Source organism: Medicago truncatula, chromosome 3, assembly GCF_003473485.1.
Source record: "Medicago truncatula cultivar Jemalong A17 chromosome 3, MtrunA17r5.0-ANR, whole genome shotgun sequence".
NCBI lineage: Eukaryota > Viridiplantae > Streptophyta > Magnoliopsida > Fabales > Fabaceae > Medicago > Medicago truncatula.
The window spans coordinates 38,330,178-38,400,090 of record NC_053044.1 but is presented as its reverse complement, the minus strand read 5'-3'; the positions used below and the strand labels follow the sequence as shown (position 1 = coordinate 38,400,090).

Here is a 69,913-nt window from a genome sequence, read left to right as displayed (position 1 = left end):
TTTTGTAGAGATTTAGAGCCCACATAAAGGTTACAAGAACAGTTCCAACAGCAAATTGAACTACAGTCACGGTTACAGGGAAATGACACGCCTTCAAAACCTGCAAAAAGAAAAAACACATCAAGTTCAAAATCCAAATTCAACATACTCTTCACCGTTGCGAAAACACAAGTTAATACGATACAACTACCAACTAAAAAGATTAATCCATTGAAATAACTGAAATTCATTTAAAGAGTACAGTCGACTTCTCCAAAGAAATGTATAAATAAAACAAAAATTGTAATTAAAATAAACATTGAGAAAATAGATCTCATGAAAAGAATGAAGTAGTACCTGTTTGTTGTAAATATTGAAGTAGATGTTAAAGAGGTACCATAAACCGAACAAGGATCCAAGCTGAAGAGTTTTGAGCAACGAACTAGACTCGGCGGAGGAGTCACCGGCGCTTTCGGGGACGGAAGTGGCTTGAGGAGGAGAAAGATCGGAAGTAGGAACGAGAGGAAGAGGTCTGAATTTGAAAGAGGAGGAGGAAGGAGACATGGACCATGATTGACGAGTGAATGAAGAAGAAGAAGAAGAGGAAGAGAGGCCATTGTGATTTACGCCGCCGTCGTTGTTGTTAGATTTGGCGGCGGAGAGACGGAGGTTAAGGGATCGTCTGAAACGGTTGGGGTTGGTGTGGAGAGGGAGGGTAGGGGAGAGAGTGAAGGCTGTGGACTGCATTTTGGAGATTTGAAACGGAAAATGGAAGAGAAAGGAAAATCTGAATGTTGTTTGAAGTGGAAAGTGAGTCGTCTCTCTCTCTCTCTCTCTCTCTTTCTCGGGGGCGAGTGTTTTGAAGTTTAAGGGAAAGAATATCCCTCGTGTAGTCCGCCACCAGCAACAACAATGTTTGGTGAGGTCAGGGAGTTGGTAAATACACTGTTAGATTCAATTGCGCCACACAACACACTCTTTTCAAAACGGAATAAGGTATCTAATTCTTCTCTACACTAGATTTTTTTGTCACGGATTTCATGCATTATTAATTGATTTTAACAACATATTATTACATGTATATTTAAAATAATTTAAAGAAATTATTTAATTGTCTTGTAAATGTGGCTCAATTGATAGCTATTGATTGAAGACATTATGAACAGAGGTTGGGGTTTGACCTTAAACACATGTAAAAGTAATAAGTACACAATTTTTTATATAAATATTACTACTTTGATTGCTTAAACAATAAAGACATTGTTAACATTACCCTAATTATTTATATAAGAGTATGATCATAAACCAAATAAAAATAATCAACGAGATTTAGTTACTCAAAAGAACGTGAATCATTACAAAAGAAAAGAAAAACATACTCTAAAGAACAAGATAGATGGAAACTTTGGTTTAAAACTTGTGATGTTTGACTCTTGCCTTGTACCATCAACCTATAAAAGTGTGTGTAAAAGTCTCCTTTAGAGACATATAGACAACTTTGTTTATGTGCTAAGTTATGATTTATGGGTTTTTCCCTCCGATTCTGTTTGAAAAACAAGTAAATAGTGTGTTCTGCCCAACAACAAAAGTATAAGATGCATAGACAAAAGCACAAGGGCAAGTTTTACATGCGCATTGGGCAACCCCTAAGGGCAAATTCTGCAGTTTTCCGTTCTTTTTTTTAGCGTTCTTCTATCTTAAAATGCTTGGAACTTAATGTCTTCAAAAACCTTCTAAATACAATTTAACTTCATACTTCAAATCCTTTTATCTTCCACGTACTGTCTTGTTTTTCCGAATTACATATCATCAAAAAAGACTCAAAACACTTATTTGATTGTTGTATATTCTAAAATATTTATTATCCTTATCAAATGCGATAAAAACAAACATACAATGAAACACAATAATATGCCTTTCTTTATTGTGATTGATATAAAACACACATGCACACAACTGCAAGGTTCATAGTTCAAATTCGGATAGAGATGTCCAACCTAATTTTTTTGACAATATCAGTTGAACTAAACCTTACGAATTTGTTACGAATGATTTACCTACATCATTCTCTTTAATCACAAGTAGTGCAGTTTTTGTTCTAATTTTATCATTCATTCAAACTCTTTTATTTGCAATTTTATCAATTTTGCCTATAAAAAATGATCGAATTTAATCCCAATTTCAAATTAATTTTATCATTTTATGTAATTGCAAGTAGTGTAGTTTTTTTTTTAAGGAAGTAGGGTAGTTTTTTGTTTGAATTTAATCTGTTCTAATCTTTAAATTTAATTTTAACAAATCTTATTTTTAAATTAATTTAACAAATCAGATATAGATCTTTTGAGTATCAACTCAATTGATGAGTTGATCGACATTGAACGAATATCGACTATAAAATCTAAGTTCAACTCTAAAATCTAACCTAATACACTAACATTTGCTTAAAAAAAATATCTAAATTAATCCTACTTCGGTTTAAAATTAAAAATATTAATACAAGACGATAATTATTTTTTGAAGAAAGACGATAATTTTTTGAAAACTTAGACTTAATTTTTGAGGACATTATTTAATAAGGTGCACGAATGGCAAATAGAAAGGAAAGTAGTTATCATAGTAGTCGACAAGAATAGAAAAATCAAATATTGACAATCTAAAATGGACGTGGAAAAATAGGACAAAGATGTGTGAATGAATTGTCATTCTAAAATGCAGGATATTCTACTGATATTTATATTTCTTTCTTTTGAAATTATCTTTTTTTGAAAAATATGTGAAATCTAAGGAGGTGTATTGTGAAATGAAATCAATTGATTAAAAAAATAAATAAGGAGGTGTATTGTATTACGATTTTAATAAGACAATTTTTGTTTCAAAATATTTTAATGATTTTTAAGACTATCAAGATTTAAATTTTGATTTCAGATTATTCTATGAATTTCAAGGAATCACATAAGAAAAATAATTATAAGTCTATAACACACTATCTTTCAAAGTATTTTATATATACACTCTTTTATTCATTTTTTAGAGAGTGAGGAAATAACAAGAAATCTCATAATTTCATGAACGTGCTAAAAAATTTATGATATTTAGCCAAATTTCAAACGCATTCATCATTCTCCCAATTTATGACATAAAATGATATGAAACGTGTTCAAAATACTAATATACATATGTTCAAGCTGTAGTTACACATTCCAAAATTCATTTCCTCCACTTCTAAGGAAAATTGATTTTCATCAAGACATACTCAAAATAATCCGACTCTTCTTGAATTACATGTTTTACCAAAGTCCACCTTAAATAAGATCAACTGTTTGTTCTATTTATTTACCTTAGCCACCACATCATTTGCAATAGTGATGTCATCTAAAATATGTTTTCTCTTCACAAACGTAAATTTATCGTTTTAAATCACCTTAAAAACATTTTGTTTAGTCTATTTGCTAAGACCTTCGTTGGCACTTTATACATGCATCCCACTAAAGATACATGGCGGATAAGTGAGAGAGAGGTTCCTATTTAGAGATCAAGACTATAAAAGTACTATTAGAAGCTGTTACCAACCTCTTGTTTGCATGGAATTCATTCATAAATCTAAAAAAAACATTTCTTTAAGTCCACCCAAAAGTCTTTTATGAAAGTGAAATTTATACAGTCCGAACATGAGTTTTTTGTCACTCTCTAAACCCTAAAGTTTATTGTAGAATCTTTTTCTTAAAATAGTTTGGTTTGACATTTCCCTTGCGGAAAAGTGGGACTTTAATAAAATTTCTTTTGAATATATAATATAGTGAGAAACATTTACGAAAAGGGAAATTATAGATACAACAACAAACTGTATCGAGAAAATTTTAAGACAGTGTATTTGCTAACACCTTTCCTTAATTATACATCATTACCTCCTTTGATTTTTGACAAATAACAAATTTAACTGGCTGAGACATTTTCTTAATCAATTCTTGATAAAATCTATCTAGATAAATAGCAATGCTCGAAAATGCTCTTACGAAAATCACAACGAATAACAAGAGATATTATAAAATAGCTTCGATAAAAGGTTTAAAGTTTGATTCCATCAAACATGTGGAATCATCTTGTAATATTTAAAAATGACCAAGATAAGAAGATAAAAAAGTAAAACATAACATAGTTTTCTTCCTGTGTACATCTCCTAACAAAAACATAAATACTTGGCACGCGGTCAATAAGATATGTCTCAAAGCAAAATCTTCAATCATGCATCACAAGCATCAAAAGAAAGGAGCTTCTTCAGAGCATCACCTTACTCCTACATAATGTCTACACATAGAACATGTTGAGATCAACATAGCACTTTGACAATTACTCAGTTACTTAAGACACAAACATTGATCACTTGACACTTCTAATTTTTTATTGTTAATGTGTTTTTTTGTAATGATTTTTAAAATATTTAAAAATTTAATTTTATCGTTACTAACTACTATAACTATATACCTCTTACTTTTTAAACTGTACCGTTTTAAAATCATGTAAGTTTGAAGCTGATGAAGTCGGCGACTTCTAGCGTGGGAGACCAAATCAGGTCTCTCACCGTGGGTGACCGTGTTTAAACTGTTGGATGTGCCTCAAAACCAACATGCAGTCCAGATTGCTTACCAGGGACCTGTTGCTACAGTACCTAGTAGGCGAATTGCAAATTGTACTTTTGCATGTGATTTTACCCATAACTAAAATTTGAGAATTACACAACTTGCCCTAATGGATAGAATATTTATAAATACCTCCGGTCTTAAATATTTAAAGTAAACGTGATATTACTCTTTTTTTATTTATTTATTTATAACCTTTATTTTACAGATAAATTTATTTAACAACTTAAAAAAAAAATCAGGCTAAACAAAATATAACGTGAGACATGATCAATGGTCATGGTAATCTTTTCACACACAATTTCTTGACCACTCTTTTTTTTTCTTCTTTATCCTCTCTCCTTTTTCTGGTTTCCTTTCCACTAACATCCATCCTTACTACCAACATGTCCAGCATCATGAGTTCTTTACATCCAACACCAGTGTTCATGGCACCATTAAAAAATATTTTGCTAATATCTAGTATTCATTGAAGAACAACAACAACTTAAAAAATATTTTTCTGATATCTAGTATTCATTGAAATACAACAACAACGACAATAAATCAATTTTTTATTTCCATAACATTTTTAAATCAAGAGGGTTTTTATCCATAACTGAAGTTGGGTTTTGTTGAAACTAATCAAAATTATTTCAATTTTGAGTGTTTAAAGATGCAGAAAATTGCTTGAAATCACAAAGAAATGGTATTTGGTTCGTGAGTCTAGGTTAAAATTGAGTTTTTGGTGTTAAAATGGCTTAAAGTTATGGTTTTCTCTTCCAGGTCATAAACCGGGTCATTTCGACCCGTCTGGAGGTTGAAGATGCAGGTAAAAAAAAATTAATAAAAAGACATTGATGCAACAAAAGTATCAAACAGGCAACCTTGATCATCAAAGTATCCAATTTACACCAACTGTGACAAGCATTTTTATTGATACCAATTGATTTCAAATCAATTCATATTTAATCCATAAACGTAATGTAAATTGAGACCCTGCATTTTTGGTCCCTGCATATTTAGCAAACTCATATGTATCATTCAAAATTTAAAATTATTTTTTGAACTCTTATTTAATACATTATAAAATTATCTCCTGCAATAGTTTAATTTTTTTAAAAAAGGGATGAATTTTATATGAATTTTAAATTTTAAGCGCTTGGAAATTCACATTTATTTCATATCTTGTAAAAATAATCTAATTTTAAGCGCTTTGTAAATTTTTTTCCTTTTGGCATAAGTCAATCTGACAAACTTTCACTTTAGAAACCTAGTTAAAAATGACATTCCTCTGACGATCAAGACGGACTTAATTGACTAACGGTCAGTTTGATGTGATCTAAATGAATTAAGAATTAAAATTTCGGCAATCTAAATATTTCATATAAGTTAATCCGACAAACTATTCCTTCAGAAAAGTAATCAACTTGGTCGAAATCTTTTGTATAAATTTTTAATATCACACACACCCTTAGGTCACTATTATAAGCAAAAATTTACATTTTAAATTCATTTAATTTAATAAATAATGTATATGGTCTTTATTAAATACCACATATAACAATTATTAAATGAACCTAAAATATGAATTTTTGCTTATAATAGTTACCAGAGGATGTATATAGCTGCGAGCATTTGATGTAATATATTGCATTAATCATAGGACTCTTTTATTGCTTAATTAATATATTGAATTAATCATATGAATCTTTTATTGCTTAACCTTTTACAGTTAATAATAATCAAATTCCGTACGTATACAATAGAATTAGTGGTACAGTTGGTTTGATTAGTGTTTGTTGATGAAAAAAATTGTTGCCGGTTTGATACCCATCGCCTGTGTTGTATGAGTTTTTTTTTTTTTTTTTATTTGTTTTTACTACTGCATCTTCAACCTCAATTTGAGATTTCAAGCAATTCCTTGTTATTTGTTTTTACTACTAGAATCATGAATCAAATAACAATTCCTTGTGATTTCAAGCAATTTTCTGCATTGTTAAACACTCAAAACTGAAATATTTTTGTTTTCCAACAAAATCCCAACCTCAGTCATGGGAAATAAAGCTCTTTTAATTTATAGGCTTAATACATCATTTAGTCCCTTAATTTAATTTTTTTTTCAAAATGGTCCCTTAACTAAAAAAACGTTTCAATTTGGTCTCTTATGTTTTCTGTCGTTACTCTTTTGGTCATCTCCGTTAGTTTTTAACACCAAATGTCTAAAGTGAACCATATTTAAAGGTGGTGCACCATGGACCTTAGTAAATTTTTTAATTTTAACCTTTTGATTTTTTCATTAAAAGAGGATTGTTGGATCATGTAGGGTTTATTGTTTTTTAGTGTGAACCACTAACACCTAATATTTTTCAGATTTTTCTTCCTCTTCTTCTCTCATCTTCATCATCTTCATCAATCTTCCATTAATCCAAAAAGAAAGAAAGAAATAAACTTGGACACCCAAAATCATCATCATCTTTGCTCTTATTCATCCATTCTTCATCATCAAAACTCATTGTTTGTTCCTCAACACCAACAACAACAACCTAAAATCATCATATTAATTCTCATTCTTATTTATTCATTCTTCTAGAATCCAGATACAACCCCTTTTTAAATTCCTTATCATGAATTAAAAAAAAAAATCTCCAAATTCTCATCATCATCAACACATCATGAATTAAAAAAAAAAAAAAAAAAATCAACCCTTTTTAAGTTCCTCATTTTTCTGTGGGTGAGGTTCATTCCACTATTTGTTATATTATTGTCATGATTTTCTTTTTTCTTCTTTTCAACTAACAATTTTCGAAAACTTTTTCCAAATTTCATGTGGATGAAATGCATGACATCAACATTATTGAATGGAGTAAGAAAAGAAAATTACAGGGTTTTCAGTTAGATATGCTTAGACCAAAACATTAATATCGGGTTGAGAGTTTCTCTTTAGAAGATACATCAATATCTGATGGAAGTCCAATTTTTTGAAGTGTGAACAACCACACGGTTAATAGCAGAATGGATGTTGATACAAATTTCGTCTTCGATTTTCTGCTTCTGTTCAGTTTTCGATTTTCAGGTGTTATTTATCTTCGATTTATGATTAGGTTGTATATGCTTTCGTTTGTGATCAGTTTAAGGGGTGTTGGATTTTTGTTCTTGAGCATGATGTTGAACAAGGGGGAAGAAGATGAAGAAAAAGAAGAAAAATTAGGTGTTTATGGTGATTTATTTATATTAATTATGTGTTGTTGGTTGTTGTAAGGAGTAAGAAATTTAAATGGGTTTGAAGTTTGATGACCAGAGGAAGAACTTGGAAGGAGAAGAAGAATAGGAAGAACAAATTGGATACAGATGGTCCACTGTAACATACTATGGATCTGCAATCGAACGGTTATAATCATATTACAAATATTAAGAATCAAAAAACTAATTGCGATGACCAAAATAGATAACGGTAGAATACATAAGGGACCAATTTAAGACGTTTTTTAATTAAGGGACGAAAATGAAATCCAAAAATAAGTTAAGGGATCAAAGCATGTATTAAGCCTAATTTATAAATGGTTATTTAAATAAAAAAATTGACTTGTTGCGGTGGTTGTTGTTGTTTAATGAATATTGATGATACCGATGATGGTGATGGTAGTAACTTGTAAATAGTTTTTACCAGTGCCATGAGCACTATTGTTGTGATGATGGTGCTCGAAAGAGATGCAGAGAAATCAGAACAAGGAAAGAATAAAGAAGAAAGAAAATAATAATTAAAGATAGTAACTTATTTTGTTTTTTAAATAATAATAACAAAAAAAAAGGGGACATGCCAATTTCGTAAATAAAAAAACTCGAGTGAAATATTTATAATTAACTTAGGTGGGTCAAAAGTATAAATAGCAAAAATAATATAAAACTATTAAAACTAATGGTGACCTGCAATTGTAGGTTTTTTCTCCCCTCCCACCGTGAGAGACCTGATTTGGTCTCCCACGCTAGCCTGAGCCGATGAAGTCAGCCTTAAAAAAGGTTGCAAGATAACATCCAATTGGTTTTGGTTTATTTTTGGCAGTGAAACACATACATACATCTCTTGGTTATTATGGTTTCAGTAATGTGGTTAACTAATATTGGACGAAACAATAGAAAAAGAAATCAAAACGCTTGGTACGTACGCATCAAGACAACACTAAAAATCTAAAAAAATAGGTGAACGACTTAATTAATGAAAAACATGCATTGCTTAACTAAATAATGAAAAAATTAAAACAAAAGCATATCTCGTGATAGACTCGTGGTTCGGATATGATACACGTGAAAGGTTTTTTCTTTAAAACAAAATTGGGTAAAGGGAAGAAAAAAAAACTAGGAAATATTGAAGGGAGTAATTATATTTGAACAACCTTTTAGTGACAAGTTTTGTGACAACCTACCTTTTCTTTCTTCTTATTGGTAAAAAATAATAGAGAGAGAAAAAGAAAGAGAGATAATAAGAAAATAATGTGAGTATGATAGAGAAGGTTGTACAAAAGTTGTCATAAAATAGATGTACAATTATCATTTCTCTATTGAAGGTGGATTAGAATCCAATGTTGTTCAGATTTTGAATTGTTTGTTCATTGTTGTACGATGTAACACCCTCATATTTTGAATTGTTTGTTGTACAATGTCAGAACACCCTCGTTCTTTGAATTAGGTTTTTTAGGTGAGATACATTCATTTATAATGTTAAGAATATTAATGTATATGGACTACTCTTATACCGTAAATCAATTATTCAATGAATTTTGTTTATAATAGTGATTGTCTGAGTGATGTGTTTAGCCACCCTAATTCCTTAAACTAGTTTTTCATATTGAAATCCGAGTTCACTTAATAAATAAGAGACTTAAATGTACTTTTAATTCCCTTATTTTAAAAATTGATTTTTGGTCTTTTTATTAAAAAATTTCATAATTTTGATCTTTCATTTCATTTTTTGATGATGTGTCTAATCATTTATGGTGTGTCAATGCTTATTAAACATATATTTATTTAACATGGATTTTTAGTGGAGTCTAATAAGCGCGACACGTCATAAATGAATATGTCACATTGTAAAAGATGATCCAAAAATGAGACAAAACCAAAATTTAGATAAAAGTTAAATAGATGACCCCAAAAAACCAATTTTTTTGAATAAGAGGGCCAAACAAAACTTATTTTTATAAAGTACAAGGACCAAAAGTACATCTCAACTTGAAAGTTGAAACTACCAAACTTTACCTATATGCATATAAACACATCTCTCTTTAGTTCTTCTCTCGCTATTTGATGTCAACAAAAGCTAAATTGTGTCTTCCCCTGCGTGTATGCAACCTTATAGTCTCAAAATTTTCCTTCCATTCTCACCAAACATGAAAGGTATGTATCTTCCAACTACAAAATTTTATGTGAATTTGTGCAGATGATATCACTGACAATATGATAATTTGGTATCTCTTGCCTATCTTATTATAACATTTGCATATGCTTGTGTGGTACTTACGCATAAAAACCAAGTGGAACATGTCAACTGACCCACTAGTTGAGGTTCTCCTAATAACTAAGAACATTTTTAGAGACACATTTTCGATATTCAATTTTCTGCATTCAGCTACCAACTAATTATTTGTAAGTCTTAGCAGACACTTCTTCATAGATTTTTTTTGTTGAAGAAGTCAAAAATTATATTAAACGAAAAAGAGATCCCAATAAATACAAGTTGAGTTTAAGAAGGATCCAAATAGCACCACAAGAAACAATTAGAGAAGTGTCAAAACAAAAGGGAAAAAAAATTCATTGATGAATTGTATAGCCCTGATTTTTAGAATTGAGCAAGACTCTTCTGATAAATTTAAAAGAAAAAAGAGTCACAAAAGAACAATAAAAATACTATAATAACCAGTTTTTTACGAGGTTAAAATAAACGTATCTGTAAACTTATGTTGAAATTTTATAAATGTAGAACCATTCTATTTTTATTAAACGATGTTCGGCAACTATGTGATTTTTTTTGTTGGTGGTCGGGGTTTGAACCCCGGACCTTGCATATATTATGCATTGTCCCTACGAACTGAGCTAAGATCACGAGGACAACAACTATGTGATTTGAACACAGAGAAATTGATCAAGTATGCCGACAAAAAATTAAGGAAGACTGGATGAGAGTTTTTTCACAAACGACCGGTTTTTAACCTTTTCGGCTCATAAGGCTAGGTTGATCAAAATCGATCGGGAACCCTAGCAAAAGGTAGATATCCCATCAGACATGTATCGTCAAATCTACATTAGGATTTTAGACACCTCGAATGACCAAAATATGGTAATTAACTATTGTTGTTTCTATCCCCGTGAGCTTAGTTCAGTTGGTAGGGATATTGCATATTATATGCAGGGGCTGAGGTTCGAACCCCAGACACCCCACTTCTCCACAATTAAATTGTGTGAGCTCTAGCCACTAGATTACTTGACCAAAAAAAGAAACTATTGTTGTTTCTGAACGGAAGTTAATTTCCCTTCGTTCGACAATCAAGGAACTATTTCAATTCGAACCCGTTACACTTCATATGCTTCTATGTTTATCTTTGCTCTTGGCTATTGATACTAGTTCAACATTTTTCACTGTGATTATATGATCTTTATTTTGACCATTCCTTATTTTATAGAGGCATTGGATGTCATAATTTATTTGCTCTTGAATTTCATTTGATTGTTCCCTCATATGTTGGCTTGGCATACTTCTTGGTGCACTTTCAGTATCTTTAGAGTTTGAAACTGTCGTTCTAAGAAATTTTTGTTGCCGGTCTTAAACATGGCAGTGAATGGTGTGAAGTAAATAGTTTTGTTTTTCTTTAAATTTCTAAGAAAAATACAAATCAACCGTCCAAAATACAACCAAACCTATCTAAGCATATATACAATCAAATGGATATGTAAACCATTCATACAATAGGCAAAAGGGATCATTTACATCAAATATATTTGTTCTTGGTCAAATGCTCAATCCGCATGATATTCCTTCGTTTACAACGTAAGATTCAGTGAGTCATCAAACTCAATACTATACATCTTACGTCTATATAAGGGACATGTTACTACCAATCAAGATATGTTCATTCATTCACTCAATACCTCCCACTCGAGTCAAGATCTTCTCCATTTTGTATCCTCTCCATTTTTTCATTTGAAAAGATATAGACTCAAAAGTAAAAAATAATTAATGATAGTGGAACCCATTTAATGGTAGGATCCTAACCCCTCTCACCCACCTCAATTACATGTTGACTTGGATTCCGACAAATTCTCCAAAAACAAAACAGTTTTTACAATGATATTTTCTATTTGTATCAAAATTATAGTTCTACCGAACAAAACGGTATTGAAGATGTCCACTTCTATTTTTTTTTATCAGCTGATTTGTCCATTTCTACAACATTTAAGAAATGGAGAGAGGGTTTTTATATCATCTCTCCTATTCCTCCTCTCCCCACACCGAACTCATGTCCCAATGATGCCTTTTTATAATATAGTAAATTATATTTAAAATACAGTAAATTACTATAAGATGCCTTTTATATAGTAAATCTCACCTATCTCTCCTATTTCTCTATTTCGTTATTTATATATTTAAAAATATAGTAAATCACTACAAGATGCCTTTTTACCGTGCACAACAAGCGAATGAGTGATTACATTACATCTTCATGCTTTTTTATAGTCTTGGGATAAAAACATGCATTTTCTAAGCATAAAGTCACGAACCATTGATGTGTAACCCTCTCTACGAAGCTAAAGTTAGCATTGATGGCGGTTTTTTTATACCTCTTTTTATTTTCAATCATCTTTTTGGCTGATGCAATCAACTTTATCATTAACAAATATTTCACCTATCAGCTCATCAAATAAAAACACAGTCTTAAAGAAAACCCAAAATTATATATCACACGGCAAAATATAACTATTTCACCAAGCTTATGGAATCCAAATCATAGAAAATATATTAGTGCATAATTAGTAATCATGTTTTAGCTATCATATTCAGGAATCACACACAGTCATATATATATATTTGTTGCCTCTTCAAACTTTTGACGCATATATTAAATAAAGTAAATCAGATGTGGTATCTTTTATCTTGTCGTTTGATAATAGCTTGACCCCATTGATTAGTATAAAGTCAATCAATGTAAAAAGCCATATGAAATTTGGATTTTCTTGCCACGGTCCTGACTCCTGTTTTTACTTTTTGTTCAAGAAATTTCCCAACCATTCATTATTCAAACCCCGAGGAGGACAAATTCAGATTCCATTTTATAAGTTTGCATTTACCATCTATATATTGGATTGGACCACTCTTGTTTTCTGCATGTACCATCTATCCAACTCGAGGAGCTTCATTCATTTATCACTAGAAAAAATATTGCTTCATTCATTCACGATGACTTTATCAACTCTCTCATTTTTATTTTTTTTTACACTGCCATAATATTATCCAAGTTTAAAAAAAAAAAAAAAAAAAAAAAAGGAATAAGTTAAGAAATTGTCTGATTAGGAATTTTGAATTACGTAGCTGTAAAAATGCATTGCGTAGTACAGTGCCAGTTGTGCCTGTGGATTTGGCCATTTCAATTCAATGGTCTCATCTCATAGCTGTCAATGTTGTCCCTACTCCAAGGAGTCCAGTCTATGTGTGGTCTCACTAGTGGGCCCCATTACATGACCCCAAAAAAGCAACAAAAACAACATTCTCATGCTTCCACTGCAAGACACCCCTAGGACAAAACAGTTGCTGTTTTAACAATAATAGTAATATTATTCTAATTTCTCATCAAACTTAATTTCATTCCTCAAATCACTTGGTAATGAATTGTCTATCTCTAAAATAATCACATTATTGATCTAGACCTTCCTATTTTTTAGTCTATATTTGAAACATATTGCAAAGTTGAAATACTAATCATCTAGTAATTATAACATAAATTTCAAGTTTAACGAACGAATATAATCATTAAAATCAACCATCATGTTCCAAATCATTGTTCACTCCTACACATCAATTTTTTCTTTTTTGAGTACTCCTACATATCAATGTTTTCTACACTTTAATGTACCCATATATTAACCTCAAAGGAGGTATTTTACCCTTTTTTTCCCACTTCTAAATTTAACATTTTTCTCTTTTGTACTTTCCTCCTTTATTAGCAACAAAAACTCATACCAAAACCCAAAGCCAATTTAAAACAATATCATTTGTTGAAAATTATAAGTCGTTTGATCAAAATCAAATAGCTCACATTTTTAACGACGTGATTTGAGTAGTATATAACATTAAATTACAAACCATACGATTTAGATTGAACGGTCCAAAATATGCAAATGCAACTCATGTAAAAAAACATAATTGCAACCAAAACAAACAAGCAACATCTCCACTATACAAACATTCAAATGCAAATAAACCCAAAATAATACTATGCCCTGTCCTTTTCATTCTGAGTCTCTCTCAAGTCACTCAATAAATACAACAAGGTTGGTAATAAACAAATTAATAACAACAACAACAAACATTCATGTTAGTAGTTTTGGAATAATTTAAAATGTACATATGATATGTGTCAATCAAATATTAGACAGCATATATATAATAAAAAAATAAAATAAAAAAAGCAAAGAGTGTAGAAGAAAGAAACTTGCTCCCAAAGCACACTATCCTTTTCTTTCCTTCCCTTCTTCTTCTCTATAACCTCTTCAACAGTTTTAAATTTCTACATACAAAAACAAAAGCAAAGCATCTTCTCTTCACATTCTCTTTCTTTTCCTTGCAAGTTTCAATCTACTATTGTAACTGTCGGTGTATTTTTTTTGTTCAAAAATTCATCTAAGTTTCGTATCTTTTTAGTTTTAATCAAAAAAACATTTAATGTAGTCAATATGTGTCAAGAGTTCATACTTTTTGGTCTCCTAAATTTGAGCACTTCTTGTTCCTATTTTGTGATGCATGTAAACCTCATGATATGAGTAGTTTATCATTGAAGTGCATAAAACAGAGATTTTGATTAAACCCATTTCAAAGTTTATATCTTTTCTTTCTGGGCTTGTTTTGTTTTGTGTGATCAGTAAAATAACAGAAAAAGCATTCATTTTGTTCATTCTCTTGCCATTTTTACTGTGAAAAATCAGAAGAAGAAAAAAAAAAAAGTAAAAAAAGTGATTTTTATTCATCATGAGTTTTCTAACAGGCTCTCCTAAAGGCTCATGGGAACCCATTATGACTGTTAAGACAAATACTCAGAGTTATTGGATTAATTGGAGGGTTTTGCTTTGTGCTATTTGGGTTTTGCTTTCAATCATTTTCTCATCATTGCTTCTATGGAAGTATGAAAAACGTTCAAGAAATGTTTCAGCTAGAAATGGTAGTGGAAGAGAAAAACAAGAGGAAAATTCAGCAATTTTGTATGAGGATGAAACTTGGAAGCCTTGTTTGAAAGGAATTCACCCTGCTTGGCTTTTGGCTTTTCGAGTTTTTGCGTTTATTGTGCTTTTGGTTCTACTCATTGTCAATGTTGTTGTTGATGGAGGAGAAATTTTATTGTACTACACTCAGTAAGTTTTCATTTTTTCTTTTATTTTGTTTTAATATTTGGTATCTTTTGGAAGAACATTATGAATGAGGCCTATGTATATATACATTAATTATAATTTGTTTTAAGATTTTAACACATGAATTAAGAAATGTGATTAATATTTTAGGTTTCATACAAAATATTGTATAATTTTCTACACTTTCATATTAGTTAGAAGAGTTGAAGATGGGATATTGATAAATGATTAAGAATATAATAGAAAAAAATATTAATTAATATTTCATTGCTATTATGAAAAGATATTTAAAATGAGATAGTTTTTGTTGTTATACTATAATATGAGATGAAAGGAGTAAATAGTTAACTATAATGTAGCTTGCTAGCTGAAGGGACACTATATATTATTGCAATTACTCCCTCACTGCTTTTGAAGTTAAGGCTTTTGTGATCAATCAATATGATGCTAATTTGTTAGTTAGAAGTCTATTTTAATTTTCCTTTTAAGAAAGTTATTGCCTTACATCATTCATGAAGCTAATTTGAGCAATAACCATTTATAGCCAGACAATATTTCAACTCTTGCAGTATTAATTAACCACCATATACTCAGATTATTTTTTTAGCATTTAATTTGATTTTGATTTTGATTTTTTTTTTTTTTTTATGGTTTCTGAAACAAGGTGGACATTTGCTTCAATCACTTTTTACTTTGGGGTAAGTATAAATGCTTCAATTCAATATCTTAGAATATTATTGGTTATGTTACTCTTCTCCATCATATACTATATAATCTCTTATATATTTATTGTCCTTTTATGATTGGATTGATATTGCAGCTAGGATCAATACTTTCCATGCATGGATGTTACCAACATCATAAGAAATCAAGTGGTGATAATAAGGTTGATAATGTTGATGGAGATGCAGAGCAAGGAATATTTGATGTTCATATACTCCCACAAAGTTCTAATGCATCAGACCAAGAGAAAAATTTGGGAGCCTCCGAAGAAGTTATTGTTCGCCAACATGCTGGAACTTGGGGTTATATTTTTCAAATAACATTCCAGGTACATATTTTTTCAATTTTCATATATTTTTGATTAAACTTCAATGATGGTTGATCTTTTCATTTTTTTTTTTAATAAGCAAATGTTAGTATATTATATGCTGTGAAAGTATTTTTAAATCCATTTCAAGCCTTAGCTCGAACTAAACCAGTTGATTTTATAATTGATTTTAGTTTCTTTACTTGTGAATAGATAAATGCAGGTGCTGCATTGCTCACTGATTGTGTATTTTGGTTTGTATTTGTTCCATTTCTAACCATCAAAGATTACAATCTAAACTTTGTAAGTATCTTCTATGAACTCATTCATTCAGGGGGTTTCTCCTAGGAAAAAAATAAGAGACTTCAAAACTTGGAAATTAAACCACTTATATTGATTATAGTATTCTTTTGTGGCAGTTGGTAATCATTATGCACTCAATCAATGCTATTTTCCTCATAGGTGATACAGCTTTAAATTGCCTGGTGAGTTCTTGCATTGAATTCCATTTAATTCTAAACTTCCATTGTTTGTGCTTATATGGAAATCATACTCTTCTTCGTTTTGCTCCTTCAGCCTTTCCCTTGGTTTCGAATGGGATACTTTTGCTTATGGACAGTCGCATATGTGATTTTCCAATGGATTGTTCATGCTTGCAAATATCTCTGGTATAAGCCTTTGTTTTTTAGTTTTATTTCAACTACTTAGAAAAAAACACAGTACATCACTGTCTAACATAAGTTTTCTTGTTTTGAAAAACAGGTGGCCTTATCCATTTCTTGACTTATCATCCTCATATGCTCCACTATGGTATGAATTTTACTCCTTTCTCATTATCTTATGCAAAATTAGTTAAAAAAATCTTGCCTCATTTCCATTCTTTAGTTCTAGAGCTTTTATGATGCTTGATTCCTATGAAGTAGTAATTGTAAACTATTGTCAGGACTTAGGATATTTAGCTTTGCGTATATACTTAAGTTCATTTTAGTGACCCTGTTTTCTATGGCTTGTGATTCATTTCTAGGTACTTTGCTGTGGCATTACTGCATATTCCATGCTATGGTATTTTCACTTTGGGAATGAAGCTGAAACATTATGTCTTGTCAACCCGCTACCCCGACTCATATCAATGTGTTAGATGATATTGGCTTGCTTAGGACTAAACCAAATTATAGCTTCAATTTTCTGAACATCAACTTTACACCATAGAAAGAATGAATATAAGGAAGGAGGAAGGAAGAGTGAAATAATACTGTTAGCAAAATGAATCACATAATGTTGAAATAAATAGCAACAGATGATATATTTTATATTTAGGTGAAGATTAGCAGTTGAAGAAGGTATAAATACAATTTGGCTAATGCTTTCTGCTAATACTTCTCATAGAGATGCCATACATGTAATTAGTTATGAATTCTTGTAAGAACTAATCTGACCAAGCATTGATTTTCCTATGATTCTTAAATATCCATAGTTATCAATGTTTATTGCATGTTTGAAAACTTTCTTACTATATTTTTTAGTGTATAAATGTTGGATTGTGCCACTAATTTTGAAAATGTGTTCTTTTGTACTATGTTAACTATGTGTGGAAATTTTCATTTCTTTGTTTGACTTCTAAAGTACGTTTAGCAGATATCACTCATGTTTCTAATAACACTAATGGACATCTTCATTTCTTTGTTTGACTTCTAAAATACATTTAGCAGAGATCACTCATGTTTTGCTTGACTCCCTTCAGTACTGTGGCAGCTACATTACTTCTAGTGGAATCAATTGCCTTTTTTCAAACTGTCATTTAAAGAAGTTAACTTAAAATTAGAAAAGTCGCTCTTAAAATCAAGGCAAATTCCATTACCACTGAACTGCAACATTGAAACTTGCCATGAAGAACTAAAAAGGTAGCATTAAAAAGATCAATTACTAAACGCACTTATAAGCTAACAGAAAAAACAAACATGTCACTATATCAGTTGATATTTGCAAGAGAAGACTAGAAAAGTATCAGGAAAGAGAGGAGTAGAAATAGTCTACAAATATAAACAAATAATAGTTACCATCCAATTTGTGACACTATTACGAACTTCAAATTTACATATGAAGAAGATAAAATCCTTTTTTCTTTTCTTTTCTTGGGAGTGATATCAAAGCCATCAAGTAGTGAAAATGATCAGGGGAGTGTTGTCATCATATATGTGACTCACACAATATGAAGATTCAAACTGCAAACTTGAGCTCCTTGGTCTCAATCTTGAACAAAAATTTCTTTTATTTTCAATTATCAAGTCCAGCTAGGAAATTTCACATCATACAAATCAACATTTTTTAAAATAATTTTAGACGGTTCACATATTTCAAATGTGCAAGGTGGTTTTATTCAACTTTTGTATATTTTAATAGATTCTACATCGACTAACAATTTATTTTGTATCAACCCAGATCCAAAATCCAACGATTCCACCCATGTGTTGTTTGCTCGAATACATTCAGTGAAAAAAATTGTAAGCACAGACAGAAGAAACGAATGAAGAAAAGAAACTTATATTATACATGAATTTTTGTTACAAAGAATGACAACCCCAAAAAATGACTACATACACAACTGTGATTATTGAAGAATCATCCTAAGATGTGCAACATAATTTGTGGTATAGCAAATACAACATTTGAGTTAAAAAAGAAAAAGCTAATACAACATTAAGGTACAAGTTCTGACTTCTGATCATAAAGAATTGCTTGGTAAGGAACCCATTAAGATGATATTTTCGCCTTGATGCTCCCTTGTTTTCTCAGGCTTTTCTTTTGTAAATAATCCAGAGAGAAACCTAGGTGACAACCCAGAACTTAGTCCCTTGCCTAACAAGTCAAAAGCTCCTTTTGTTCCACCACCTCCCCATTGACTTACTCTGTTAGCAAAACTCCTTGACTTGTTCAGTCTGAGTTGTTCCCCACAAGGACAATTTGAAAGCTTTCTAAAGCAATGTTTATGGAAAACCGACTGACAAGATTTGCACCTTTCAATGTCGTCTTCCTGTTGATAATTTAGCTTTATAGTATTAAGATTGCTCTTTTTTAATAGATCAAAAGAATTCCAGACTGACAAAAGAGTAAATATGTCGAGGCATTAGAGGATAGGGAAAATATAGTATCCCCATATACCCATTATGAATCCAACTCTAGACTGCAGGAAATCTAATTGACATGTTGCCAGATTGGTCATTTAAATGAATCTATTATACCATGAATGATTAAAATAGATTTGATATTTTTGAAAAAAAATAAACCAATAAACCATGCATTTTAGTCCTACATGTCACGAGTCCTTTAAGCTGACCAACTTAGCAACAAGTTATGTTACATCTGAAAATCATGCGTTCTCAATTATTTTAATAGCAATTGGATGATAAACTGGTATATAAGTTGATTCTTTTGGAGACTTGATTATGACCAAAAAAAAAAAAATGTAATCGAGGGGGCTGCACATAGGTCGTGGAGACCATAAGTCAAAATTAAACCTAAATATTACTATACAAGTTGCTTTTTCTCACTCATGTATAGACGACCGTTATAAACTAACTCACAAATTCAATTATTACAATTAATTTTTCTGAAGTCTTTTCCACAGTTTTTAAATTAAAAAAGAAAAAAGAATATCCACAAAATGCCTGTGAAGTCTTTTTGCATAGTCTGTATGATCAACTTTTTACATTAAAAGCAATCCAACATACAATTTATTGGCAGCCTAATTAGAATTCTAAGAAATCATTATTTTTTTCATTTATAAACTCATTCTTTTCCTCAACTAATTCTATAGTACAGAATCTTAGCACTGACAGATACAAACCTGAAATGGGAAAATGAGAGAAGATGGATCACTGCAATCTTGTCGGGCACTACATGGGATTCCCACATCACAGCATACGAGGCATTGATCAGTAATGTGTTCCAGGATTTTCCTCGACACAGTTTCGACCATCACAGGCAGTGCTGCATAACAGATGATATAAATCAGAGACACCAGATATAGGGAATTCCACATAAAGACTTCAAAAGTGATCACTGGTCACAATAAATAGCGTTGCATGGTATTCTGTCAAACTTCTTATTAGAGAACGGTATAAAAAAGAGGGCATAAATTAATTGGCAATTACGGGCAAAAAAACATGCAAGGCATGCATTGATAGGTACCAGGAAAACAGTAAAACAGGGCACTGAAACTGTATTACCGGGAAATCCAGACCTGTATCGAGGTGATAACAGGTCCTGGATACCGAAAATACAAAGCAGAAACCAGAAAAACAAATGGCCAAGGCAATTCGAGAGTGCTAAGTCTCTCCCAGAAAAGTCCCAACTATTAACAGCCTAATCTCAGTAAATACCAGCTCCCTCACTATCCCCTTCAGCTGAATCACACAACCCCTACCATCCTGCTGCCAACTTAGTTATTTCCCAGAATGTTGATGGAAACCTTTCCATTATCTCTCTGGGCCATAATTCCCTGTATCAACCTTTTCTTTCTCCGTACTTAGGTTATTATAGGGGCCCTATCATATCATACATGAAGTTACTCAAAATGATACGAGTCCATAATCAGTTAGACCAAGATATCCACATTATTATTAATACGTACTCCTCTAGTCTTACTTATAAGAAACAAAAGACTAATCACGAAGACCAAGGAAGCATATTCAAAGGAGTCAATGCTAATTATTTTTTAAAAAATACCTTGAACACTCATTATAAGAAACCAACTTGCATAAGAACCAAAAAATAAATAGGACTGGAGGTAGACATTTGCAATAAAGGCAGCCAATCAAAGCAGGGAAAACATGAGGAATTTCGGTAATAAAATCTGATCGATCAGAATGTGAATTTCGGTTTTAAGAGCAAGTACTAGAAACGGCTTAAGATATCATTCCATCAAACCCAAATTAATTTATCAAAGAAAATGTAACACATCTACGCGGACTAGCAAAGACACAATATATGAAGTAAAAAATAAAATCTAACCAGCAAAGACTCCTTTTGACAGATCAATCAAATCTCTAAGAGCAAAAAAGTCATTGCTTTCAAGAAGATATCTCCGATTTCCAACTCCTTTGTTGATGGACCTCCGGAATGGGCAGCGGACATATGGAAGCATTGTTCCAATTTTTTTCCTAACACTCATAACATGAAGCAAGGCTGGGACCTTTGACACAAGGAAGGGATTAACGGCAGTGACACAAAGCATGGGCTGCAGGAGAAATTTCAAAACAAAACGAGGTTAAAATAAGGGGATTAACGGCAGTGACACAAAGCATGTGATCCTCTACTAAGTAACATAAAAGATCTGGTTAAACAACACATATATTCATGTTCAATCCTCTAAGTTGTGCAATTGTTTTCTATTTTATACTCTGAAAACTTTATAGGGGTTCCTTTACGATATCGGATTCAAACCCAAAGTTACAAGTCAATGACAGCTAAATCCAGTAAGTGAATATAACAAGGAAAATTAAGGTAACCAATAAAGGCCATAAAATTTAATATTCACAAGGAATTTGCCAATAACAGCTTAGCATGCATCAATTTGTATGCATTAGTGTAGTCACTTTTCATCACTTCACAGTCTGTGTGCCCAATGTTCACTGTAGAAGCAAATGAACAGCATTCCTTAAAACTAGCAATTACTCTATCAGTGTACTAGATTCTACCAAATCCAAGCTTTTGGTACCCAACAAAGAGAAGAGATAGAAACATCACTTTCTAGTTAGCTTACACATAAGAGATTTTGGGCATAAGCATGCATCAGAGAGAATATAGGATGAAAATAGCGGGAAAGCATTAAATCCAAAATTACATGTTCATGTATGGAATCCAGATATGACTTTGCCAGCTGAGAAACTGGATAATGAGTGAAATCCCAATGATGTAGAACCCTGGCTGGCAAGACTGCAGTCTCATTTGTATGGCAAGAAGAGCAGAACAGTTGACCAGTATATTCACAAAGTCGAGGCTTCCCCCAGCCAAATGTCTGTACAAAATCCCAAATTGAACTATTTCCATCATCAAAATGCCTATGGCATCCAGCACATGTGTGATGTTGTGCTTCTAACAACTGCCTCGTTGATTTATTTGATGGAATTTCAACAATAAGTGATATGGTCTTCCCCCAAGTGGAAGAGTTTCGAATATTTTCCCCTCTTGTAAAAGAAGACAGAGACACTGGAGAGTTTGACACAGGTGAACTGGGATGGGAATCTTCAGGGGACAAAAACCAAACAAGTGCTCTTGGAGGACTTGAAAAGAACCTGGAACAGAGAATAGACTGTAAACACTCTTGAATGAGAACACTTCTCTTCGCAATAATATCAAGAGATGCACTTCTAAATATCTTTGATTCCTTTTCAACAGAAGACCAAGGCAAAGGTAAGGTCCAGCCTTGCTCGTTAAATAAGGATTTCATGCAACGATGAAGAGTTAAGAAATCACGATATCGCTTTTCAACCTCCCACTGATCCTTGCCGCTCCACACTTTTATTTTATAAACAGTGTATTCCTTCACCCCAACCAATCTTTCACTGAAAGAAACATCCCCTCTTTTCTGCCTTGCACCTACCACTTCAATCCTATCTATTCTTCTTGGGCGCTTAACTAGCAGGCAAGCATCATCTGTACTAGAAGTAGAAGCAGTCAATCCACCATCTCTTGAAGGCACGGACTGTTGTGGATCAAACATTCTGTTACCCACGGAAAACCTAGCCGCAGGAGAATCCATAGACTCCAGCAAAATTTCTTCCATTTCCTGAACAACCTCGTCATAGAATTCACTTAGCTCAGAGTCCTCTATCTGCAATATTTAGTGAAACATTAAACCCTGTATAGGCAGGCAGAATAATAATTGCAAAAATGTCTCAAGTCAGTCTTCGACAACACTTTCCACCATCTTTTTCATGAGATGAGATGGCAAATAAAATAGCCTTTTTCAACAGCAAAAAGAAAAAAGGGAAATCTAATTGAATGGGTCATTCATCCAATATTTCAATTTTTTAAAAAAATTAACACTTGAGATTACAAGCTCTAGTTTCAATTGAATGCATCTCATTAAATTATGAACAGAATTAACAGTTTCAACACTCAGCCCAGTTGGCCTTCCTGAACATTGTGCCTGTTTAGTTAATAATCAAGTTAGAAATACCATATAAAACTAATGGGTTTATACAATGCTTTAAATTACGAACTGCGTCATCTAATGCATCAATGACGAAAATTGAGCCACAACTGCATAATGCTGCAATTGAATCCCAAATCAGACCACATTAGCCGTCATGCAACTATGGTCACTACTCAACTATAACTACAATTTTAAACCTTGGTTTTACATATTAATAAAAAAATGTACAAATTAAATTAGCACATATAATAACTGCAAAGGTTTGGAAACTATAACTTGAAACACAACAGGAGTAGAGTACACATTGCTCACCTTAGATATCACGTGACTTTTTTCTAACACATTTGTCGAAGTGGAAGACCTCTCTAATATTTTCCTTGTTCCGCCATTCGACGGAAGCACAATTGGTTTAAGATTCTTAAATGATTTTGCATCCACATTCTCTACATGAACTGATACGTTGGAAGTACTTACATCATCTCTATTATCACAAAATTGATCAGACTTGAATTCAAAATTATCTAAATCCAGATTTTCCCTTTGAGCATCACCAGAGGCACCAGCTTCATCATTCTTACTATATCGATTTCCCTTTCCCTCACTTCCACCATCCGTGATATTCAAACTCTTCTGAGGATCTTCTTCTGGCAGAAGATCCAAATCAGGTGAATTGTCAGCACATTGAACTTCACAAGAAACAGGAGCATCCCTGTCCCTGTCCCTATCCCTATCCCTATCCCTATCCCTCACCTCTTCTAAAGCTTCTCGATCACCAATATCTTTTGTTTCTTCAACTTCATCATTGACAATGAGTGAGTCCTTCTCTTCTTTTCGAACAGAACTTACCCCATGTTCTTCAACTCGATTATTACTTTCTCGTGGATTATAAAACAGGTCAGACACAACAGAAACTGGACCATTTTGTAGCAAAAAATCATCCAAATCATGTGAACCAAAAGCCACAGAAGAATTCATAAGCAATGGATTCTCATTTCGAACCTCTCCTTCTTCGTATAAACTCACACTCCTCGAAGAATAAAACTCACTCGATACATTTTCACCTTTCATCGAATAAAACTCATTCTCATTATCACCATCGCATCCACTCCCATAATTGAACATAGAATCATCACCTTCCGAAAATTCCTCTTCCTCTTCCTCTTCCGTCTCAATCTCTCTTTCCCCAACTTCACCACCATTTTCATTTCCATCAGATTCTTCAATTCCGTTATTTCCAATCAACTCCGACGAATCAAGCCCGGTCATACTAAGCTCATCACCCTCGTCACCGTATAATTCCAATCCACTCGAACCGTATTGAAAACTCTTGCGATTTGAATCATCGAAGGTTCTAGAAGAAGAAGCAAAATCGATATCGGAAAAATCGTGGAAGACGGTAACGGCACTTCGGATGCTCATGCTGGTGTTCGGTGTTCCCATCATTGAGTTACTGGCGCTGCAGTAACGTTCAGAATCCGATTCGGCGCCGAAGGAAGAGCGGCGAGATAGACCGTCTGATTGGTGGAGACGTAACCGGGGAAATGAATCCAACGGTGGATCCGGAGACCCGTTCATGATTTGAAACCTGGTTGATTATTAACAAGTGCTAATTAGATTAATTAATGAGAAAGTTACGTGAAAGTGTGATTGATGGAAGCTAACCTTTGATTATCGCGCGGGATTATGAAATTGAGCACTAGAGAGAGAGTTTTCCCTGATACACGAACACAACACGAGAGAAGATGACAGCGATGCAGGGGAAAAAAATGTTTTTAGAAAGAGAATAAAACTAATATTGAGAATCAGGTTTTTGTTTTTACTCGTTAATAAGGAAAAAAAAAACAGAAAATGAGAAGAGAAAATATTACAACGACCGTTTCTGCGTGTGTTTTATTTTATCTATCTACCTATTTTACCTACCAATCAACTATGCTGTTATACGAGATATAAAGGATTAATTCAAAACAAAAAAAAAACAATAGAGAAATCGGATTGCTGTGATTATCTTCTTTTTTTTTTTTTGCATGAGTTGAACTAGGATCTTGCATATACTATGTATTGCATTACCAACGGAGTTATACTCACGAGGACTTACTGTGAGTATCTATCAAAACTCAAAATAGTCTATAAAATTTTCCGTCATATACTAACTGAAATTTTCTCAATTGTTTTGAAATTCGAACACATATGCTTTCGATATTTTTTGGAGTTTTTTTTCTCGCTACATATAACATTGTTCTTGCTTTCGAACACTTACAGAAGTTTTTATACATAATTGAAAAGCAGACACTCTTTGTTAAACAAGTGAAACCGAAAATATAGCACTTCACATACAAGGAAAAGGCACAAGACACGGTAGGTTTATGGAAAAGTTTAATAAATGTCTGTCAACAGAGGTCCATAACTTTATGAAAATACGATCTTTCAAATAACAAAAGTGAGAAAGGGAAAAGAAAGAGAGAAAAAAAAAAAAAAAAAAAAGGCAGACATAAGTGGTAAGCTTTACATTTCTTTTTCATTTTTTCCGATAAAAATAAATTTCATCAAGAGTCTAACTCGGCATCAAAGAACACTCTACCCAACTTCTATGAAGGGTTGAGGTCCCACCCTATCATAAGCTAGAAAATTGGACTAAGAAAATCATACAATTCTACAAAGGTACACACTCCAATGGAGCTACACCAGATGGTCTCAATAGGCACTAGCTAGAGATTACAAATCAAGCCAAAATACACAAAACAACACCCAGACACCCTACCAAAATGGGGTGTGGCCAAGCGGTAAGGCGACGGGTTTTGGTTCTGTTATTCGAAGGTTTGAATCCTTTCGTCCCAGGTCATATATATTCATAACATACCCTTACAATATAACAATATACCCTATACTAGTACCCGAAAATAGTATATCCGAATAAAGATTACCTTTTCTTTTTCTTAAAGAAATTCATTTTTTAGATTTACAAACTATGAAAATAGAATATTCAATTTATTGATAGAACATCAACTTAATTTTTAGATTACAAATAGTTATAAATTTAAATACTTACTCGCTCGTTATTATTATTACGGATTTATTAAAAAACATTATTATTACTGATTTATTAAAAAAAGTGGATTTATAGGTAAAACTTAAACGACTATTCATCTATTGTATTTTCATGTAAATAGGAGGAAAAAGCTCTATGGAAAAGTGGTGGTTCAATTCAATGATGTTTAATAGGGGTTTAGAATACAGGTGTGGTTTAAGTAAATCAATAGACACTTTTGGTCCTATTGAAAATAACAGTGTAAACGAAGACACATCTATTTTAACCGATATGGATAATACTATTTTAACTGATAGCTACAACACAATCCAATCACCAATATTGAACTTCACTATAACAACATCATGAAGATAAAACTAATTGGCAGACCATACATTCAAAAACTCCACACTAGGACATGAAGTAGCCCCTTCAAAAAGAACTTCAATTTAAACTTTGACATAACCTGCAACATTTCTTGAGATAACAAAAAGGCACGAAACCAACTCAATTTCAATTTGTAACCTGCATAGAGCATCAATACCACTAAAAAACCACGGTACACCAAACGTAGAAGCTATAATAATTAATCATTGAAACACTAATTTTTGTGTAATCACTTTTAAATGTACACATCCAAACACAGATAGCGATAGCTTATCCAACATAAGCTTTCATGATATAAATTCTTCTGCCATGAGCCCATAAATAGGTTGTTTATCCTAGCAAAGTTTATAGTAAAGTTGCTAGAATCTTTAAACCATGTCGAGTTTATAGAATCATTTGCTAATATCTCAAAACCATGCCGTGTTTATAGAATCACAAAAGCAAAATTTAAACAGTTACAGCATAGTCACATTACAATCCTTGATATTGTAAAAAAAAAATGCATTCAAATGTGGTCAGGCAGACATCAAAAACCTCGAAGTCAAGGTTTCAGACGTCTTTTAGAAGTTTGCAGATAAGTGCATTAGGAGTTCGTATCAAGATTCCTTACAATCTGCATACCATGATTTCATGCAGACAGCACATCAATGAGAACGTGCGGGGATGGAAAATATGTGGGGTTGACTGATGAAAAAATCTTTAAAGTTGAATTAAAAACAGACCGTAAGGATGGAAAATTGTTGATGTCATTTTCTAAGACATGCATACCTGAGAAATGGCAAACTTACAGAGATCTACCGACTAATACTTTTTCCCACTACAATATAAAGTTTCAATATGAGATGTCAACATGTAATTACTATACAGAATAGCTAAGAATGCAGAAGCCACTGAAGGTTGCAAAGAATTCCATGGTACCACTCGGATTAGTCCACCTGTTTTGCAATCAAAGTTTCCTCCCGTTTTCCTATCTATCCTGAAACAGAGGATTATGTTTCAATGTTTTGTCTATGTTTTCTGGTAGTGTTCCTTGTAATTCATCAGAAAAGGATCGTTAATCAGAGATATTACCAATTCTGTTATACCAGTTCTAATACTCATGAATCAAAAAGAAGATATTATTAATTCTGTTACCGGTTCTAACACTCTTGTGAATCAAAAAAAGGGAAATGAAACTGGCAATAAATCATGCAAGGCAATATGCATTGATAGGCACCAGGAAATGAGTAAAAAAGAGCACTGAAACTCTATAACTGGGAAATATCCAAACCTATATCAAGGTGATAACAGATCCTGGATCCTGAAACTACAAAGCAGAAAATGCAGAAACCAGAAAAACAAATGGCCCAAGGCAATTCGAGAGTGCTAAGCCTCACCCAGAACAAGAAGTCCCAACTAATAACAGTCTAATCTCAGTAAATACCAGCTCTCTCACTATCCCCTTCACCTGAATCACACAGCCCTTACCATCCCTACTGCCAACTTAGCAGAATGTTGATGGAAACCTTTCCATTTTCACTGTCTGGGCCATACTTCCATGCATCACACCTCTTTTTCCTTACTTGGTTTTTATTTTTTAATGACAAATGTTAATATGTTAATTGTTTTGTTAGTTTTCTCCTTGCCAGGACTTGAACTCTGGACTTTTAACTCCTTAAATCCCTTATAGCTCGAACCAGTTGAGCTACCCAATCCCTTAGGTTGTTATAGGGGTCCTATCATATCATACATGAAGTTACTCAGAATGATACTGCCAACTTAGCAGAATGTTGATGGAAACCTTTCCATTTTCACTGTCTGGGCCATACTTCCATGCATCACACCTCTTTTTCCTTACTTGGTTTTTTTTTTTAATGACAAATGTTAATATGTTAATTGTTTTGTTAGTTTTCTCCTTGCCAGGACTTGAACTCTGGACTTTTAACTCCTTAAATCCCTTATAGCTCGAACCAGTTGAGCTACCCAATCCCTTAGGTTGTTATAGGGGTCCTATCATATCATACATGAAGTTACTCAGAATGATACAAGTCCATAATCAGATAGACCAAGATATCCACATTATTAATAATACATACTCTTTAGCCTTATTTATAAGAAACAAAAGACTAAATCAAGAAGACGGAGCTGACATGGTGGCAACTTACTTGCCGCGATGGAGGCAATTTCTGACACAAGTTGCCAGCGCACTTGCTCTGATTGTGAAAATCAACAGTTCAGCAGTACGAGATTGAGATGTAGCATATGGATCTAATGCTCATCTTCACAAGCTGGCGCCATGGTGGTCGGAGCAACTTCAAGAAGGGTGGCTATTAGGGTTCTCAGAGAACACAATTAAGTTTTTCGGCTCATCCCCTTATTTAGATTTGTTTGACTTTTCCCACAAATGAAGCTTCCAATGAAATGGAAAATGGTGTGTGGCTGTGGGCAAACAGATTAATTTTGAACTATCTGTTGCAATCTCACTATAAAGTTCTGCAGGATTTTAAAAATTTATTTTCATAGGCTACACATATCATCTCTCGAGATGAAAAAACCATTTTTATTATCTATAATTGAATGAAACACAGTTACAACATTCCCTAATCTTATTACGTACAACGATTTCACCAGTAAACTAGAGGGAAATGTTACATTTTGCACAGATCTGAAGGATAGCTACTCTTACAGCTGATACTAATTTAAATTACTTTTGTATATCTATTTGACGATACATGTACAGTATCAGACTCCCTCCTGTATGAATGCAGCTTACAAAACTTAAACCTGGTTCACATAAAATGATTCAGGAATATTTATATGGCTGCGTCATCTTTTATTTTCTGCAATAACAAAGGAGGCAAAAGAAAATTAGCAACACATGAGTGCAATGAAATTGGTAATACAGGATCCAATTTAACTCACATTTGAGATATCCTTCCACAAGTTGAGAGTCTTGAGAGCTTTTCCTGATTGTTGTGTTTCACGCGCCAAAGACACCCCTTCAGCTAGGTTCCTCACAAAGCCACTTACCATGAGAGCTGCTGCAGCATTGAGAACCTAGGCATTTTGTACAGAATAATCAAAATGTGTGTTATGATACTACTAATGCATACAAAAAGAGTGATTCAAGTACCAAGAAATAATGCAGGACATATGAATTTCAGTATTTTATAGGAAAATTGAGACGCAGAAAGAACAATAGAGAATGTGACACTAACTGGATTTCAGTAAAATACCATCCTCTAAGATTTTTAATATGATTAAAAAAACAAGGATACTCACAAAAGCATCTGCAATAGGTCCTCTCTCTCCACCCAGAATACGTTTGAGAACCTCTGCATTGTATCTTGGATCACCGCCCTTTAAGCTTTCAAGATTGCACCGAGGAATGCCAAAATCCACTGTTCCAATAAGCAATATGATGTGAGGAGTGCAAAAGTATGTATGCCCAGTAAAAGATCCATTACAGCACCCAATTAGTAGCATGTGAGCTGTATCAATATACTTCATAACAGAAATAGATAAAAAAAAACTATAAATTAACATATGCTTACAGGGATCAAATGAGAATTTATCAATCCCTCCTGGAGTAACATCGAGCACCAAACCAGGTCCTGAAGGTAAAGTCAAGTCATTTTAAGACACCAATTTCTTTAAAATAAACGATTTTGAGATGTAAAACAGGCAAGAGATCTCACCAAGAGGACTAATTTCATCCAAACCTTCAGAGTGGACAACTAAAGCTCTTTTCATGCCAAATTTATTAAGTGCTTTGGCCATTTTGAAGACCTATCAAAAAGGCCAAGACAAACCGCTTATTAGGGATGACAGAGATGGAGAAAAACGGAAAGAATTAGATCCTCAACTCTTCAGTCTATTTTTTATTTTCCTTTGTGAAAAATACAAAACATAAGAAACAAAAACAAATGCTGTGGATTTGACAATCATTTAAATTTCAGTATTTTGCTACTATCAAATCAACAAAAAAGCACGACCCTACGCATTTTTTAAGTTCTAATTTGAACAGAACAATCATATGGATGAATTATTCAATCAACTGATAATCTACATTTCATTTGAAAGATACAAGTACAATGATTGTTAAGGAAAAAAACAGAAAGACAGAACCTCAAAGGCAAAGCTCAAATGCTTCATAATCAATGTTCAACGGAAAAAAATAGCGAAAATGAAATGATATGACTAAAGGAAAAAGGGTTGAACTTGTTTAAAAGTTTGGCTAAACTCTACTTTTCGCCCCCTAAGTTTAGGGAAATATGCTCTTTTGACCCCCTAATATAAGGGAAATATGCTTTTTGATCCCTTATCTTTACAAAAAGTTTCAATTATGGCACCTTTTTTGGGACACGTGGCGTCTTCTCAGCAATTTTGAGATGAAATGGGTCAAAATTGCCATTTTTTTTAATAGGGGGCCAAAATCGCAACATTTTGAAACATAGGGGGCGAGAAGTGCAGTTTAGCCTAAAAGTTTTCAATGTAAAGCAATTACTTCAAATATGAGGCTGCTTTCACAAGAAAATGCTATGAACAAATAGATTTCTTATATTTTTCTCATTTCTTGATTAGATCAATAAATTTATCAGTGATGGAATGGAACTTACCAAGTCTTCTGTGTATACACCAACAACTGCATAAGGCGCCTGTGCTGGGTTTAACATTGGACCCAATATATTGAATACAGTTCTTACTTTGAGCTTCTTTCTTACAGGCCTAACAATCTTCATTGCAGGGTGATACTTTGGTGACATCATAAATCCAATTCCGACTTCATTCACGCACTTTTTAACCCCCTGATGAGCAATAACGGAAAAAATTAAATTACTCGGATACATAAATCAACAATAACAACAACCAAGCCTTATTCCACTAAGTGGGGCTGCAATAACACGAGTGTTTGGAAACGCATGTGGGTAAAAGAGTCAACATTCAATAGAGCAGTACGCAGATACATTAATCACTTAAAAAAAAAAAAAAAAACTTTTTGAGAAATTCTACTAGTTAACAAATAGGACAACTAAAAAAGGGATTCGCATTAACCTCCGGACCCAAGTCAATAACAACTCCCAATTCTTCTAGCACGTCAGCACTTCCACAGGCAGAAGAACTCGAACGGCTTCCTTGCTGCGAGAAGAGAACAATCAAATTCATCACACACAATTACAAAAACTCTCAACTTTCAATCCATAATGAAAAAAAAAAAACACACCTTTGCGACTTTTACACCACAGGCAGCAGCAAGAATGGAAGACCCCGTTGAAATATTAACGGTGTTTGCACCATCCCCTCCAGTACCAACAATGTCAACCACATCAACCAAACCTTCAACCTTGGTAGCATGTCTCATCATAGCCTTTGCCAACCCCGAAACCTATCCACACATTTAATATAATAAAATAATTCAATCATCACCACGAATCAGCAATTCATTGGGTTCATATCAATAAAATAAAATAAAATAAAGTTGGTACTGACTTCTTCAACAGTTTCTCCTTTAGCTCTGAGAAGGACAAGAACAGCGCTAATCAAAGCTTCATCAGGTTCATTCACGAGTAAATGAACACATGATTCAGCTTCATCTTCCGATAAATCAACGCCATTAATCAGCGATTCGATTAGCTACATTAATCAGAATACAAAAAAAAAAAAAAAAATCAATCGAAGAACAAAAAACGTAATCCAATGAAAAGCATGCGATTCGTGAAGCAAAACATATAAGATTGATCGCATAAATTCAGAAGCCCTAAAAATGTTGGCATATTTAAAAAAAATGACATACCTGAGTAACAGATTGAACGGGAGTAACAACATTGGGAGAGACGGTGGCATTGACAATGGAAGTGATTCTGCGAATCGGAGAAGATGTTCGGAGATTGGGCGGAAGAAGGTGGCGCCGATGAGGGAAGGAAGAAGAGGGAAAAAATGTGGTGGATGAGAAAATAGATTGAGCCATTGATTTATTAGTGTGTTGCGGCGTAACGGTAGTGCTGGTATTTATTACGTTAGTTTTGTGTTGGTTGGTAAATATTCCAAACAGAACTTTTCATCCCGAAATAGAATAACACTTTTTATTTTACTCATCAAATAAAACAAAATACTGAAAATAATAATAATATATTAAGAAATACTATCAGCTAAGTGGGAGATTTTAATACACTGAAAGTCAACATCACTAGGCATAAACAATAGTTGTGCATATCTTCTCTCAAAAAAAATAAAATAAAAATAGTTGTGCATGAATCTGTTTAAAATTATTATATTTCTTTTAAGGCATTATATCAGAAAATTTGACAATGATCATTTTTTTCTGTATTACTACTTATTCATTCAACTGATATTTAAAATCTGTATGTGAACTTCAAATTCAAAGAATCAATTTATTTATTCTTTCATATTAACTATAGAGCAATTTTCCTTAGAAAGATTGAAGATTCCATGCATGATTAGTATGTTCGAAGAATGTAACAGTTTAAAGGTGTTTCGGTGCAAAGTATAATATGAATGAAAAAAATAGTTATGTTCAAAGAATTGACCAAGTGCATTTTTTGTTTGAAAAATGATGACTAAGTGTTAACTGCTAATACATATCCAATTGCACAAAAAAGTAATTTACAAAAGTATAGAAATTGCTGCATCTATAAATAATTGACTAACTTCTCAAAAAAATTGACTAAGTATTGTGGTATAATAGCGTACTCGAAGTTTTATTCTGTATTATAATATTATTAACAATAGCGTTCATACAAGCATTCATTGTCCGTTTGTCTCCACATTTTTACTACATAAATTACGAACAATAATTTTTATAAAATTTTGATTAAAATTATTTTGATTTGATTTAAAATTACAGATGTAGATAATAGATATTTTGTAATTTCATATCGTAAAAACTATACTTATTTTTTTTAATGATATCAATAATATAACAAAATACTAGAATGACAATAACAAAATAACATTTTTATATTCAAACTTATTTAAAGATATAATTAAAGGTATACAAATCAGCTCAAACCAATGTATTTCCTTCATATATAGTATATATATAAGTGATACTTTTTATAATCTTACCTTGTGCTATAATAATTAAACTCTAATTCTTTTTTTACAAGAAAATCTATTTTACTTAATGGTCCTTATTTATGTCAAGAGAATTTATAGGTAAGTATAATTAAATTATTTAAAACGGAAAAAATTATTGAAAATTATTTTTTTAGGCCAAATTATTGAAAATGTTAGTAATTATGTAATATCGAGAAGTCTCGTAAGTGTAACTCAGTTGGTAACTATCAAAGATAATATTTGCAGAGGCCGAAGTTCGAACCCCAAATTCTCCACTTCTTCACACCTTATAAAGTGTGTGATCTAGCCACCGGACAATTGAAAAAAAAAAAAAAAAAGATGCTTTGTCAATGTAAAATTGTTTTATTTTGTTATGCCATCACCATCTTGCCTTCTGTCAAATCTCTCTCGAATCACAAATATATTTGAAAATTGGTTGTCTGACGTGTTACTATGTAAGATTAGATAGCAGTGTAGTGCATGTCCCTTAAACTTTGTAATTTAACACAATATACAAAAATAAATAAATAATAATATATGAATAACAGTATTAATAAATTTATCTCTGTGAGCGTAGTTTATAGTTGGTAGGGATATTGCATAAGATATGTAGCAGTCGGATTCGAACGTCAGATATTTTATTTATTTATTTTAAGTGATGAATTTCTAACCATTAAATTACTTACAAAAAACTAGATCGTGCTTCGCATGGGTTAATAATGAACACAATAAATGAGCATAATAATATATTAAAAGCACGTGAAATATGATATAATTGAAATTTCATTACAACATTACATGAGTAATAATAACATTAATTAACGAACATTGAACACTTTTTTTAAAACTACAATAGGTGAAACATTTGTATCCTTACATTCCTCGTTAGTTAACGGTCTTAGTATATCTTTATCCATGTACAAGTAAAGTGACTTCTAAGGTGTTCCTTTTTTAACCTACCTACGCTGAACTTCCTCTCGTTTGTGAATGGTTTACTACCTAAAAGAAATTGAGAGTTCATAATAAACCCTCATTCCACCTATGACTATTTCGTTTGGCTTCGCAAGGTAAAAGCAACCAAGGATCGAGACTGGAAAAAATGTGGTATCTATGAGATGACAATTTCCAACAAAATATTTTTATCTTTGGTTACTTAACTTATGCCTTGAGGGCACAATTTGATTTTTCGAAGAAAGAAACAACAAATACTAGTTAATACTCACATTTTCTGATAAAGTCTACCCGATCGAAATTTACACACTTAAAATGTCGACCGATTAGTTGAAGGACGTATGAGCAATCCAAAAAGTCTGATGAGCAGCCATCTTTTTCTCCTTCATCTGACTTTGAAGTCAAAACCTCTAGCTCCATTAACCCTTTTCAAACTAATTCAACTATCTCATGTCTTATTTCCTTTTCATGAACATGAATAGAATTTGCTACCTCAAAGTTTACAAATTGCACACTATGCATCAACTAAGTTTTCTTTTGCTTCTAAAGTGAAAACTGAAAACTTAATTTCAAACATGGTTAAAGTTTTTACAATTTAATTACGAAAGCAAATAATATATTTTTTTTTGAAATTAAGCTTTTAAAACTCCATAACTATAATTCAAAAGCTAAACATTTACAAATCTACAAATTAATTTACAGTATACTTTCATACTACAGAAAAAGCCCTCTAAAAATAATTTTTTTAATCCGACCTTTTGGGGGAAAAGTGAATGGGTGCATTTAGAGAAATGATTTAAAAGGAGGTTTAAAGAGCAACCATCAAGAAATTATGTACATGGTTTCATTCAGTTAATAGCCTATCTCAGAAAGCCCAAAAACAAATGTGACAACCTAACCCTAAATAAGCCTATATAAATCTCATCCCCGAAACCGGCAAACCAGTAGTAGCCGCAGCTCTTCATTACTGCCTCGTTTTTATGTTGTTGATTTCTCTTCTATGGTGTTTTAATCTTCCTTGTTTGATTTAGTTCAGTATTATTATGTAGATTTTATTTTTGATTTCTTACATTAACCAGTGAGGAGGATCTCCCAATAATTGATAGGAAGTGTCGTATGACACACTAAACTCTATCATGATTTTTGATTTTATTTTTGATTTTTTACATTAACCAGTGAGGAGGATCTCCCACTTAGGGTTATTTTTTTTTTTAAATTGTTGTTTAAACTCTATCATAATCTAAAGGTGGCATTTCACATGGGAAGGTATAAAACCTTCCCACCATGGATCACACAAGATAGTGCATTTCTATTAAAGCTTATCATGTTCTCCCACATCTGATCTCAATAGCTTCACTTTCCAAACTTTTGTCATCTTGCTCCCAGCTTTGTGGCCGTCTCCCTCCAGGCTCCATCTCCCACAACCAGCAACCACCTTCAAAGAAACACCACCAATAATTGAAACCTTTTAAGTGGGTGAACCAAAGCATGACTTACCTTCATTTCTCTTCCACTGCAATTCAAAATCACACCTCTCACAAAAACATCCAACTTTCTTCTTCACCAAATCTACTCACAAGTAATAAAATTGCAGATTTACCCATCATATCAATCAAAAGTGCTAAGCACCGGAAGTGCTAAAAGAGCTAGCTGTTACAACCAAACAAAAGGTTCCTGCCAACCTTATAAAACAAGCAGTGGCAAGGAAAATTATATGAAAAATTAATTAAAAAACTATAATGTTGGAGAAGATACTCGGAGATTCATGAATGAGAGCTGTTTGAGAAGACCTGTGTCATTCAAGCTATTGCAAAACTGGCGTGGTGGGAGGAGAATTGGTGGTGTGTTTTGATGTTGTTGGTGGTGGGGAGGAGAGAGAAGGGTGGTGGGAGGTGTAAAAGAAATAATACAGTGTTACAAGTGTATGATAAGATGGTGTTTCCAAATTAATCTAATGGCTAAAACAAATTTTCCCATGGTGGGAAGGTTTTATACCTTCCCATGTGAACAGCCACCTGATCTAAATGTATGTATTTGATTCAAACCTTATGAACCATGTGCTGATCATTTTAATGAGAGATTTGTTGAGAATAAACCAATCATTATATTTAGATTCAAGTCCAAACCAATTGATCGCCAAATTCATGTCCTGAATCCAAAAACAATTTTTTACAACTTTTCGTTAACATGCTCATCACTCGCATGCAGAGCTTATTTGATCTTAATATTTAACAGGTTTAAGGGGATCTATTTTATTGATTTTAAAAGACTGTGATTGTTGACTTTTTAAGGCTTTAAGACTTTATTCGAAGGATTTTTCACAATCAAAATTTTTTAAATCATGATTAATATTTTTTATAAATAAACTTCGACGATTTCAAAGAATATGAGATAGAAAGGATTAAAATATTAAATGAAAATGACGACAATTGACAATAGGACACCATTAGTAAACAAACTATTTAAGGTGATTTCAAAAATCTATTATCAAGAAACATCCAGAAATTAACATCACATAACAATACTAGTCAGACGATAATTCAAATCTGATTTAGTTAACCCACATTTCAAACATCATATCTCAACTGATTTAGTTAACCCACATTTAAGCTGGGAAGTCTTCTCTGGGAGGAGAACACCGGCGGAGGTCTTGGAAGGAGGGACAATTTTTTCAGCAAGGATGCAATTGAAGGTTGGAATCAAACGCTTAGCCATTTGCTTCTCTTCCTGATGGAGCTGTAAGCGTTTAAGGAATCAATCAACGACGTGTTGATAGACTAAACTGATATGGTTTTTAAAAAGTGAGTGAAAAAAAAAAAAAACGAAGATACCAATGCAAAGCCTCAGTACCACAGCCAAGAAATTTACATCAAAGAATAAATCTATTCAGACGGTAATTCCAGTTCAAGTTTCATCATCATCGGCTTCACTAAAACAAAAATCAACAAAATTGAAGAAAAAAAAAATTAATATTATAATATATAGAAATGTAATCGCACAAATCGGCTCTGCAGGATCATTATATATAAGATCAGCAGATTCCTATCAGAATGCGAAACAAATGATTAACACTCTTGATTTTGGTCCAATCATAGCATCTTTGATCAGAGCTCAAATATATGTAGCTATCAAAGACGTGGCATCAGACCCAATAACAAAAATTAATGTATAAGAAAAAACCCTCGAGAGACTGAATGATCTCGACCAACAACAACAAATGGTGGCATCGACAGATGAGATTGTTCTTTGGATCAGTATTTCTTTCAAAGAAAACAAGTGAAAATGAAAATGAATTAAAAATACAGAAGCCTCAGTACCACAGCCAAGAAATTTACATCAAAGAATAAATCTATTCAGACGGTAATTCCAGATATGTTTTATCATCATAGGCTTCACAAAAACAACACAATCAATGACCGCAAAAACAAAACAAATTTATAAAATAATAGAAAATGTAATCGCACAAATCGGCTCTGCAAAATCATCGTATATAAGATCAACAGATTCCTATCAAAATGCGAAACAATTGACAAGCACTCTTGATTTTGGTCCAATCATAGCATCTTTGGTCAGAGCTCATGTTTAGCTACCATAGACGTGGCATCGGACCAAATTACAACAATAAATTAAGAAAAAGAAATGATGAAGTTATAAAAAACCCTCAGGGGACCCGTTTCAAATCTCACACACAGCTCCGCAGAGAAATGATCTCAGACCAATATCAACAAATGATATCGGCTGATCAGATCATTCTCTGAAACGGAGCTGCTTTTTAGTGTGTCATACGGCACTTCCTATCAATTATTGGGAGATCCTCATCACTGGGTACTATACATAAACTAATTCAACAGTTTAAATGCACTAAACACAAGCAATCATAATTCATTCATAACCCTAAAATTTATAACCTAATACCCTAGCAAAACCTTACAGCTGAACATGTGAGGAATTGAACTAAAAGAACTCACAACTCAAGCACAGGAGACACCGCTCCGCCGCTGTGCAGCTGCAGACACGACGATTTTGTAAAATTTGAGATTGCACTTATATAGGCTTATTTAGGGTTAGGTTGTCACATTTGTTTTTGGGCTTTCTGAGATAGGCTATTAACTGAATGAAAGCATGTACATAATTTCTTGATGGTTGCTCTTTAAACCTCCTTTTAAATATTTTTTCTAAATGCACCCATTCACTTTTCCCCCAAAAGGTCGGATTAAAAAAATTGTTTTTAGAGGGCTTTTTCTGTGGTATGAAAGTATACTGTAAATTCATTTGTAGATTTGTAAATTTTTAAGTATGAAAGTGTACCATCCTTCAAAAAAAAAAGTATGAAAGTGTACCAAAAATTCATTTGTAGATTTGTAAAAGTTAGCTTTTTTAAAAGCTTAATTTCAAAACAATATATATTATTTGCTTTCGTAATTAAATTGTAAAAACTTTAACCGTGTTTGAAATTAAGTTTTCACTTTAGAAGCAAAAGAAAACTTAGTTGATACATAGTGTGTGCAATTGTAAACTTTGAGGTAGTAAATTTGATTCATGTTCATAAAAAGGAAATAAGACATGAGATAGTTGAATTAGTTTGAAAAGGGTTAATGGAGCTAGAGGTTTTGACTTCAAAGTCAGATGAAGGAGAAAAAAGATGGTTGCTCATCAGGCTTTTTGGATTGCTCACACGTCCCTCAACCAATCGGTCGACTTTTTAAGTGTGTAAACTTCGATCGGGTAGACTTTATCAGAAAATGGGAGTATTAACTAGTATCTGTTGTTTCTTTCTTCGAAAAATCAAATTGTCCTCAAGGCATAAGTTAAGAAACCAAAGATAAAAATATTTTGTTGGAAATTGTCATATCATAGATACCATATTTTTTCCAGTCTCGATCCTTGGTTGCTTTTACCTTGCGAAGCCAAACCAAATAGTCATAGGTAGAATGAGGGTTTGTTATGAACTCTCAATTTCTTTTAGGTAGTAAACCTAAATAATACCTTCACAAACAAGAGGAAGTTCAACGTAGGTAGGTTAAAAAAGGAACACCTTAGAAGTCACTTTACTTGTGCATGGATAAAGATTAAAATTATCTTAGAGAGCCCCAAAATAATACTTAGTTGCAGGACCAAAATTGTACCCGACAAAAATATCAACACTCTTAAGATTCTAATTTCTATTTTGTCACAATATTACAAGATGATCCTCTTTTAAAAAAAAATTAATTCTGCAAAAGTTACATTATCATCTTAAAGAACCACAGTTTTATATTTAAACAATAACCAAAAAGATATATCTCCACCGACACAATTAAAGTGCAGTATTACACAGGCTTGTTTTGCAAATTATATTCATACAAAATAACGCCACAAATTATATAGCAAATAGTAATGCCAGATATTCCCTAAAAAAAGTACTGCCAGATATATTATTTGGCTATTAAGTGCTGAGCGGGATGGCTCCAGCATCATTGAGAAGGGGAACCAATTGACCTGTCCGGTGTTTCTCCAAAACAGCTGCAACAAATAAACATGTGATAAAAATATTACACACACATAATGAAAAACAGAACAATAACAACTCTAGTTTTGGTTTGCCTCGTGAAAAAGTAGCAAAAGGAGTGTGGCCTTACAATCACAACCACCAATGTGCTTGCCTCCAATAAACACGTTAGGTACTGTCCTTTGCCCTGTCCACTCAGCTAATGCTGCTTGAATCTCACCCCCATCACCTTCAAATAGGTAAAAACAGCATAAGATAATACTAGATCCCCACTTTGGATTTAATTGGAAATAACACTCATTTTTGTCTATTCCACAAAGCAATGTACTTGTACAATAATAACAAAGTAAAGTAACAATGAACTTAGAATATCTGGCTTCTAAGGTGAAGGAGCAATTTAAGTCCCTCACCGGTGTACCATCAATAATATACCATAAGATCAATTTAAGGGTCTAGACTAGTTGAAACAAGAAAGAACAACACCTATGCCTTGACCCACCCAATTCCTGCCCTTTGTTTTTTCCGGCAAAACCTTCCATGTTAGATAGTGAGGTTCATCGGCAATGGAATTGTAAGGAACCCAACATGAGGAGGGATATTATGAACCTTGGAAGCAGATTTGTGCAAAGAAAGCCATGAAAAACTCTTGCTTCTGGATAAGACCATTATTTAGGTTACAAAATGATTATTTGGGTGTATGAATTCTTATCGTGTTTCTCTCCAGTGTGTATAAAAATTTGTTTTACATAACTTTTGCCTTCAAATTCTGTATTACACGAAATTCTTGGATTTTATGGATTTGGATAAGTTTCTAGAAAATACTTTATGATGACCAAAACAATCATCTGGGTAATTCTTTTAACAATCCTCAACAAAATCTGATTGGAAATGAACTGATAAAAAAAATAAAAATGAGGAGGGTTGATGGGGAAGGATCTTCTTGCCTCTGATGAGTGGACGAGAATATGGAAGAGTTTGCTGGAAATGAAAAGAAGAGTGGGATTAGGTGGGGCAAGGCATAGGTGTTGCTCTTTTTTGCTTGAACAAATCTAAACCCTCAAATAGAATCATATGGTATATTATTGACGGTACACTCGAACTAAACTAGTAAGTAGTAACTAAAGCTCAGTTTGAGAGGTTTGGAAAGGAGGAGAAGGGAGGGGAGGAAAAGACACAAATCTAGCTTATTTAAGAGAGTTTTTTTTGTAGAGAATAAGAAGAAAACGTTTATGATTAATACACTTTTAATTGAGACTATTATAAAAACATTGAAATAAAAAAATCATGTATTACGTATGCCCTCTAAAGTCTTCTTCCAATACATTTTTTGTTTTCCCCATATACGGAGATTTTGTTTTATCCTTCCTTCTTTTTCATTTTCTCCAAAGTTCTCTCGTTCCCTCCAAAACTCCCAAACATAGCCTAAGTGAAATTGGAAAATTTAAAATATGTCTAAGAGGTCCAATAACAAACAAAGACCTAAGAGGGGCAACCAAACAAAGTAGTCCTGACATTCAACTTTTGGAAAAAGCACATAATGGAGCAAACATGAAATCTATCGAGACGGCATTGAAAGTAAACTCACTTTCTGTATCCAATTCAATGACCTTGTGGGCTGCTCCCAGCTGTTTGAGTAGATCCTTGACCCGATTGCAGTAACCACAATAAGTCTTACTGCCACACCACAACATAAATTACAGAATGAGATTATCAACATTAAACCTACGTGTGAAAGACACCAAGTTGTCTTGACAACCAATTTAATGCATACATGTGATCAAATTGCACAGCATTGGCTAACAGCTAAGTGCCCAGTTTTATTAGCTATTATCTCTATAGGGAATTATTGGGCATTGGTTCCTGTCCCCCCACCCAATCCTTTGTAACCCCTTTTTTGTGTTTCATAAATTATGTTTGTTTGGTAAAAAAATAAAAACAGTTAAGTGTGTGTTCGGAACAGCTTTTGAAGGCTCATTCTCGCATCCCATGTACTTTACACATGAAAATTGTGAAGCTACAATTACCGTGCGTTTCCATTGTGAAAATTGTGAAGCCACAACTAGTGCTTCTGTGTGGACGTGAGGTTACGTCGTGTTTCGAAACGAAGGCCGAGTGTATGTTTGGTTCCACTTTTACAGAAGCCGAAATTGATTCTACAGGTGTAGAATTGATTTTGACATGTTCAAATGTTCTTGAATAAAACTGATTATGTCTCTAGAATTGATTCTAACTTTAACTAGAATTTGCAGCTTTTTAGCTTTGAATTTAGTTTCCAACCTATATTACATTAGAGAACCGCTAGCATCAAACGCTTGGACACGCGCACATTTACATTGCCACGTCCCCTTTTCATTGAAGAGTATAACAAGCAACCGGTTGAACAGTCAGCACACATGTTTCTTACATCTCTCTCACGCACATACAAAGCACAAACAATTATAGCCACCCTTCCTCACTCTCACTGACCAAGTATCCCACACTACCTCATTTGACAACCACCTGACACAAGCTTAGTGTAAGTTTGTAGCTTACCACATGTGAAAAATAAAGACTTATCAATAATAACAGCCACATTTAACACCTACAGTGAAGTGGAATTCCTTTGATTGAACAAGCCAGCCAAATATTAACAACAAGACACAAAATTTGACTCAAGAGTGTTGCTAGCACTAATTCAAACATAAATCACCTTGCGTTCAACACAATCAATTTTCCAGAATCTAGTAATTCACATAAGTGACATAACCAAACATACACTAAGCCATAATTGAAAAGACAAATTCCTAAATTTACATGCACAATCAATTACCATGAAACACACCACATAGAGAAATAAATATAGTCGGTCTATTTTGAGATTCCCCTAAACCCTAAAAATCACTGGCATCCCCACAAAAAAAAAATTATGAACGAAATAAAAAAAAAAAAAAACCTGAAGACAAAGACGGGGGATGAAGCGGCAATCTCCTTAGCTTTATTCATGGCAGTTTCCATCTCTTCTTTGCTCTTCTGAGAACTCTGCATAGAACCCATTTCTTGTATATGAAAACAGGTGTTAGATGAAAACAGAAAACAGGTGTTGGAATTTGATCTTGCTTGGTGGAATTTTTATGAGCTTGTCATCAAAATTTGGCGCGGCGGGTGAAGTTAGTTAATTACCGTGTTTTTGTTGGTTGATTATATGTTTAAAATGGAATTTTACTTCATACTCTCCGTTTATACATATACCCCCCAAATACATTATATTTACAACATTCGCTTTAACACACTTTTTCTAACACTTAATCTTTCATGTGTCAAAAACTAAAATAATCACTCTTTTACCGTGTGAAATACACGTATTATTTATATATGATTTATTCTTAAAGTGGTGTGACTCACATGTATTTATTCAATAAGAGAGTGAGTCTTATATATTATTCTTTAGACATTTAAGAAAGTCGTTTGAAATACTTTTTCAATTAGATGAACCAATTTAAAAAGTGACTCAACCAATCTAAAAAGTAATGAATCGTAGTTTTTTTTTTCCTTTTGAACAAGTATCGAACAACAATTAATTGTCGTTCGGTGGGTGTCTAAAGAGCAATCGTCTCTTTTTTTGGTGAACAAGATGGGCTGAAAGTCCAACGAAGAAAAACTGAGAAACTATACGCAGGAATGTAATGGTGGAAGCATCCGCAAAAATCGCATTCACCAAAAAAAGAAGACACAAAATCATAAACTCTACTTCAGGAAGGTCATACTTAGCTAAATCGTCCGACTTAATTGAGAACATGAATCCAACAAACAAAACCATTTTTGTTCAAAAAAGCTTCAAATTCTTTCACCAACTGAAAACTAAGATTTGAACTCGGACAATCACCCATAACATGATCAGATCAACAACCAATATAGAAAAGATTCTACTAAGATACTAAGTTTTAATACCAATCAAAGTAAACAACTTAAAATTTTAAAACAATCGATATAATTTTACAATTTTTATTAATTTTACGACTTAAATTCTAAAGAATCAAGGAGGTTGAAGGCTTAGGTTTAAACCCGGATAAAAGATTGATGCTATGCTAGTACTAGTAAAAAAAAAGTAATTTTGCAAATAATAACCAGAGTTTTATATTTAAAGATTAACCACTAAGATGATCCTCTTTCACATATTTTAGAATTATATAGTTATAACCAACTATATCTCTACTAACATAAGTGTATATTATTACACATGCTTGTTTTGTGTATTTTATATTCATACAAAGTAATGTCACAAACTTTAGCAAATACTAGTAGTTCCAGAAACATTATGTGACTATTCAGAGCTGAGCAGAGTTCTTGGCGATGGCTCCAGCATCAGTGAGAAGAGGAATCAATTGACCTGCACGGTGTTTCTCCAAAATAGCTGCAACAAATAAACATGTGATAAAAATATTACACACAAATAATGAAAACAGAAAGAAAAAAAACAAGTCTAGTTTTGTCTTTGCCACGTGAAAAAGAAGCAACATGAGTGTGTAGCCTTACAGTCACAACCACCAATGTGCTTGCCTCCAATAAACACATTAGGTACTGTCCTTTGCCCTGTCCACTCAGTTAATGCTGCATGAATCTCATCTCCATCACCTTCAAATAGGTAAAGACAAATTCAAGAACAGAAAGACCCCTCTTTGGATTTAATGAGAAATAAGACTATCATTTTTGCATTTTTCACATTCACAATCTCAACGCAGATAGAAAAGGTACAAAGCATGAGAAATAAGTAAACTCTCACTTTCTATATCCATTTCAAGGACCTTGTAGGTTGCTCCTAGCTGTTTGAGTAGATCCTTGACCCTTTTGCAGTAACCACAATAAGTCTTACTGTCACAACATACATTACAGATGGTATTGTCAAGGTTAAAAAAAAAAAAAAGATGGTTACATGTGAAAAACACCAAACTACCTTGACAACCAATAAAATACAATACATGTTGTAGAACTAATTTTACCTCATTCTAACTTGAAGCTAGAATATGTAGTTTTTGTCTTATAGAATATATTTTTCAACTCATTTTCGTTTTATATTCAATTCTTTCTTAGCTATAATCAATTCAGTTAAAATCAATTTGTGTCATCGCAAAACCTAAAACGAACTTGACCATAGATCAAAAGACATATGTCTAAACTTCTATGCACAGTCAAGTCAAACACACTATATAGAGAAATATTCTACTATTACCTAAAAAAAACATTGACATCTCCTTAACTAGTATTTTGATCAACAAAAACATGTTACTATGATTGGATAGAAATAAAATAACCTGAAGACAAAGACGGGGGAAGAGGCAGCGATCTGTTTAGTTTTATTCAACGCTGTTTCCATCTCTTCTTTGGTCCCTTGAGTCTTCTGAGAACCAAGAATAGAACCCATTATGTTATGGAATTTGATATGAAGCAATTAATTAAGGAGGAGAAGACAAAAACTGAAGAGGTGTGTGTTTGTGAAGTTGACTTTCTAAAAAGAAGCTTAATATGTCCGCCATCAATTATTCTAAACTTTTTGCCAAACTGAGAATCAAATCCATTATTATATTTATGATGCTCTTAACGATTAACGAGTGTCCTAACCGTATTTTTAAGGTTTTCTAATTAAAAAAATGTTTATTGAAAAGGTTAAATAGTTTAACTCTCATGCATTGAATGCTATAAAATTTTATTATAGTATTAAGATTGTTAATGAGTCGTTTTCATTTCTCAGATATAATATTCTAACAAAGGAGACACAACATCTCCTTTCATGATTAAAAAAAAAAAAAAATTCATTCATAATCTTGAAATATTAGGTTAATCGGTCGTCTCTCTTATAAATTTAACATTGTATTCATTGATAGACGATATGAGATTTAACCACTCACATTTGAAATTCGACAATCCCTACTAATTACCTTTTTTATACTGCGTGTGTGAAACTCGGGAATTAAGGATCTTATTGGGTACCTCAAGGATATTCGTTAAGAAATCTATTAAAAAAAACTTTATTTTAAAAATACAAGTTTGTTACTTTTATCTTATCAATAATTACGCCATTTTTACGTAAACTTACTTTTTTTTTTAGTATTTTAACTAATACCCCAAATGCAGTCATTAACATTCTTCTTGAATTAATAACCCAACTCGATACATTATTCGAGTGAATAAATTATCTGAGTTTTATAATATTACATTCAACCGGTTCAACTATATAAAAATTGTACATTATCTAAGCACTAGAAACAAGGTTGCAGGTAGGTATATATGGATGGCAAATCCACAAAGTCTTAACTATATTTTTTGTATTATGACTTGGAAGCAAAAATGGCTTCCAAATCTTCATCCAAGGCTTTTTTTGGTTTTGGCTTATAATCAGAAGAAGAACTACCACTTCTCTTGTTTCCCCAAAAACCACTCCATCTAGTAGTACTACTGGTAGAAGGATCAGTAATTTGAACTCCACTTCTGTCCTTACTAAAGCTACCTTTTGCAAGTTCCCTTACTCTTTTCAACCATGGTATATCAGGTGTACCTGAACTCCTACTACCGGAGTGCATACATCTTTCAGCAATCAAAGCATTGTCTCGAGTTTCGCTGTTCGCATGACCATTTTGCGGTAACTTCTTCTCCAAGTTTTTTATCCATTTTTGAGGGATGAAATACAAAACAAACCCAATTGAAGCAACTTTTAAACCTCTAAACAATGACTTCTCCTCAGGGTCTAGAAGCTTTGTTTGTGCATATAAAGCATACCATTCATTAGCAATCTGTGAGCAATACCCTACTAAAAACAGCACAAGCATGAAAATCCCAAATTTAGTCTCAGTTCTCACAGAAAAATCTTTCTTCAACAGCACAAAACAAGTAGCGAAAAATGCAACTTCGCATGTGAGTGAGATGATTTCAACTAATTGAACCTTTTTCTTTATAAAAGGCTTCTTTAGCACCATGAAAAATAGCATAAAAGAGGTTATAGATAGCATAATAATGATTGGACTCTTAGACGATTGTGATCGTGTATGAATGAAGACACCAGCCAAAATTCCGAGTGAAACGCGCCGAATGGATTCAAGAAACACAAAGTATATTCTGAGAATTCCAAAGAGCTTTTGGATGAAAGGTGCTTCTGCATCTTCTGTTTCATCATCAGAGACAATAATGTGGTCATTTTGACTTGGTTGACTTCCACCTGATATTTGTGAAAGCATGTACTTTGGAGGACCTCTTAAGTCTTCAAATAGAGGGCCAAATATAGTTAGATAAACAGATTTAGCTTTCTCTTTCCATGTCCATTGGCCTCTTTTACCTGGTCCAAGAGTTACTCTTATAAGCTCTTGATACCAATGAAATGTCTCACCTTCATGATGAACTTCCTTGTATTGAAGAAGTTTTCCAAATGTGATTCCAACTGATAGGAACATGAACAATGCGAGAAGCACAGTGGACACAAAAATCAATAGTATAATTCCAACTGCCATTGCTGCAGGTGCTCCTCCTGTGGCCATGCAAATAAATAGGAAAAATTAAGCCTAATGATTTGTTTGTACAGATTCACCACACTAATGGTTTGGAACAGTTTGTACAGATTGTATGGTAATGGTAACATTGGTAAGGTGTCAAATAATCAACGTAGCACCAATAATTCGGATTGAGGGCATATCTGGGAGAGTCTCGGTGTCGTGTCAAGTGTACATGTCTAGGAGGGGGTGCTTCATAGCAAATAATAACATTGAATTAAATTACCTCTGATAAGACCAGTAGAGGCCTTGCAAATACCAGGCAGTGCTAGAAATAAAAGGAATATCTCAAATCTTGGGAATACGAGGGCTCCATATGTTCCATTCTTTTCAGAATTTCTCTTCCTAAATTTGAGGATAATGAGTAGAAAACCATGCAGAACCATGAAACTACCACAGATCACAGCTAGCCAAAACATGGTTCTATAAAAATCTGTCCATCTACAATAAAAAACAAATAATCTGATTGATAAATGAAGTATCATTCATTATGTAAACAAAAGGTGTTCATTTTCATAATTGGTGTTCATTGTCATATCAAAAGGAAAGACCTAATTTCACAAACAAAATTATAATGCATTGACACATGTATAACTTACCCACTGGAATGCTGTGAATCCAAAATATATTCAGCTTCCGGCTTCATATTTGTGCTCTGCAAAGGTATGAGTTGTTTATTAAGGACATTAATTGTCTATAAAAAAAATTATCATTCTTTCTGCAGGATTGATATATAAATTTAATTCTGACCTCAAAATATTGCTGGTACTCTGAAGAAGTAAGCGGTGATCCGTACACTGAAGCACCGTAATTCAAATTCTGACCTAACAGCATGTTTGGAATTGTTGCCAAAGCTTTAGCGGAGGAACTAGAGCTTCCAAAAGGACTAGATCCTACCATGAACAGGCTCATAGGTCCAGATTCCCACGGCACAGAAAAAGAGGGTATGGTCCATTGCAAATGCCTTGAAAATTCATAAAATTCAACTGGCCACTTAACTGATAACCATCTAGCTAGTGCAAACACTTGAATATGGCACAGAATTCTCTGCATGGTTAACAAAAAATAACCTCATCAATGTGGTATTCTCTCTATTATCAATACAAGAACGTAAGGTATTTTGGTAGTTTGTGTAAATGTTAAACACTCATATATATATGCTATAGATATCTTACAAATAGATTCCTTGCTGGATCAACGATCAAGAAAGAAGACGATCTCGTGAATGTATCAACAGATTGAAGGCTTGCAGTTGAGATAGTTAGCAGGCCCGCAGCAATCGATGTCAGCCCAAAAGTAGCAGTTGCAAATGCAGAAATCACAGAAGAAATGAGAGGTACCGAGTCTGCATGATTCATGAAATCGTAAATATGTCTAAATGAATAGAATTTTTTCAAGAAAAATCTTGCATCTAACAAATGAAAATAAAAATTTAGATATAATAGCTTGCAACACAATCACTAAAAGAAAAATATAAAAAGGAATCTTACAGTGCCTCACTTGTAGAACATTGGAAGCTAGATTTTTGTTTCCAGCAACATCATGAGTTACGTTCTCTGGAACACTGACAAATACAAAATCATCATCTGCTTGTAGCTCAACAATGTATGTGCTCCATTTTAGTTTGTGAAAGCTGGTCAGAAATAAAACGTTGCAAGAGAAAATATCAATTATCAACTGGAATTTGGCTTTCTCATTCTTCAACAAATCAATGTTACTAAGCCACTTTTAGTTTTCTTAAGCAATATCACAGAAAGTGTACATGTACTTATATACTTGCCTTTTTAATAAGCCTCCTGAAATTGATATGCAAGAGGTATTGAATCCAAAAACAGGCTTGACAAATTCAATTAATATTTGAATATTGTGATCTTTTGTCCTCATTCTATGTGTACTCAACATCACCGCAGGTCTCTTAGAATCTGAATTCCATGAAAATGTTAGCATGTAAATACAAACAATCTTTACTTGGTGGATAACATCATTAACATGTACCATATAGAAAATTAACCGGGGCATTTGGAGAAACTTGAGTCCCTTGTCTGGTTATTATTGACTTCGAATTGAAGTTAACCGAGATTATAGCAGTGGAGGAGATATTGGCAATCTACAATAACAGTTAACCAAAAAATGATGTGTAAGGAGAAGAGATGCACTTGAAACAAGCATAACACAACACAACTAAGAGACTAAAACATACTACATTTATGAATTAACTAACCATGAACCCAAATCTACGATTTCCAAGATTTTCTGCACTAGTTGGAAGGAGTGAACCCTGGCTAACTTTGAGAGAATTCATGATTTCTGTAGATGAATTTAGAACTGGAGCTGAGAAGTACAGATACACCTTTAGCTTGTTATGATCATTAGTTGCCTGTACTGTTCTAGTTTCACTGTTAATTTGAACTAGCTTTTCGGGTACATGAGTCCTGATGTTGACATACACCTTTCTTCTGTCTGTGGATCATGCTCACCATAGAAACAAACCAAGTTTTTTCAACATCAAAAACTGATATAGAAATTTGTTCTTTCAGTATGTGTGTTAAAGACAGAGAAACACCTTTAATTAGGGTGGAAATAGGCTAGGACCATCTAGGCTTTGCATAAATAGGTCTAACCATTTTATAGAAAACAAAGCTGAACCTGGTATGTTACAGTTATTTCTAAGACCTGAGTTTTTTTTTAAAGTCTGGTATGACTTGCTAGCTTACTTAAAAAGGTTTATTTCATATTAACAATTTTAAACAAGTAATCTTAAAATAGACTAACCAGCTAATATGTCAACGAGATGAAGTTCTATTTTGAACTAATATTCATTTGGACATGTATATCCTTATAGTAATTACAAAAATGATATATCAAACCCTCGTGAATTACTAAATATATCTAGCGCTAAACTACTATTACTATGACATAATAAAAGATAAAATAACACTCACCAATATGTATATAAACACTTGAATTTGGCATTCTTGTAAAGCTATTACCAGCTATGTCAGTACAGAAATTCTTATCCATTACAAGGATTGCTCGGCTGTATTGAACAGTAGAGGATAAACTAACAAGAAGAGAATACATGAGGTTTGGCTTCAGAATTTTAAAGGAAGATGGTATAACTTGGCCAGCACCATAGACAAGAAGCTGTAAACAAATATAACAACAACAGTTAAAAACTGATCCATCTTGTTTTGAGAAATCTTAGCAATAGCAGATAGCAATATACTTACATTGCAGGCATTCACAGACTTGCATCTAAAACCTTCACCTATACATGGCTCGCTGAAAGATATATTTACTGAAACATTTAAAGAACTTGTGAAAGATGTTGCGGCTGTAACATATGCTGTTGGTGGAATTGTGTCTGAAAAAAAAAAAAATACTGTTATCATAATGCTATATAATGAAAAACAAATTTATATCTGAATCTCAATGGACTTGGTGATGAAGATACGCAGGCAAAAAGATAGTTATGCATTGAAGACTAGCTGAGGTGCAATTTTTATTAAACCCAAAATAGGGAAAATTATTTTTCCTGGTACACTTGTGGCATAAACTGTTAAAACCTGGAACATTATTCCACTCATATTTTATGCTACAATATTTAGACAAAGATTATAAGGGCATTTAAATGAACTTTTTGGCTTTTTTCCTGACAAACATCTTTTTAAGTACTTACAAAAATGTCATAAAGAACTAAAAATAAATTTATAGACTCTTATTAGCTTCTAAGCTCTCCTAGATAGCTTATGGAAACAACTTAAACTTATCCCATACCTTTTCGATTTCTATCCACCAAAAATTTTTTTACACCGAAAACAAATGTTTTGAGAACGCAAATAGCTCTCAACATATATATCTTGTTGCAAATAACTTATAAAATCTTAGCACTTATGATAAGAAATCTCATATGACAAGCATTTACTAAATAAACGCTTTATTAAGTTGTTTATCCAAAAGTGCCTCTTGTCTTAACTTTTTCCTACCAATGACACATAATCAATTGAAAGAGGCCAAATTCCATAAGTGATAAGCAACTGATAACAAAAATAAGGAATGAAGTATAGTCTCTTAACCAACAGTCCAGTTATGGCTAGCACAGCCAAAGAGTCCTTGATGTCCATTGGTGCAGACTTCAAAAGTATGATTTCCATCCTTCAAGCTTGAGTACGTAACTCTCCCATTTGTACAAACTGATCTGATCCCATTATCAAGCTGCATACATGGTATTCTTAGAATCTTCACAATAATTAGAATTGCTTTTAACACCTCACCCCTCGTCCCCCCCGAAATAAACTCCACATATATACTTAATCAAATTCACTGCTAAATTGCCAAATTCATGAGCTACAGTGACAACAAAATAAGGGTCTATTTGGATTGGCTTATTTAAGTTTATCTACCAACATAAGAGTTTACGAACACAGTTTATGACATGTTTATAAGTTATTTTCACTTTATTTCCATAAACTCGTCAAGATGCCAATGAAAACAGTTTGCCTTAATCTTATCTTTTGCTATAGGATAAGCTATTATACCATAAATATTTATGTTATAAGCACTTAATTAAGTTGTTTATCCAAAATTGCACTAAATACTAGTGAGGCCATTAGAAAGTTACAAACTAGCCATAACCAAAATAAGCATACACAACTACTGAAAAACAAACCTTACAACTGAGGCTGCAATTTGCGCAAGAACGGTTACTACCAGAATTAAGAACTTCAAAAGCAAATGTTGCTGAGTTCAAGTGAGAGAATGCATGGGGTGCTTTCAAGAATTTCACAGTTACATCTGAACCGCCGCATTTAGTAATGAAACAAAGTGTTGACAAAACACAACAGAGTATACACAAACGTAATACTCTAAGCAGAGTCATTTATCTTCCAACACAGTAGCTGAATTGGTGCCAGTTATGTGAGCTACTACTGGAGCTAGTGTTGTTATTGTGTAGTAGTTGGATTTTTGCATGAAAGAGAGGTCATAGAGACATAGATTTGATGAATTAATGGTGTTAAGGTAGTGTGCCTTAAATGATTGGTTTCAATATTTCATAGTTTAGTGGTTATTATATAGCCATTATTGTATGGATAAGCCAGTGAACTTTGAGTGCATAACATGCTTCAAAATTGCAGTTGTGGTCACGTTTAGGCGGTAAATTTTGATATTACAGCAAAATGTAGCCGATGCAACTGCAATTTAAGTTGCGATGCTTTTATAAAGACCTCTAAATATTTTATATTATGGCCGCAATTACAGTTGCAGATCGTAATTTAAAATTACTATACTCTATTTTGTTACCTTTAATGTGACATAAAAGAACAACACCATAAATGTAACTTTAAAATCTTTGTAATGTATGAACTTCAATGGATAAATAGAAAGAAAATGTTAGTCCAACTGATTGATGGTCCCACTAAATGATAGAAGAAGCAAAGACAAAAGATGAGTGGAGACTAGAGATGTTTTATTCTTTGTCAATCACGTAGTGACAGAATGATTTGAGAGAGAGATATAAAATGTCTAACGAGCTCAACCTTAGAAACGTTATCTTTCATGTCCCGTTTCATTATAATCTTATCATAGAATTCTACTCTCCCATACCATAAATATAAACTATAAACTATAAACATAGTCATTCACATTCAGACTGAGACGAGCCAGAAATTAAACTTAGGATGGACCAAGTTGAAAGTAAGATTTAGTGAAAAAAATAATATTTAAATACACAATATTTACAAGATATTTAAAAAGTTATCAGATATATTTAAAGTTATGAGAATTTTCAAAGATATAAGAAAGATGAAAGTGTCTTGAGGTTTGCTTGAGAATGAAGAGACTAAAACGAATTTTGAATATAGTAGCAAAAGAAAATGTGAAACAATAAAAATACAAGTGTGTTAGGATGATTTTAAGATGAAATGACCAATGAACAATGGCAATGCACAACCAAAATTGCAGACGGTGATTCAATCTTTCTAAACGAAATTGCAATGATGAATCATATATTGGGATTCTAGTTGAGGATTAATTAGGGTTCTTCTATAAATTTCTAACAAAACCTCACTTTCTTTTTCGTTGTTGTTAAGGATTCTAGTTTAGTATTATTGCAATTAAGCCTAGAAATATATGTGTTTAAGACTCAATATATGGAGTCCAAAAAAACTATTATACAATAAAGTTCATAAAAAATATATACTATAGACCAAAAAATATTTGCATACTAGTATAATTTTTTTAAAAAAAGTTTAGGCGAGCCGTGACCTCTACTGGTCCCCCTTCTAGCTTTATCCCTACATTTACTTTATAGTTTAATTTTTTTCCTAACAATTTGATATTCTAAAATATGGATAGCTCATATTTGGTATAGCTCAATTGTTGATATAAGCGACTTACGACCATTTGCATATATCTTACTACCCTACATACATCAAAATATATTTAAAACCAAACAGTCTTCAATTTACCCAGATGAAGTTAAAGAACAAACCATGTAATATGCACAAACATGCTCATCTATCATAAGCAAATTCAAACATCTCTTTTCCATGTTCTTATCAGGTATAGACCAAACGTGAACAACTCGTACTCTGAGCTTCAAGTTAAGTTGCCACCAACAATTACAAAAGCACAAGTTAATATCGAAGGCATTTTTGTTAAAGAAATGATGCACTATTATTGTTATTTATGTTTGTGTGTAAAATATGAGTATTTATCAGAATAGGCTACGTATTTATAAATGAAAGGCATGCTAACAGATGCAGAGTATATGAACAATAATTACTTAGTTAATTGTCAATGAAAGAAAACCATGAAAGATGGTGAGATGTAAATGTTGACATATACCTTGGTAAGCTGCATGTTTTTTTTAGAAGATACAACAATACTGATTAATCATCATAGTAAAATGTAAGGTCAAATACTACCCAAATATTATTTTCAATTAAACTATGCAATTATTGTTGAATTAATTGGTAGATTATTTTTAGAAGGTACAACAATACTAATTAATTAGCATAAAATGTAAGGTCAAACACTACTAAAACATCATTTTCAATTAAACTATGCAATTATAGTTGAATTAATTGGTAGATTTTTTTGTAAAGGTACAACAATACATTAATCAACATAAAATGTAAGGTCAAACACTACTAAAACATTATTTTCAATTAAACTACGCAATTATAGCTAAATTAATTGATAAATTTTTTTAGAAGGTAGACCAGTATTAATTAATCGGCATAAAATGTAAGGTCAAATACTACCTAAATATCTTTTTCAATTAAACTATGCAATTATAGCTTAACTAGCTTGGAAACCCGTGCCAAGCACGAGCTAGAATTTCGTCGTAATTAAAACATTGGATGAAGATGTATTATTCTCATTTATGTGGTTGTTCTATATCTAATGGGTAGATCAACACCAGTAAACACCAGTGTTGGCTCTTTCCATGAGGTCTAATGATGATATCATAACTTGGTTCGACTTTGCGAATGAAGCATGGGTGAATCCCGGTGACAGATGTCGATTGCAGAGAGTCTTATACTTAAGTGAGATATGTTGATTTGTCGAGTCTGAGCTAAAGTTCCACATTGGATGCGATAGTAAATGTTTAGCAACATATAAGTGATATGATCCATATGCTTAATTTCTTAAGGTTTAGGATAAGATGTGGTGTTTAGCTCACTTGTGTGGATTCTCTTTGTCTATTGAGATGATCAAACTCAATGTAGGATTATGCGAAAATTACAATATTGATTTTTTATTTTTAGAAATCACAATATTGTTTTTTTTAGATTTTGGATGTGATTTGTTTAATTTTTATCTTAAAGTTTAGTTTTTATATATCATTCTCTTCCATATGATTTTTTTTCTTTCAACGTCTATTATTTCAATTTATTCACTTTTGAATTTTGGTGGCAAGTGAAAATTGTAAATTGTCGATGTCTTATGCTGAGTTGATAAAAATATATGTTTATTAGACAATTTAAAATAATGTAACGTTTTCCTTAAAAAAAATCATGTGATGTTTGTTTAATTGAATCTAATTTTTTGGTAAAATAATTACCCAAAAATCTCGGACTCATTCAACCAACCCAGAAAATAACCGGCAACTCATGTAACACCCCGTTTTCTCAACTTGATTTTTTTATTTTTTTTTAGCATAAATCAGAGTAAAACACCTTAAACGGAATGTTACACTTCTTTCAAACATAAATATAGCAATTTTACTATTATTTCAATCATTTCATAACATCAAAATTAAATCTCAATGCAGCGGAAAATATCTTAATAAAACATCATGTTGGCACGACGGCCTCAACTTAAACAACTTAATAAAAATTCAGTCTAAACAGTCTTCAACATAAAAGTCATGATAAATCACGTAACATATGGAAAACAATAAAGATCTTCATCCCGTTACATATCAGAGCACCTAAGACTCATGTGTACCGCAACTAGCAGCAACTACTCTGCATCACCTGCAAATTACCCATACGAATGGCAACATTTCCAAGCAGAAGGGGTGAGATTCACAAACAATAATAATAGATATATAAATCATCAACCGTATTTAACAACTTAAACTTCACCAATTTATAATAATAATTCTTCGTATAGTACTTCATTAAATCATCAATCAACTTATAGTCAACATTAATATCATATTCATCACATCATGTACATTCATCACATCATAAACCTCATTGTATAACAACATAATTCATCATATCATAAACATCTTCTCATAATAATATAGACAACACAACATAATCATCATCTTATAATAATGTAAACAACAACAAATCATCATAATAATATTCTTACTTCTTTAATTTTAGTAACACTTACTAATTCAACCAACAACGACGACAACAACAAGATTCTACAACAACGACAACAACTCTCCCAACAACAACAACAACAGCTTAATCAACAACATAAACAACGTGAGAGTACATCACCTCTCATAATTCAACAACGTAAGAGTACACCACCTCTTATAAAACAACAACAAAGTAAGAGTACATCACCTCTTATAACACAACAAAGTAAGCGTACATCACCTCTTACACAACACCTGACATAATCATTCACCAACAACGGCTACGTACAACTACGACTTCAACAACAACACGAACGATGATGACAACATCGGCAATTTGCATAACATACTTATGACTTATTCGACAACGTACAAATCAACAACGCTTACAACTTAGACCAACATTTACATCTTAGTTAAGATTCAACAGCATCACAGGTAGCACATAGACATCTCAAGATATAACAATATCAAATGATAATCAACACAACTTAAACATCATATATAATTCCACATAATGCATTTGCAAATATACCACATCATTAACAACATCAATCATCATTAACAACATCATTAATCTTCTTAATTTCATCAATAATAGATATATAATTCATCAATTAAATCTAACACCCTAAACATCAACAATGCTTCAATATACATATATATTTCATAATCAACAACATCATCAACACTGACAATTTCAACCAACAACAACGACTCATGCAACTACTCAACGACTCCACTAAGACTCCTCAACAATGCGCATGCATGTGGTACCATATTCAGGGCCGTAGCCCTCACCGTTGTAGAATGGTTAAAGCATTCATTTTCAGGACATAAGTCCTCACCACTAAACACCACTTTGAGCAACTAGTGCTCCACCACTTTGAACGACAAGGCGTTCCAGAGCCGAAGCTCTCTCACTTTTATGATTATGCAATGGACTCCACTTGTGTATATATACATACAACTCAACAATGCATATATATGATATGACTTTCAACTCCACAATTCAACAACATGTATGATTTAATTAAATGTAAACATACATCAGAGTCATCAACAAATCATTATAGTAAATCCAACAATTCTAAAAAATATACAATTGATCACAATCATGCTCACACAATCAAGTTCATCCATTTATACCCCAAAGACCAACTCATGAACTCATTAGCCATTTTATACAAGGTTATTTCTTACCTAAAAACATCTCTGGATGGTTAGGATAAAGTCCCTACACTTAGGAAGAAGTTTGGAAGCAATTGGAGCGAAGAAAAATGCATTTTAAAAGTTCCTAGTCAGGCAAAATCGTAGCCCGATTTTTCCCCATTGTAGTCCGATATTTTACGTGCTGAAACACCCCAAAACCTGGTCAAAATCGTAGCCCGATTTCTGCTCGACAGACAACATCAGATTTTCTAATTTCACGTTTTCACGCGTAAAATCCAAACCGTTAACCCGTTTTCGATGCCGTTTTCGCCTACACGCTCCTGACACTTAGCTCTATCATAATCTACAGAAAAATTTAAGTTTCAACCACCCAAATATCGATTTCCAAAACCTCACATAATCACTTATTTGCAAAACGTTTATACACCGACTCTTCAAGGGAAAATCCCAATTTTCATTAACCCAACCCCAAAACTGATTGGAACATTATACTATGAATAACCTATAATCAGAACACCATTTGTACACAAATTCTATGAATTTTCTATTCAATTAACAACTAATTACAATTCTCAAAACCTAATTCTCAATTATCCAACCTAAGAACAAAAACATGTTAAATCACAAATTCAGAATTTATACACTATGATTACTGAATGTTAGCCTCACCCTTACCTTAATTTCGACGAACAGCTCTACAGAAATCGGACTCCTCTTCCTGGCTCTTTAGCTTCTCTTGGCTTTTCTCCCAAAACTCTTGTTTTGTACGTAAAACTGATTCTGACCCTCAGTTTCTATTTTCCCAACCTATTGTAACCTCCCAAATATTCCTTAACTCCTCTTAATTTCTATTAATTCCAATTTAACCTCAAACTCCTTAATAATTATATTTCTCACATTATTCTATTAAATAATAAAAATAAATCATTAATAAAATACACTACACCACAAAATCAACATAAATCATTTAAAATCATATAAAAGACTTTAAATCAACTAAAATAATTAAATAACAATTAGGGCGTTACAACTCACGCTATTCTCTATACTCTTACGAAAAAATGCACAATACATATTTTATTTCGCCTATCTTCCCTTTTGTTTCAATTCCTTTTATGATTTTTTTTTTTTTGCTTTTAATTTTCTTTATTTCTTCTCATGGAAGAAAGAAACATAAACCCCTCTCCATGAAACCACCGCCAACCAAAATTTTTGAACATTTTGTGCTTTCATTTGATCATATTTAAATACGTCATGTAATTACGGACGTGGATAGTTGCCCACTTGACTAAAAGATAATAATTTATCAAATACGTATTCAGGTTCTATATTGGATGGAATAATAGATTTTGAACATCATATAAGTAAGATGACTCCTGATGCCTAAAGGTTTTGGACAAAGATATGATATCAATCTCACTTGTGAGGTTTCTCTTAATCTAAGATGGTGATCAAACTCTATGCAGAATCCCCTAGAAATCTCAAAATCATGATGAACTGTTTTGTTAGTTTTTATATGTAATTTATTTAACCTTTTTATCTTAAATTTTAGTTATTATATTTCATTCACGTTCATGGTTTTTTTTATTCAAAATTCATTATTTCAAATTCTTTGACTTTGATCTTTTGTGAACACTGACACTGAAAAAAGATAAATGTATTATTTTGAATTTACAAAAATATATACTTATTAGAAATTTTAAAATGATGTGACGTTTTTTAATTGAGTCTATTTTTTTCGTAAAATAATTACCCCAAAATCTCCTAATCCTTCAACATACCTGCAAAATTGCAAGCAACTCAATCCATTTGTTATACTTTCAAGGTCAAAGCACACACCCTTTATTTGTTTTCTTACCATCTATCTCATATAAAAAAAATCTCTTGATCCTTCACCAAACCTACAAAATTGCAAGCAATTCACTACATACCGAATACTTTCAAGGTTAAAGGACACACCCCTTATTTGTTTTCCTTACCATCTACCTCATGTAATAAAATCCTTTTTCATGTTAGGTCTCAATTTGTCCTTATAATTTGGATATGTCACCATATTACACATGCAAAAAGTCTCACATTTAAGAGATGTTAATGTGTCATATGTGAATTAAAGTTTCACATTGAATTCAATGGTAGATGGTGAGGAAAATATAAGTGAGATAACTTATGTACATAATGTCTTAAGATTTTAGATGAAGATGTAGTGTGAAACTTACTTTTGTGGTTGATCTTAGTCTAAACTAATTATAGAAAAAAAAATTAGGCTCCTTCAGAAGACACAATATTATGATGAACTATTTAGTTTTTGGTATCATTTATTAAATTTTTTCATCTTAAAATTTATAGTTTAGAGATGTATTTGCTTTCATGCTTTTTTTTTATTCAAGATCTATTATTTCAAATGATTTCTTTTAGTCTTTGGTGGGATCTAAGAATTGAAAAATGTAGAAGTGTTATGCTGAGTTGAAAAAATACGCTCATTAGATATTTTAAGTCGATATGTGGTGTCAATCTCCATTGTGTGATTGTTCTTAGCATAATATGATGAGCAAACACAATATAGGCTCCCTGTGTCGTCCTAACATTAAGATGAACTATTTTGCTGGTGTTTAGATGTCATTTGTTTATTTATTTACTAACTTAAATATAGTTTTTAGATATCATTCGTTTTCATGCCATTTTTTATTCAACCTTTATCATTTAAAATTACTTTACATTTGGTCTTTAATGGGATGTTACAATGGAAAAATGCAGATGTGTTATGTTAGTTGACAAAGTACATGTTTATTTGTTTCTTAAAAAAAAAAAAAACATGTTTATTAGACATTTGAAAATGACGTGACGCTTTTTTAATTAAGTTTAATTTTTTGGTAAAATAATTACCCAAAAATCTTCAACCACTTCAACAAACCTATATGATTACCGATAACTCAGTCCATTCTCAATAATTTCTCGGATAAAGCATGCTACCCATATATTCAAATTCCTTTTTCGTATTCTATTTTTTCTTTTTAATTTCCTTTCTCTACTATCATGAAATAAATTAACATAAACTTGTCTCCACATAAATTATACTTGAATTAATTGGTAGATTTTTTTGTAGAAGGTACAACAATACATTAATCAACATAAAATGTAAGGTCAAACACTACTAAAACATTATTTTCAATTAAACTATGCAATTATAGCTAAATTAATTGATAAATTTTTTTAGAAGGTAGAACAATATTGATTAATCGGCATAAAATGTAAGGTCAAATACTACCTAAATATCTTTTTCAATTAAACTATGCAATTATAGCTTAATTAATTGCGAGTGAACGATTATTTTAATATTTTTTTATCGGTTAATATTTAATATTATATTCCCAATCTCTTGGTAATACAATAAAATGTTTAAATAAAAAGGAAAATTCTTATTATTATTAGATTATATTATCCTTGTAACAATTTTTTTTGACAAATTGCAGCAACTTTTATTATTATTAGGTTATACTATCCTTGTAACAACTTTTTTTTTGACAAATTGCAACAACTTTTATTATTATTAGGTTATATTATCATTGTAATAACTTTTATTATTATGTTGTCTATCACTCTTATTTGTTACATGTAAAAACCACTCTTCCAACCATACTGCCACTTTGTTGCTGTCAACCGATGCTCCAAACAGTCTCCAACGTGAACTGTGAGTAATCCATTATGTCATTGTGTTGTTATTGATTACATTATTATTGTTTTGTTACTTTATTAACCTTATTGTTATCACTCCTTCATACATTGTTACTGTTTCAGAAGCCTATTTACACCGTTCATGTGTTTAATTAAGTTAAAGGGTAAAACAATAAACTAATTTTAAAATCTATGTCTTCCCCTTGTGAGCCAAACACACTTTTAATTAAAAACTCATCCCCTCTCTCTTTTGAACCAAAGAAATGTTTAATTAAAATATTTCCCCTCCCTTTCTCTCCCCTTCATTAAAATCTCTCATCTCCTCTCCTATTCGTTGAACAAAACAGATTCTTAAGAGACATTATTTTTTTTTTTTTAACAAGTCTTAAGAGACATTATTTAGGTACAAGTGATCAGAAAAGGTTTCTTCATTAGACATATGTTTAGTTGGACTAGTAGGGAGAATAATAAATTGGCAAGTGACATGACCCAATATGCTCTAGGTGATCCAAACCTTGTTTGGATTGAGGGCGAGCCTGATTTTCTTAATATGAATCGTAAATCTAACTGAAACTATTAATGATTTTTTTTATAAGTAGTCTAGTGGTTAGAACTCACACATATAAATGTGGAGAAGTGAGATGTCTAGGGTTCGAACACCGGCCCATGCATATAATATGCAATATCTCGGGTGTCCGGAGTTCGAACCCCGACCCCTGCATATAATATGCAATATCCCTACCAACTGAATTAAGCTCACGGGGATATAAAAAAATAAAATATATAATATAGATCACACAATAAAATATTCAAATAAAAAATTAAATATTTAATTGAATAATTTAATCAAATGAAAAGAATGGGCTTGCAGTGTAGAAAGCCCACTAGGTAACAAAAGATAGAGAGTAACACTATATATATTGCCTCTTTAAATTTAACCTATAGTTTTTTTTTTGCCTCCTTTATCGTAGCCATCAATTAGTTTTGACGCTGTTAAAAGACAATTGTCACGTGAATTGAATAAAGACACCGCGTGATTGTGGTGTCGATGATTCGTCTCCTCAATACTTCAAGAAGTAAACATATGACTATTTTTTTTATGAAAATTTTACTTATGTAATCTTTTTCTTAAGGATACTTATGTAATCCTTGATTATGAGTTTATTCTGCTTTTGATTTTGACTCTTTTAATGGTAATCTATTTTTTTTGTTGTTGAAATGGTTATCTATTTATGCAGTCCTTTATTTTATTTTATTATGTTTTGATTTTGATCCTTTTAATGATTAGGTTGCCTCACAAAACCCCAAACCAAACCTAATGCTATTTTGATTTTGATAATAAAATAAATTTTATTTGAAAATCATATAAATAGAACCGAACACACTCGTTCAGAAGTCCTAATATCATATTTTTGACGAGAATCCTATAATTAAAATTTAAAATCTTTTTGTTGACAATAATTAATATTCAAATCTTATATATATATATATTTTTTTTTAAACCCAAGTAGGAGAGAAGAAGTACCGTCTATGAGTTTAGGGAAGTGACACAATTAAGTAGTTGTGAAAAGTATATTTGATTTGATTTGTTTATTTGTTTACCAGACTAAAAAACAACTACTTTCAATTCTTTCTCTCTCGTAAGTTTCTACAACTTTCCTCTGCATTTTCTTCCAAACCCTAACTCTCTAACTCGCTTCAATTCGTTTCACATTCACTCTCTGATCACGCCCTGCATGTTTCCTTTTCACTCTCGCCGTTCTTTATTTTTTATTTTTTTATTTTTTCAATTATATAAATTTGGAAATTCATTCATTGTTTTTCTTTTATGTTTTCAACTTTATATGTTAAATTACCAATGTAGTTTGACTAACTTAACTAACTTGCATGTTCATATTTCATATCTTACTGTTCAATTCTTTGAAGTAATCACACTGATACCAAACACGACACTGACACCACATCTGATCAAATTTTGAAAAAGTAAATTAATTGAATGCGTGGGTACTACAAGGATTGAATTGAATTTACTTGCTTTCTTTGGTTATTTATGTTAATCCGTTTTTTTTTCTTTTTTTTCTATGATTTATTTTGTTAGGGATAATTATGGGGAGTGTAGAGGTTATTGACTTATCTAGTGACGACGAAAGTGAAAAGGTTCGAGGTATTGTACCTGTTAAATTGGAGCCAGGTGCTGTGAAACAAGAACACAGGCGGCAAGCCAAGTGTGGGAAATCCCAAAGTCGTGCGACGGGGAAAGATGTCGAGGAAAATTTTAGTGGCAGTGTTCCAAGTACAGGTCATAGTAATTCCAGTGTGTTGGAGCAGGGGCCGTCGCCAATCGATGATACTGGTATCTCCTATGCATCTCCCCTTTGTGCTGCTCCGCTTTCGAGGCAGTTTTGGAAAGCTGGAAGCTATGACGAAGGACATGCTTCTCAAATTGGAGTCAAAGGTATACACACATATGTACATGTGTATGTGAAATTGATAGAATTTACTATTTGGTTCAGTGGTTGTAACTTCATTGCACAATCTTTTGTTAACAGATTTTTCTTTCCATTTGACTTTTGCATAGGATTTTAGTTTTCAGATATCCTAAGAATTTTGCCTGCAGGTACATTACACTGAGTTTTGTCCATTCCAGATTTCTTATGCATTTCTTATTCTTTTTGGGTTGCAGATGGGAAAAACTATCTACATGTACACCCCATGTTCCTTCACTCAAATGCAACTTCCCACAAGTGGGCATTTGGTGGTATGTTCTTATTCTAATCAGCTATATAGACTTCTTTATGACTACTTTAATTGTCTATCTTTGTGATTATTTATGTTTGTTTGTTTCTGTTTGCAGCCATAGCAGAGCTTCTTGATAATGCTGTTGATGAGGTGATTATTCCTGTTGGTTGAATTCTTATTTAATATACACACACACACCCTTGTAAGGTGTTATTTGATTTAATTGACGAACGTGTGATATTTGAACTATTGTGAATGTGTATATGATGTGTTTGTTGCTCTATGTCCCGTTTATGTATAACCTTGGGATTATCATGATACAAAAATGAGATTGTTTATGTATACCGATTTTGAAATATGGAGTGATGTGTGAATGATTTTGTATTTCTCTATATGAGTATACGTGATCAGATTACTTGTTGAATACCTCAAATTGGTGATTTTTTTTAATGAATTATGCATTTGATGACTTGAAGTTACAAGATTTATTGAATAATTATTAAATGCATATTGTGAATGATTGAATTGTGAATTTGTGATGAATCTGGCTCATGTCGAGGATGATGTGCTCGATGGAGTAGCTTAAGCAAACGAGGGGAGAGAATTACATGTCAGGGTCTATGATCCGGTGGAGTATTTTTGTCATCATGTAGGTAGGGTCTGACCAGACCCAGTGATTCGGGGAAGTACTTTTGAATGAGCCAGTGTCTCGGGTTGAGGAAGGGGTCTATGAGGGCAGTGCCAACCTTGCATTGTCCGTATGGGCAGGGCCGACCTTGAATTGTCCGAAAGGGCAGAACCAAAATATAGATTCTGTATTAAGAACAAATCCCTAGAGGCACAAAAAGACCTAGAAAAACTATAAGAGAAACTATTAGGAAAAACTTGGAGATTAATGAGGTGGACCAGAATACTGTTTATGATAGAACATTATGGTATAATATGATCCATGTAGCCGACCCCACTAAGTAGGATAAGGCTTTGGTTGTTATTGTTGCTCAGTATCGGGCCAAGGACCGACTAATCCGAGGGGTCCAATCCCACCATCCACTTGCGGGGGCCCATTTAAAGCCATAGCAAAGCTCTGTATGTACTAGTCCACCGAAATTGGCTCTGGAGGGAATCGAACCTGAGACCTTGAGAGGAGCACACTCCAAGGTCTCAAGCCAACAACACCAGGGCAACCCAAGTGGGTTTGAACTATTATTATATTAGCTGTAATAGAAACCGAAAATGGCAGAGAATTCACGAGATAAAGTGAGGTAGAAAATAAGGGAAATTCTATTCTCAATATTATATGTATTGAATGAATAAGTTGTTAACTCTGAAGTGTGCTATACCAGAAGGATCTAATTGACTCAAGGTCAGTTAGCTACACAGGCTGTTAGCCTAGATGCTTACTCAGCGTTTTCTATTGCAACATTTTTTTTTCTTTTCTTTTTCCGGTAGATGGACGAAATGGCAATGCCATTATAAACTCACACACACACACAAGGGGAGGTGCCGGGGTTCGAACCTCGGTCATGGCGTCCGGCATAACAATTTCAACATTTTTGCCGGTTGAACTAAGACTTGTGGACATTTCTGTTACAGTTAGAAGCCTTCGTGTGCTTGCTTAGGCTAAGCTGGTCTGCCATCTTCTTTTTTCATTTGTAGCATACCGAGTGGGCTATTGCAAACTAATAGTATTGTCTATTGCTTTGTGATACAGGCATTTCCCTGTGCCAGAATCTTCTATAGATGTCGGCATTTATGTTTTTGCTTCTGCCTTAGTAGCTTTCTGGTTTTTGTTTATTAAAGTATTTTTTAATTTTCATTGCATATGTTGTTGTAAAACCTTAATGTCTATTGTTGTCACTCTTTTATGTTTTTCAATGTTACAAACCATCATTTCACATTCCAGTTCTACCACCTTTATATTTTTTTTTCCTTCGTATCTTATATTGCATGGTTGACATTTGTTCTTAGGATAGATCCAAAATGGGGCTACCTTTGTCAGTGTAGATAAAACTTCAAATCCAAGAGATGGAAGTCCGGCATTGTTGATTCAAGGTATGTTGGTTCTGGAACTCTTTGATATAGGTAGTTGGTAGTCATTTTGGTTTTAAGTTCCTGCGTTGTGAAGGAATATGTTTGCACTGAGTATGATCATTCTAATTGTTTTGATTTGGTACTGGCATTTGAAAATCAGATGATGGTGGTGGCATGGATCCGGAAGCAATGCGACGCTGCATGAGTTTTGGATTTTCAGATAAAAATTCAAAGCTTTCTATTGGACAGTGTATGGAGCGTGACATCCTTTCTGCAATAACTTTGTTATTCTCTTAAATCTCTTTCATAATTATTTTGTATTTGATGTTCTAGATGGAAATGGCTTCAAGACCAGTAGTATGAGGCTTGGTGCAGATGCTATAGTCTTCAGTCGCCATCTGAATAACGGGTATGTGTCAAAAAGTGAATATAATGATATGTTGGTCAAGGCTACATGCTTCCTGCTGTATTGGCAAAGTCAATCATTGCTACATCTCCAAGAAAGATCGATTTTTATTAATTATTTGCATCCTGAAGGAAATGCTTACTCAGATGAATTTATTTATGTATTATATATGTCCAATTTGGGTTTTCTACTAATATGGTCCTTTCAAAAAGGGTCCAAAGGTGGACCCTTACCAGGGAAGAGATATAATATTTTATTAAGATTTACTAAAAATGGTAAGAGTCAACCTTTGGACCATTTTTTAGAGGTCCATACATATTTGATGCACCCGTCCAGTTCAGCTATTTTTAAATTTTTTTCACCGACTTCCTGATTGGAAAAACTTGAGAAGACACGAAAATTTATTTTTCTCTTTTCTGTCCTTAACCTTTAGAGAAATGCGATGATTTAATATGGTGTTTTATAACATTAAAACTGTTGAGAAGACATTGGGCGCGATATGACCCGGGTATGTGTTTATAAGTGGTGGGTAGTCCTCATCTTATAAGCTAGTTTCGTAGGGTTGAGTTAGGCCCAACTCAAAATTCAAGAGAAACAATCTGCTCTCGACTATTGGGAATCTAAACTTCTGTAGCATAAGGCTGTAACCTATGGCAATTTATTCTATATGCTTTTATTATAACAACCTTGAGTCTTCTTTCTCTTGTTCTATTTCGACTGTCACTTCACTTGTTCACATGACAGTAAAATTGCTATTTTGTTTGTTTCTCTTATCTCACTGTTCATATCTTGATCAGGATTTTGACTCAAAGCATTGGACTTCTGTCATATACATTTTTGACGCAAACACAACTTGACAGAATAGTAGTACCAATGGTAAGTGGTATTTCTCATTTTATTATCCAGACTGTCATTGACTAGGTCGGTGGCTGGACTAGTGAGTCACTAGTTGAACCACCTGAACTGATATATATTACACCTCTGTTTCTTTTTAAGTGTTGTTTTACACAAGACAATGAAATCAATAAGTTTGATGGGTATTTCTTTTGCAATTAATTGGATTTTTCCTATGATGCCTTTGACTTTATTATCTTGTTGCACATATTTCCCTCTTTGCAATAAATAGTTAAAGGTATTATTGACAACAATAGTTAACGTTGCATTGAACATTTGTGTATCTATATTCACTATGGTGAGGAAACACCCCAAAGACGAGATGGTAGAAGTAAATGTAAATGAGGAGGAGGACGAGTGTGGGTTGTTTTGTCAATTGTTAAGACTATAGAGCAGTAAACCCGCAGAATTCTCTTGCTCAAAGACCATTAAGTTTGAAGGCTTGCTGAAGGCTACCCAATCTTACTTTTGGTCAACAGTGGAGCTAGACATAACTTCATAGCTCGAGAGTTAATGGTGTCTTTGGGACTGGCGGTTGCTGACATGAAGACTCATGGAGTTAGCTTGTGAAATGGCAATAGGTGTTATTCAGAGTTGTCTGTCCAGTAGTAGAGATAAAAATTGGGAATTGGGAGGCACATTGTGTTAGTGGATGCTTTTGTCTTAGACTTGGGGGGAGTTGATATTGTTTGAGAGTTGAATGGTTGGAGACCATGGGTAGAACTACTATGGGTTGAAGGAAGAACGGGAATATGGTTAGACTCAAAGGGTATTTACTAGGTTCAAGATAGAAACAATTGAAAATGGAGAGGAATTCCTGCCAAGAATAGTATAGCAAGGATATACTCAGTTTTGAAGAAAAAGAGCTTGAGTAAATCCTTAGTAAGCATTCATCTATTTCACCGCACAGATGCGATGATCGTGCCATCACTTTACAACTCAATAAGTGTCTGACCCTGTTGATATGCCCATCACCATAACAATGAGATTGAGAAACAAGAGGTAAGGTTGCTGGCAGAGGGCGAAATTAGATAGCATCCGTCCTTTCTCTCGTGTCAAAACGAAGGATGGGATTTGGAGGATGTGTGTGGGCTATTGGGCATTAAACAAGGTAATTATACCCGACAAACATCCGATCTCCACCATTGATGAGCCGTTGGATGAACAACATGTGTTACAAGTCTACAATTGAAGGCTCAAGGTTATCTCGTAAGGCCCAATGTTCGTGTAGGATGGGAAGGGAGTCAGTGAGATAATAAGTTGTTATATAGGAAGGGAGAAAGAACGTACGGGTATTCTGATTGTTGACCAAATTGTCAGGGGCTAGAGATTATTCTCTTAGCCGGGACCTTTTTCTCTTTATTATTTTCCTTCCTTGAACACACATTGAAATACAATTTGCTATTACTGATAGTAGTAGCTCCCAGACTATATATTATAGAAGACAACTATTGTGTGATTTGTTTTTCCCCCTCTTTTGATTGGCAGTATATATATTGCTGGTCCCACTTTCCTATATTTTCCTCTCGTCAATCATTATGGCTATTAAATATAGAATGCGTGAGACTTGGTATTTTAGAATGTCTTTTGTTTAGCTTCGTGACAGGGTATCAAAGCCTTTGTGGCCAAAGCAGTCAATAGTTTGATATTTGCCCCTCTCATGCTTTCTATATAAAGTTGAATTTAACAGGCCTGAATACTAAAAAGGGCATTTTAGATGATGATTTGATGCATTGTTTGTATATTTCTTCAGCTGATAAATTTGTCTATACTGAAGATTCTAGTAGTTTCAATTGACATCATTAAACCAATCTTGTCAATTTCAGGTGAATTACGAGTTTAATACATCAACTGGATCATTGGATATGTTAAATGGAAAAGAACATTTTAAGGCGAATTTATCATTGCTGTTGCGCTGGTCACCATATTCATCAGAAGCAGATCTTCTGAAACAAGTCAGTTTTATGTTCCTCTTCCACCCCCTTATAATTAATTGGCTCTCTCTTTTGGAAAATACTAATGATTAGCATACTAGTTTTTTTCTTTGTTGCTTTAGACGATATCTGCTTAGCATCATGAATTTATTGTTTGGTTTGATACCTACAGTTTTCACTCTTGTTCATCTGTCCTGTCTTATTACTGCGATTCTATGATCTAGAATGTCAAATTATAATTGTTTTATTGTTGTGCGGAAACCCATTTGTTGCTGGAGTTGGGTTAATCACACAGGCAGTGGGTGGTGGATTTGGTCGAGGCACAAATGGTCATGTATGAGGCAAATGTCATATATGGGATTGGTTTTGTTAAAGTTCTGCCATGGAATTTGTGTTTGCGTTAGGGCTGGTGTTGAATTCTGAC

At 32.9% G+C, this 69,913-nt stretch overlaps 8 protein-coding genes, 1 long non-coding RNA gene and 5 other non-coding genes across 20 annotated transcripts in view; 2 read left to right on the top strand and 12 right to left on the bottom strand.

Annotated features, from left to right (window-relative positions):
• The window catches only part of LOC11442188 (triose phosphate/phosphate translocator, non-green plastid, chloroplastic), a 4,870-nt gene extending 3,941 nt beyond the window's left edge, over positions 1-929 (bottom strand). Inside the window, exons 1-2 of the mRNA XM_024779598.2 lie at positions 337-929; positions 1-100 (exon numbers count right to left, since the gene is read on the bottom strand). The exon at positions 1-100 is cut by the window's left edge and continues 23 nt beyond it. Of these exons, the coding sequence (XP_024635366.1) occupies positions 1-100; positions 337-726 (490 nt within the window). The 5' untranslated portion in view covers positions 727-929. The remainder of the gene's footprint in view (positions 101-336) is intronic.
• Positions 930-9,887: 8,958 nt separating this feature from the next.
• Positions 9,888-17,728, top strand: LOC11436546 (uncharacterized). 2 transcript variants are annotated; one of them, XM_003601201.4, is made up of 9 exons: positions 9,888-9,989; positions 14,846-15,209; positions 15,871-15,904; positions 16,027-16,257; positions 16,450-16,539; positions 16,656-16,721; positions 16,813-16,904; positions 16,999-17,046; positions 17,261-17,728. In XM_003601201.4, exons 1-9 carry the CDS (start codon positions 9,938-9,940, stop codon positions 17,376-17,378), a joined length of 1,095 nt encoding a protein of 364 aa, XP_003601249.2. In that variant the 5' UTR covers positions 9,888-9,937; the 3' UTR covers positions 17,379-17,728. The 2 variants fall into 2 exon arrangements, with proteins under 2 accessions (XP_003601249.2, XP_039687422.1); XM_039831488.1 differs by lacking the exon at positions 16,450-16,539.
• A 1,033-nt stretch (positions 17,729-18,761) lies between these two features.
• Positions 18,762-25,227, bottom strand: LOC11428174 (uncharacterized). Of its 3 annotated transcripts, none has more exons than XM_003601200.4 (6): positions 25,055-25,211; positions 23,705-24,977; positions 22,079-23,068; positions 21,247-21,472; positions 20,081-20,223; positions 18,762-19,267 (listed from the first exon to the last, which is right to left on the bottom strand). In XM_003601200.4, exons 2-6 carry the CDS (start codon positions 24,965-24,967, stop codon positions 18,959-18,961), a joined length of 2,931 nt encoding a protein of 976 aa, XP_003601248.1. In that variant the 5' UTR covers positions 24,968-24,977; positions 25,055-25,211; the 3' UTR covers positions 18,762-18,958. The 3 variants fall into 3 exon arrangements, 2 of the variants coding, with proteins under 2 accessions (XP_003601248.1, XP_024634235.1); XM_024778467.2 differs by having other exon boundaries at positions 19,201-19,332; positions 25,055-25,220; XR_005645201.1 differs by lacking the exon at positions 18,762-19,267 and adding an exon at positions 20,425-20,719 and having other exon boundaries at positions 20,101-20,223; positions 25,055-25,227.
• A 4,102-nt stretch (positions 25,228-29,329) lies between these two features.
• LOC11430186 (anthranilate phosphoribosyltransferase, chloroplastic) lies at positions 29,330-32,828 on the bottom strand. The gene is made up of 10 exons (XM_003601197.3): positions 32,578-32,828; positions 32,274-32,417; positions 32,008-32,169; positions 31,839-31,922; positions 31,403-31,591; positions 30,482-30,572; positions 30,338-30,397; positions 30,066-30,184; positions 29,706-29,840; positions 29,330-29,623 (listed from the first exon to the last, which is right to left on the bottom strand). The coding sequence occupies exons 1-10, from the start codon at positions 32,749-32,751 to the stop codon at positions 29,597-29,599; spliced, it is 1,185 nt and encodes a 394-aa protein (XP_003601245.1). The 5' UTR covers positions 32,752-32,828; the 3' UTR covers positions 29,330-29,596.
• Positions 32,829-37,257: 4,429 nt separating this feature from the next.
• LOC112420454 (uncharacterized) lies at positions 37,258-38,848 on the bottom strand. 2 transcript variants are annotated; one of them, XR_003010539.2, is made up of 2 exons: positions 38,743-38,848; positions 37,258-37,740 (listed from the first exon to the last, which is right to left on the bottom strand). It is a non-coding gene; the product is annotated as an uncharacterized lncRNA (long non-coding RNA). The 2 variants fall into 2 exon arrangements; XR_003010540.2 differs by having other exon boundaries at positions 38,780-38,845.
• LOC112420556 (small nucleolar RNA snoR77Y) lies at positions 37,647-37,738 on the bottom strand. The gene has a single exon (XR_003010736.1). It is a non-coding gene; the product is annotated as a small nucleolar RNA snoR77Y (small nucleolar RNA).
• On the bottom strand, positions 37,797-37,960 carry LOC112420564 (small nucleolar RNA snoR2/U65). The gene has a single exon (XR_003010745.1). It is a non-coding gene; the product is annotated as a small nucleolar RNA snoR2/U65 (small nucleolar RNA).
• On the bottom strand, positions 38,114-38,204 carry LOC112420560 (small nucleolar RNA snoR77Y). The gene has a single exon (XR_003010740.1). It is a non-coding gene; the product is annotated as a small nucleolar RNA snoR77Y (small nucleolar RNA).
• Positions 38,262-38,421, bottom strand: LOC112420566 (small nucleolar RNA snoR2/U65). Its single transcript, XR_003010747.1, has one exon. It is a non-coding gene; the product is annotated as a small nucleolar RNA snoR2/U65 (small nucleolar RNA).
• On the bottom strand, positions 38,468-38,639 carry LOC112420552 (small nucleolar RNA Z112). Its single transcript, XR_003010732.1, has one exon. It is a non-coding gene; the product is annotated as a small nucleolar RNA Z112 (small nucleolar RNA).
• Positions 38,849-40,038: 1,190 nt separating the features above from the next.
• LOC11430185 (glutaredoxin) lies at positions 40,039-43,455 on the bottom strand. Its single transcript, XM_003601195.4, has 4 exons — positions 43,232-43,455; positions 41,885-41,973; positions 40,430-40,528; positions 40,039-40,313 (listed from the first exon to the last, which is right to left on the bottom strand). Exons 1-4 carry the CDS (start codon positions 43,330-43,332, stop codon positions 40,237-40,239), a joined length of 366 nt encoding a protein of 121 aa, XP_003601243.1. The 5' UTR covers positions 43,333-43,455; the 3' UTR covers positions 40,039-40,236.
• Positions 43,456-44,423: 968 nt separating this feature from the next.
• On the bottom strand, positions 44,424-45,803 carry LOC11438922 (glutaredoxin). The gene is made up of 4 exons (XM_003601194.4): positions 45,588-45,803; positions 45,059-45,147; positions 44,812-44,910; positions 44,424-44,689 (listed from the first exon to the last, which is right to left on the bottom strand). Exons 1-4 carry the CDS (start codon positions 45,695-45,697, stop codon positions 44,604-44,606), a joined length of 384 nt encoding a protein of 127 aa, XP_003601242.1. The 5' UTR covers positions 45,698-45,803; the 3' UTR covers positions 44,424-44,603.
• A 619-nt stretch (positions 45,804-46,422) lies between these two features.
• Positions 46,423-52,882, bottom strand: LOC11438490 (uncharacterized). Of its 2 annotated transcripts, XM_003601193.4 has the most exons (13): positions 52,483-52,882; positions 51,890-52,028; positions 51,044-51,177; positions 50,756-50,957; positions 50,035-50,273; positions 49,809-49,920; positions 49,594-49,735; positions 49,304-49,446; positions 48,989-49,158; positions 48,564-48,860; positions 48,413-48,468; positions 48,040-48,254; positions 46,423-47,791 (listed from the first exon to the last, which is right to left on the bottom strand). In XM_003601193.4, the coding sequence occupies exons 1-13, from the start codon at positions 52,690-52,692 to the stop codon at positions 46,602-46,604; spliced, it is 3,249 nt and encodes a 1,082-aa protein (XP_003601241.2). In that variant the 5' UTR covers positions 52,693-52,882; the 3' UTR covers positions 46,423-46,601. The 2 variants fall into 2 exon arrangements, with proteins under 2 accessions (XP_003601241.2, XP_024634051.1); XM_024778283.2 differs by lacking the exon at positions 52,483-52,882 and having other exon boundaries at positions 51,894-52,032.
• A 10,122-nt stretch (positions 52,883-63,004) lies between these two features.
• The window catches only part of LOC11439451 (protein MICRORCHIDIA 6), a 13,352-nt gene continuing 6,443 nt past the window's right edge, over positions 63,005-69,913 (top strand). Inside the window, exons 1-9 of one of the 2 annotated variants that reach the window (XM_003601192.4) lie at positions 63,005-63,125; positions 63,584-63,940; positions 64,169-64,243; positions 64,340-64,374; positions 66,198-66,276; positions 66,416-66,505; positions 66,589-66,664; positions 67,459-67,537; positions 69,382-69,510. In XM_003601192.4, the coding sequence (XP_003601240.2) occupies positions 63,592-63,940; positions 64,169-64,243; positions 64,340-64,374; positions 66,198-66,276; positions 66,416-66,505; positions 66,589-66,664; positions 67,459-67,537; positions 69,382-69,510 (912 nt within the window). In that variant the 5' untranslated portion in view covers positions 63,005-63,125; positions 63,584-63,591. The other variant, XM_024779689.2, reaches the window with a different exon arrangement.

Bases quoted from the DNA above. Each gene is read 5' to 3' on its own strand.
- LOC11436546 (XM_003601201.4), top strand. From the start codon at position 9,938: ATGCAACCTTATAGTCTCAAAATTTTCCTTCCATTCTCACCAAACATG. The intron at 16,258-16,449 runs GTACATATTTTT...ACTTGTGAATAG, and splicing joins TTTTTCAAATAACATTCCAG to ATAAATGCAGGTGCTGCATT. The intron at 16,722-16,812 runs GTGAGTTCTTGC...TTGCTCCTTCAG, and splicing joins ATACAGCTTTAAATTGCCTG to CCTTTCCCTTGGTTTCGAAT.
- LOC11428174 (XM_003601200.4), bottom strand. From the start codon at position 24,967: ATGAACGGGTCTCCGGATCCACCGTTGGATTCATTTCCCCGGTTACGT. The intron at 23,069-23,704 runs GTGAGCAATGTG...TAAATATTGCAG, and splicing joins AAAGTCACGTGATATCTAAG to ATAGAGGACTCTGAGCTAAG. The intron at 20,224-21,246 runs GTTAGATTTTAT...TCTGTTATGCAG, and splicing joins GTCAAAAGGAGTCTTTGCTG to CACTGCCTGTGATGGTCGAA.
- LOC11430186 (XM_003601197.3), bottom strand. From the start codon at position 32,751: ATGGCTCAATCTATTTTCTCATCCACCACATTTTTTCCCTCTTCTTCC. The intron at 32,418-32,577 runs GTATGTCATTTT...TGATTAATGTAG, and splicing joins CCGTTCAATCTGTTACTCAG to CTAATCGAATCGCTGATTAA. The intron at 30,398-30,481 runs GTGAGATCTCTT...CTTTACCTTCAG, and splicing joins GGATGAAATTAGTCCTCTTG to GACCTGGTTTGGTGCTCGAT.
- LOC11430185 (XM_003601195.4), bottom strand. From the start codon at position 43,332: ATGGGTTCTATGCAGAGTTCTCAGAAGAGCAAAGAAGAGATGGAAACT. The intron at 40,529-41,884 runs GTGAGTTTACTT...ACCTATTTGAAG, and splicing joins CATTGAATTGGATACAGAAA to GTGATGGGGGTGAGATTCAA. The intron at 40,314-40,429 runs GTAAGGCCACAC...TATTTGTTGCAG, and splicing joins GCACATTGGTGGTTGTGATT to CTGTTTTGGAGAAACACCGG.
- LOC11438922 (XM_003601194.4), bottom strand. From the start codon at position 45,697: ATGGGTTCTATTCTTGGTTCTCAGAAGACTCAAGGGACCAAAGAAGAG. The intron at 44,911-45,058 runs GTGAGAGTTTAC...ACCTATTTGAAG, and splicing joins CCTTGAAATGGATATAGAAA to GTGATGGAGATGAGATTCAT. The intron at 44,690-44,811 runs GTAAGGCTACAC...TATTTGTTGCAG, and splicing joins GCACATTGGTGGTTGTGACT to CTATTTTGGAGAAACACCGT.
- LOC11438490 (XM_003601193.4), bottom strand. From the start codon at position 52,692: ATGACTCTGCTTAGAGTATTACGTTTGTGTATACTCTGTTGTGTTTTG. The intron at 51,178-51,889 runs GTTAAGAGACTA...TTTTTTTTTCAG, and splicing joins TAGCCATAACTGGACTGTTG to ACACAATTCCACCAACAGCA. The intron at 50,274-50,755 runs GTGAGTGTTATT...CATGATCCACAG, and splicing joins AAGTGTTTATATACATATTG to ACAGAAGAAAGGTGTATGTC.